The sequence below is a fragment of the Daucus carota genome, chromosome 3 (genome assembly GCF_001625215.2).
Source record: "Daucus carota subsp. sativus chromosome 3, DH1 v3.0, whole genome shotgun sequence".
NCBI lineage: Eukaryota > Viridiplantae > Streptophyta > Magnoliopsida > Apiales > Apiaceae > Daucus > Daucus carota.
In genome coordinates, this window is record NC_030383.2 from 32,377,575 (window position 1) to 32,449,663 (window position 72,089).

The following is a 72,089-nucleotide window of genomic DNA, read 5'->3' on the forward strand; positions in this document are numbered from 1 at the left end:
TTGAACTTTAGATTATATAATATATCATATTCTTAAAGGTCCCTAGTCGAGTATTACTATATATGACGATAATAATACATAGATAGACTAGTATGTTGTTTGACAAGATAACCACATCTCATTGGTTATAAGTATGGGGATACTAAAGTCAATACATAGGTACATGTAAGAGTACATGGTACTGGACAGATCCACAGTGAGATTCTTCATGTTTAATAAAGTCATAAGAAAGACTCACAATGATAATGGTTTAAAGATCCTTTGACTTGAAATCATTATATTTCTATGCGAGGATTAATATACTTTGACTACATTAAAAGCTACCTTTGACCGGGTGATGATAAAAGTGGACGTCGGGTATATCATGAGTCGTATGAGAAATATGAATGATAGATAAAGAATTTAACCCTCCTCTAAAGAGGAGAGATATTATTGGCCTCTTGATTGAGTAGGACTATAAAAGCATGGCCATGCTCAAATAATGATTTGTCTTGATAGTCTACTCATGGATCAAGTAAACCTGGATTAAATGTTGAAGAGGATGACTAAATACATGCCTCGAGTTTAATCTATAATAGGTAAGGTTAAAGGGATTATATTACACGAAAAACATTAGTCACGAAAGGTTTTATCTAATCACGATTTAATTATTGTTTAATTGGGTAACAATGATGTATTACTAGATACCGCTCATTGTTTATAATTTAGAGAATAAAATTATTGCCGATTAAATGCTAGCCTATAGGGTCACACAAATAGAGCACTTAATGGAATAGTTAATTTAAATTATTGATTTAAATTAACTGATGATTATTTGAATTTTATTATAATTAAGTGAGACTTAATTAAGATAATATAAATTCGAATTAAAGGGAATGCTTTTGCCCATAATAATTAAGTATGGCTTAGTTATTAATTAAGAAATAGAAATTCGTTTTATTATTTAATCCTATACCTACTAGGGTTGGGCTTTGCTGTTACGGGCCTTTCATTCAATCAGTATAAATACATTATGATGCTTGAGGAGGTCATTACGTTTTTGTGAGAAAAACCCTAGCAGCAAAGAGAGGCAAGGCAGTTCCGATTGTCGAGAAGGAGGCTAGTACGACCATCCGTCGGTGCTCGTATGGATACCATAGAGGTGTTTTCCGAGAGGTAGACACAAACCATGATAGCTAGGATCTCCGTTGAGTTCGTGAAAGTCAAGCTTTTGAAAGGTATGATTCGTTATCTCCATAATCTGCCCATAATTATACATGGATCCTGTTCTTGGGTTTCGAAATTTTCATTTTATTTACGTATATCGGCTGTGTTTTGTGCCTCGGAACCCAACACCCAAAACCAACATAGATCCTCAGAGACGGCTTAATATTAAAATTGGGAACCCTGATGTCCTTATATCTCCGAGTAGCAGGGTTCCAAATAACAACAGTAGTGCGTAAGACAGGTGCTGGAGCCCACCAACGTTTCCATGGAATCACGAAAATTTCGCGACTCACTTGCATCAATCTCGGTTCCAAATGCTGGAATTGGAAATATAGAAATGTGTAGATCTCCGGAGAAGTTGAAGGTGAAATGAGGATTTTTGTATGGAAAGAAGGGTGGAGCATAAGTAGCAAGGGGATTCAGCAAAACTACTCATTTGGCCAAACTAAATTTGTAACTGTATTTTTATTTTTAGAACAGAACCAACAAGTCTATTTAAAGTATTTAAATGCATAAAGTTTTATTATTTAAAAATTCCTAAATTATCTATTTTATATTATTAATATTTATCAAAATGACATTATATCTTATAGAAATTATAAAATATCCTTTAGTATTAGTTAAGTCACTAAATTACTTAGTTTGTAAAGTATTTCCAACACATATCTTATTAAATTATTTATTTGACCCTTTAATAATTTTTTATAGCTCAAAAATTTTAGTGTTTCGGTATTATTATTAATTTATAGTTTTAAATATTAGTATTAATGTCACTTTAGTTATTACTGATCTGGTTATGTTGTTATTTGATTTAGATGTTTAGTTCATAATAGGAAAAATTATTTAGTTTAGTTACGTGGTCAAGTACTAATTTTACTTATACCAACAAATCATTATCTTGTCAAAATATGTTGGAAACTTCTTTATGAATTTCTAGATTTGAAATAGGAATTGGAATGTCAACAGAATGATTACAAAATTATTGTTTCACCCTAAAAATAAGAACATAAATTAATCAATTCATACACTAGATAGTAAGTATCACTAAAATTATATGGTACACTAAATATCTCAATTCCACATCAACAAAAAACAAAATACCATACATCTGAATTCCACATCAACACCAGATAGCAAATGATCACTATTACAAAAAACCAAAAGATCAACAAGAAATCCCATGCTTGGATGGACCGGGTTCTGATTCAGAAGCTTGGCCTTCTCGTCTAGCATGGACAGGGAGGGAAGTTGGTGCAAACTGTATCTGGGTTTAGTTGATAACGGGAGATATGGGATTCCACAAAAGAGGGAGAAGAGATTAACGCGAGCCATGACTTGTAGACGCCGGTGAGGACGGTTTAGTTGATAACCGGAGATATGGGATTCCACAAAAGAGGGAGAAGAGATTAACGCGAGCCATGACTTGCAGACGCCAGTGAGGACGATTAGGTCTTTCACGGAAGACGAGTGAATATCTGCTCCCCTACAAGATGATGCTCAGGGAGATTGCTCAGAGAGGTCATGATTTGCAGATATAAATTTTAGGAATGAGAGATATAATACTGGAAATGAGAAGAGATCATTCCGGAGCCGCGGCTCTTTGCTCCATATGTATTATAGAGATATATATATATATACATACATATATATATATATATATATATATATATATACATATATAGATATATATATGGGGCTTCTCCTTGAGGATCCAACTAAACTAGTAACCTAGTAGTTAACCTAAACAACTGACAATGCTAAAGAATAGGAAGACACACACATTTCTATTCCAAGTGTTCTGTACTATTCCAAATGTTTTGTATTATTGTACAAAAAATATAATATAAATATATACTATTTATTATGAAAGAACAATTTTTATAAATTTAAACTTAGATATTGCAAATAGTACATAAACCATTCATGTTCAGTACTATTTTTATGTGATTTAGTTTATTGTTTATCTAATTTTATAATGTGATTCTTATATTTCAACTAGTTCTGTATTTTTTATTTATTAATGAAAAATGAAAAACAATGTTTAACAATTTAAACTTAGATATTGCAAATAGTACATAACCCATTCATGTTCTGTACTATTTTTATGTGATGTAGTTAATTGTTTATCTAATTTTATAACGTAATTCTTATATCTCAACTAGTTCTGTATTTTTTATTTAGTAATTTTTTTTGATTTCTCAATTTTTTCATACATGTTCTAATTAAAATAACATATATATTTTTCATGTTCTGTTCTTGAAATTTTTTAATATATTTTACCGAACATTATATGTTCTGTATTTTGAAAACAAATCATAATCTATCACATAATATATTTATATTCTGTAAATTCCAGAGAATACAAATGAATTTTAAAATTTATATTTCAAAATATAATAAAGGATTACACAATACAAAAGTATTTTTTAATTTATCTTTAATATATATGTTATAAAGTTTTGGTGTTTATACTTTTTAAGGAACAAAGAACATAATAAAAAATATGAAACATAAAATATAATAAGAAAATTAAAATATAATAAAAATAGAGAATATAAAAAAATTTAAACAAAAACAAAAGGCATTGGGTGAGCCACGTGTTCACACACGTTGACAGTTATAATATGTTACACTGCACAGTAACTTATTCTGGATATAATCGTGCGGCTGATATTCATAGTTACCACGTTACTCAAATAGTCTCCTCATTGAACCATACTCTATCTATCTATATATATATATATATATATATATATATATATATATATATATATAGGGTCGAGTTCCATGGAGACCTTACATCTTGAGAGACCCTAAACCCTCTAACAACCGTTGATTACATCAGTACAATATCTATACTCACAAGGGCACGCTGGTCAGAACATGTGGCAAAATACAGGGCTAAAAACATAAATACGAATTTTATACGGAACCTATGAAGGAAAGATTTGTACTGATAATACAACAGCGTCAATCATGGGATATTTTAATATTGGAAGGTTTTATTACAATTAACAACTACATTATTAGAACAAACGAAAAAAAAAATTACAGGCGCGGAAGAAATCTCCATAGAACCCTAGAAGAGACGACGACTGAAACAGACATGGATGAAAAAAGGTTAGTTATATGAAAATATATTCTACACACTGTTCCTTTTCCAAACGACTTGTTTATGAAACTCTAACTAGAATCGCGTATGTTATTTTCCGTTTTTTCCAACGTACAGGCATGATCGATCGATTGTTAGACTTAGCCCTTGCTTGCTTGTAGAAGCTTTGTCCTCTCTGACTCAGGATCAGAAATCATGGATTTGCTCGACGGGTTTTGGTTTTATACTAAGTTTTGATTTGAAGGAGTATCCTCCTGAGATATCAAGGTTCCTATTAATGGCATTTGAACCAAATCCACCCTTGTTGAGGTTGGATGGAAGCACTTTTCCTGTAAACGAACAAGATGTTAGGGAGATTCTTGGTTTACCTATTGGTGAAGCAGATGTTGATTTTGTTAATTCAACTGATGCCATTAAAAGATGGGCAAACTCCCATGATCAAGTCGGAAACTGTTACAAGGTTACACCAGTTGACATTTGCAAATATATTGTTGCATGTGGAACAGTCAATGAGCAATTTAAAATAAACTTCATCTTGCTTCTGAGTAATGTATTATTTGAGGGCTCATCCACTCCTTACATTAATACGCGAATGATTCAATTTAGCGGTGATCTTGGCAACTGCAATAAATATAATTGGTGTAAGTATCTTATTCACTGCTTACAGGAGCAATATGTTGTTTGGAATGAGAACAGGGAAAAAAGGTTCTTCAAGGGATCACTCGTATTCCTGCTTGTGAGTATATTCTTACAACTATTCCATTAAAAGTTCTATTTTCTTGATTAGTTATAAAAACATGAATTTTGTTGCAATGTCCTTGCAGTTTTTTTCATTTGAGAGAGTACTTTTGCGTTCTAACAAGCTTCCAATGATTCAACCAACTTTTAGAAGATGGCCAAGTCAATATGTCTCTGTGATTACCTTAGATTGTTTTAAAATTCAAGGCATCTCTGATACAACAAATGATGCTGGAGTCTATTTTTCAACTGATGATAAGGTATGTCATAAATTTGGATTTCTTAGATTCTTTCGAAAACTGGTTAACTTTTTAAATTTACATTTTATTGCACATTATTAGGTAAATCCTACTGATGATATGGTTACGTCAATCATTCATGGTGTGTCTGATGACATTAGGAAAAAATTTGATAATGATCTTGATGCAACACCCCAGGTGCTTTTAAATTCTTTAAGGTTTTGTACATTTTTTTGAAATTTTGTTTGTTATCTGTATAAATTTCTTATTTTGGTTGACTGAGGAATGTAGATTCTGATTTCAAATTTAAAAGAAGCACTGGATGATTACAACTCAAAACAGGAAAAATGCATGAGGAACTTACTTTACATTTACGAGCAGTACCCTGGTAGTGAATCTATTGATGTAATGAAGAATAAATTCGTTAAAATAAATGAGAAGGCTACATATTTCCTTTATAAGAATTTAGTTCGTGGAGTTTTGAATGAAACAAAAACATCATCTGGAGATCTTGAGCCATTCAATGGAAAATTCAAAAAGCAGTCCACGATTCTATGGGATATCGTGAATTCTGAACAACATGACGACAAGTAAGAAAAATTTGAAATGCAGTCAATTCTAGATAGCACAGGATTTTTATGTGGCCTCCTCATTTTTTTTTCATTTGATTCAGTATGGTTTTTTTCAAATGGAGGTCTGTCTTTGCTTGCAAGATTGATTTCATGTCCCTGAATTTTGGAGAGATGGTAATGTCGTCAGTAATAGATGTCTGGAGCTGTGTATTGAATTTGCTTGTCCCAACTGCGGATAATTCTTCAGCAAGGAGGCTTTTTTGTTTCACACAGAACACAATGAGTTTTTTTTTCCATAAACAGTGAAAAACACTCATAATAAACCTATTATACTTGTGATTTGCTAATAGAAGACGACTTGAATTAATTTTAGATTGGTATCATAAATGCAACCAAACAAATACCATTTGAGAGGATGAATCAGGTTTTCGTGGAAAACATAGAAGATACACTGAGAATTTATGATGTCCGTCTTCAGGATCTAAGCATGGTACTGGGAACTCTGCCTTTAAATTTGCTTTTGTAATGCGATTTTAAATTCACTGACTAGCTGAAATTTGTTTCATGTAGATTTTCTTTCCAATGATTGCATCGAACCATCATTATGTTGTTGTGTATGATTTACGTTCGCCTAGCATGGAAATTTTAGACAACAGAAGATCTGATAGAACATTACTTCAGTTGTATGGTGATCAGATAGATGTCTTGGTAAACACTGAAACATTAATTCAAATTTTGTGAATCTATTTTAATACCACATTTAATATTTTCATCTATTTGATGCTTCTATTTTTTTATATTCAGCATAAACACTTCACTATGTTTCTGAATAAGAAGAAAGCCTCCAAAAGTATTGATTACTTTTCCATAGTGCCTGAACGTTTAAAGATGGAGTGGTGTTAGGAATCAATAATTTTTGATGATAACATAAACATTTTGTAACATGTCTCACTTAGAATCATTATCAAATTTCAGTTGTAATTGTTACATTTCTTGTCTTTGGGAATTATCAACGGATGGGTAGAATAGGATGGCTAATTGTAAATATCCAATGCCATGTAATTTTATCTAAGTGAAGGATATTCAACTGATGAGATGTAATTGATTCAACTGATAAAGACTGGATGATGTTTCAACTCATGAAAATCAAGCATTCAACTGAAGACAAAGTATTCAACGGATAATGCTGAGGAATTCAACTGATGAGACTGGAACAACATTCAACTGATGGAGTTTGTAATTCATTCAACTGATGAGCCAGGCATTCAACTGATAAAGTCAATAGCAGTTGAAAGCAACCAGAACCTTCAACTGATGAAGCAAAGAGCAGTTGAAAGTGACTAGAGCTTAAGTCTGACAAATCACATGGATCGAATTACACTAAAATAGACATGGAAGCCTAATTAGGAAAATAAAGAAGAAGCAGAAACATACTTATCTCATGCAGTGCAATCTGGATCAAATCAAGATGATGGTCAAAGATGAAGACATCTCAGAAAGCATGCATAAGACAAAGTTGTGCAGCATTGTTTTTAGATTAGAGTGCATTTTGTAATCTAGCTAAAAGCTTTGTAAAACTTGGAGTATATAACCAAGTTAGTAGCATCAGTTGAACTTGTTCAAATTACTTGAGAGAAAAATCTGAGAGTTAGAACTTGTTTGAGTGATGAACCAGCAGCTGTGCGAATTGTAAAACAATCCACAGATTCTTCTATATAAAATCTCACGGGTGGATCATTCAATCCACCCGTATTTTTTAATACTTGGTGTTTTTCTGTTTACTGTGTTCTTAGTGTATTATTCTTGAATCTTTTAAATTTGTAAAAGATTGTATTCAACCCCCCCTTCTACAATCTTTCTCATAGTTGGTGTAAAATAACAATTGGTATCAGAGCGAGGTTCCCAACAAACAGGGAAAAAGATCAACACTGCTAGAGAAAGATGGGAAAGAAGGATGCTGGAGTGAAGATTCCTGTTCTTGACAAAGACAACTATTTTCACTGGAAAGTGAGAATGCATCTGCATCTGTTGTCCATTGATGAAAGCTATGTGAACTGCATTGAAAAAGGACCTCATGTCCCCATGAAGGTCTGCACAAGTATGGGAGCTGATGGTGAAGACATGGTAGGTAAGATGATTCCAAAACCTATCCATGAATATTCTCAAGAAGATACTGAAGAAGTGCACAAGGACAAGAAAACCATGAACCTTCTGTTCAATGGTTTGGATCAAGAAATGATTGATAGTGTTATTAGCTGCACAAGTGCCAAAGAAGTTTGGGACACCATCAGGACCATCTGTGAAGGGAATGAGCAAGTGAGAGAGAACAAAATGCAGCTTCTGATTCAACAATATGAGTCATTCCATTTCAAGGCTGGTGAAAGTTTGAGTGATACATTTAACAGATTTCAAAAACTGTTAAATGGTCTAAAGCTCTTTGGAAGAGTATATCAAGTTAAGGATTCAAACTTGAAATTCTTAAGAGCTCTTCCCAAAGAATGGAAACCCATGACAGTCTCTCTCAGAAATACACAAGAGTTTAAAGACTATACTCTAGAGAGACTGTATGGAACCTTAAAGACTTATGAGCTTGAAATGGAGCAAGATGAAGAGATTGAGAAAAGCCAAAAGAAAGGGCATTCATCTGTGGCTCTAGTTGCAACTCTAGAGGATACTGTCAAGGACAAGGGAAAGTCTCAAGTTGAAGAAACTGAGAAGTTGGTCAAAGAGGAGAGCTCAGAGTCAAGCAAAGGAAGAAGAAAGGAGAAAGAAGTAGCTGATTCTGGTGAAGAAAGTGATGGAATTGATGAACATCTAGCCTTCCTGTCAAGAAGATTCTCCAAACTGAAATTCAAAAAGAATTTTAATTCTGCAAAATCTTTTAAAGGCAATCCCAAGTCTGATAGAAGCATGGTAGACAGATCAAAATTCAAGTGCTTCAACTGTGGGAATGCAGGTCACTTTGCAAATGAGTGCAGAAAGCCTAAAGTTGAGAAGAAGTCAAGTGAAAACATTGACTACAAAAAGAAATATTATGAACTTCTCAAACAAAAGGAAAGAGCATTCATCACAAAGGATGATTGGGCAGCTGGAGATGATTCTGATGAAGAGGAGGAGTTTGTCAATCTAGCTCTAATGGCCAACTCCACGGATCAAGAAGAAAACACTGGAAGCAGTAGTCAGGTATTCACTACAAACCTAGTTGAGTTAACTAAAGATGAATGCAATGCTACCATTAATGAAATGTCTACAGAATTGTATCATTTGCATGTTTCTTTAAAATCTCTCACTAAGGAAAATAGTAGAATTAAGGAAGCTAACACCTTTCTTAGTGATAGAAACAGTGTTTTAGAAGCTCAATTTATTGAGTTTGAGAAGCTGAAAATTGAGTGTCAGACAGCCAAGGATGATCTCTTGGTTGTTCTGAAAAGAGAAGAGATCATAAGAAAGCAGCTTGATAAGGAACAAGAGATTATTGCCAAATGGAAATCTGGTAGGGATGTTTCCACCAACATCATCAACATGCAAGGTAGAGAGACCTTTGTAGAGAATGAGTGGAAGAGGAGTAAGAAAGTGCTTGAGATATCTGAGAACAGTTCAGGTGATGAGAATACTGATGATGATCATCAGTTGAAAGGCAAAGTCTCAACTGATGAGAGTCATCAGTTGAACAAAAACTCATCAGTTGACAAGAGTGTTCTCAAGAAGCTTAACAAGAAATATGGTCCTGTTAAAAAGAATTTTGTTAAAGGTGAGAATAGTTCTTCTGAGACCAGTGATAGTATTAATAACACTCTTAATTCCAGTAACAAGAACAAGAAGAAGTTGGATACTAGTGAGCATAAATCTGAGGAGACTAAAAAGAAGAAAGGAAATAGAAATGGCAAAATAGGAGTTAACAAGCACACCAATTACACTCCCAATGCTAGTGCTCTTAGGAAAACCTGCAGCAAGTGTGGTAGTGTAAATCATTTATCTGCCAATTGTAAAACTGTGATTGCTCCTAATTTGTCTTTGCCTATTCCTATGACATCTGTTCCTCACATGAATTTATCTGCTATGAATATGATGCCTGGTTTATTGCCTCACAATCCTTATTCTCAGCCTAACATGCCATATATGTTCAATCCTTATTTCAATGCCTTTAACATGCCTCAATTTCATTCAAACTTGCATGGAATGAACAATTTATGCATGTCTCAAAGGCCTGTGTTTGAAAACAGAGTTGATATTCCAGTTTCTCAACCAAAACCAAAGATTGAACCTATTCAATCCAAGGAAAAGGTTGAGAAAGTGGAAAAGGCTGCTAAGACTAACAAATCTGGACCCAAAGCAATTTGGGTACCAAAATCAACTTGATCTGTTTGTGAAATGTGTGCAGGGAAACCACAAGAAGAATTTGTGGTACTTGGATAGTGGATGCTCCAGGCACATGACTGGTGATTCCTCTCTGCTCACAAAGTTTGTGGAGAAAGCTGGCCCTAGCATTACCTTTGGAGATGACAGCAAAGGATATACTATGGGATATGGCTTGATTGCAAAAGAGAATGTCATCATTGATGAAGTTGCATTGGTGTCTGGTCTTAAGCACAACTTGCTTAGCATCAGTCAGCTCTGTGACAAAGGTTACAAAGTCAATTTCACTCCTGGAGCCTGTGTTGTCACCAAAGAAGATGACAACAATGTGGTTCTGATTGGACAAAGGAAAGGAAATGTGTATGTAGCTGACTTCAATTCTGTAAAGTCTGAATCTATCACTTGCCTCCTCAGCAAAGCAAGCACAGATGACAGTTGGCTATGGCATAAGAGATTGTCTCATCTAAATTTCAAAACCTTGAATGAGTTAGTAAAGAAGGATTTGGTAAGAGGTCTACCTAAGTTGGAATTCTCCAAAGATGGACTTTGTGGAGCCTGTCAGCTAGGAAAGCAAAAGAGAAGCTCTTTCAAAAGCAAGACTCTTTCATCAATTGTGAAGCCCCTTCAGCTCTTGCATATGGATTTGTTTGGACCAGTCAACATCATGTCTATTTCAAAGAAGAAATATTGCCTAATGATTGTTGATGATTTTTCAAAATTCACTTGGACTTTCTTCCTGCATTCTAAGGATGAAGCTGGGAAAATCATCATCAATCATATCAAGGCATTAAACAACAATCCAGATGTCAAAATTGGAAGGATAAGAAGTGACAATGGGACAGAATTCAAGAACTCTGTGATGAAAGAATTTTGTGAAGAAGAGGGAATTATTCATGAGTTCTCTGCACCAAGAACTCCACAACAAAATGGTGTTGTTGAAAGGAAGAATAGAACTCTTATTGAAGCTGCAAGAATCATGATTAATGAAGCTCAACTTCCAACCTATTTTTGGGCTGAAGCTGTAAACACTGCTTGTTTCACTCAAAACATTTCACTAATTACCAAACCTCACAATCTAACTCCCTTTCAACTCTTCAAAGGAAAGAAGCCAACAATTAGCTTTCTTCATGTGTTTGGATGCAAGTGTTATGTTCTAAGAAATCAAGGTGAAAATCTTGGAAAATTTGAGGCCAAGGCAGATGAAGCTATTTTTGTTGGATACTCTGATGGAAAATCATTTAGAGTATATAATCTGAGAACCAACATTGTTATGGAATCAATCCATGTGGTTTTTGATGATAAGAAGATTCAAGGATTCTCAGATGAAGGATTTCATGATAATCTCAGATTTGAGAATGAAGGTGAAGGTGATCTGTATGAGAGTGATGATGATGATGACATTATTCAAAATGTTGGAATTAATCCTGGAATTAATATTCCAACTGATGACTCTCTGGTGCAAGAAACAACTGCAATTGGAAATTCAACTGAAGCATCAGTTGAAACTACATTGGAGGGATCAGTTGAAACACCTCAAGGATCATCAGTTGAAAGAATGTCTCAAAGTTTCAATCAGTTTAGAAATAATGAGATGTCAAATTTAGGGGGAGCTTTCCAACATGGAAACCTGAACTTCAATAATGAAGCCACATCATCAAGACAATCACTTCCACCACAAAGAAAGTGGACAAGGGATCATCCTTTTGAGCTAATTATTGGAGATGCAAATGCATCTGTACAAACAAGAAGAGCAACTCAAGATGAGTGTTTGTATAGTGCATTCCTTTCACAGGATGAACCTAAAGTCATAGAAGATGCTCTCAAAGATGCTGATTGGGTTCTTGCTATGCAAGAAGAATTAAATCAATTTGAGAGAAACAATGTATGGAAGCTGGTACCCAAACCTAAAAACAGAACAATTGTAGGAACAAGGTGGGTATTCAGAAACAAGGTGGATGAGAATGGAGTTGTCACCAGAAACAAGGCAAGGCTTGTTGCTAAAGGATATTCTCAATCTGAAGGAATTGATTTTGATGAGACCTTTGCACCAGTTGCAAGACTAGAAGCAATAAGAATCTTCCTGGCCTATGCTGCTCATGCAAACTTTAAAGTTTATCAAATGGATGTCAAGAGTGCTTTTCTAAATGGTGAACTGGAAGAGGAGGTATATGTCAGTCAGCCTCCTGGTTTTGAAGATCCAGAATTTCCAGAGTATGTTTACTTTTTATTAAAAGCACTCTATGGACTAAAGCAAGCACCAAGGGCATGGTATGACACTCTGTCTCAATTCTTGTTAGACAATCATTTTTCCAGAGGAACTGTGGATAAAACACTATTTTACAGAAATGTAAATGGTGCCTTTATTCTGGTTCAAATTTATGTAGATGATATAATCTTTGGTTCTACAGATGAGAAACTTTGCAAGAAGTTTGCTAATCTAATGAAAAGTCAGTATGAAATGAGCATGATGGGAGAGCTCACCTACTTTCTTGGTTTACAAGTTAAACAAGTAAAGGAAGGTATATTCATAAATCAAACTAAGTACATTTATGATCTACTTAAAAAGTTTGATTTATTGGATTGCAAAGAAGCTAAGACTCCCATGCCAACAGCCACTAAATTAGAATTAAGTCCTAATGAGAAATCTGTGGACATCTCTAATTATAGAGGCATGGTTGGTTCTCTTTTATATTTGACAGCTAGTAGACCAGATATTATGTTTTCTACATGTCTCTGTGCTAGATTTCAATCTGATCCTAAAGAATCACATCTTATTGCTATAAAAAGAATATTCAGATATCTTAAGGGAACACCAAATCTTGGTATTTGGTACCCTAAAGACTCTGGATTTGATCTAATTGGATATTCAGATGCTGATTTTGCAGGATGCAAAATTGATAGAAAAAGTACAACAGGCACCTGTCAATTTCTTGGTGACAGATTGATTTCTTGGTTTAGCAAAAAGCAAAATTCTATATCAACCTCTACAGCTGAGGCTGAGTACATTGCAGCTGGAAGCTGTTGTGCACAATTATTGTGGATGAGAAATCCATTACTTGATTATGGATTAAATCTCTCAAAAATCCCAATATTTTGTGACAACACCAGTGCTATTGCTATAACTGAAAATCCAGTACAACACTCAAGAACCAAGCACATTGACATCAAATATCACTTCATAAGAGAACATGTGATGGCTGGTACTGTTGAAATGCATTTTGTTCCAAGTGAAGAACAGATTGCAGACATTTTCACAAAGCCTCCTGATGAATCCACATTCACAAGGTTGGTAAGTAAATTAGGTATGTTAAATTTCTCCTAATTTAGAGTGAATTTTTCTGTAATTTGGCAGCCAGAATTTGATTAATTTTGATTTATCAAAATTGAATTAATTATAATTTTGGATAAAGTCTATAATATTTCAACTGATGAACCAGTGAAATTGTTTCAACTGATGCTTGAAACAATGTCCTCTTGCGTTGTTTTTCATTCAACTGATGACACCAGTTGAGGATGCCTTCAACTGATCTTCATCAGTTGAATAGGAAGTTTAAAGAGGCGCTTATTTCATCCGTTGAAAGTATTATCAGATCTGAGCCGTTGAAATTTCTTTTGTCTCTCACCTACTTTATACACACGATCGTGTGTGTAATTTTTGTAGAGATAAATAAGAGTAATTTCTTCTCAACGGTAATTTCTCAGCCAATCACAGCAATTTTCTGAGAAAATATTTAAGTGTTTTAATTTATTTTCACTTCCTTTCATCTCACTCTTTCGAATTCTTCAAGTTCTCTTCTCTCTCTGTGCAAAAGCAAACTCTAATTTTTCCTCAAGCTTTCTCTGTAACTACAATGGCACCAATGAAGAAGTATACTGCACCAAGTGGGTTTATTTATGAGAAGAACAACTTTGCGTCATTTGTGGATACCAAGGCTGTGGAGGAGAAGGAGTATCACAGGATGATGGAGTTCATCAAGTCAAGCCAGCTCTCCTATGCTATGACTGAAGCTCCCATCATCTACCATGAAATAGTGGAGGAGATGTGGACCTCTGCAGAGTTTAATAGTGAGAATGAAACTCTAACTTTCTCTATTAAAAATGAAACTCATTCTGTTAATGCTGATATTATGAAAGCATGCTTTAAGATTCCTGAAGATACTGTTTTATCTTTGCCTAGTGATGTTCAGTTGGTTAATTTACTTTATGCTATGAATTATGTTTTACCAACTGATGCCTTAGGTAAAATAGAAAGGAGGGGTCTTAGGAGAGAATGGAGTTATTTATGTGATGCTTTTATTAAGGCATTTTCTGGTAAAATTAGTAATTTTAATGCTCTTACTTCTCAGATTTTACAAATGCTTTACATGTTCCTGACTAATGAATATTTCAACTTTGGTGGTTTGATGATCCAAGAAATTGGGGAGAAACTAGGTGATAAAACTGATAGACCTAGGAATATTTATTATGTCAGATTTCTTATGATGCTGGCCAATCATCTCAATGATAAGCTAGTTATTACTAACAAGGAAGCCAAGCTTCCCAGTTTTGTGCAGGAAAAGAGAGTCTTTAAAGACCTCTTTAGGATGAATTTATACCCCTCCTTGGAGGTGGTGTACCTGCCAACAATGGAGGCTGGAAAGCACAAAGAGGTACATGGCTTTCCTACTACTCTTTCTCAACCCTCACCTTCTTTGCTTTCTGCCATCAGGGCTGTTTAAGAGGCCCATCAACAGTCCACACAAGTGGCAAAACCTTCTAAAAACAAGTCTTCTAAACCAACCTCAGATGCCTCCCAAAAGACATCTGTTGTAAAATCCAAGAAACACAAACCTGAGGGGAGTGTGATTGGAGGTTGTGAGGGGGAGGGAAAGGGTGAACATAAAAGAAGCCCTAAGAATAAGGATGGAGAGATGTGTGTTAACCAGCCAAGCCACTCTGCAGTCTCCCAAAAGACTGTAGATGTTAATATGGAATTAAACTCATCCCTAGCAGCATCCTCCCAAAAGGATGTTGCTATTGAAAATAGTCCTCAACCAGGGACACAGTCAAAAAGGGGGAGGGACACCACTTCTTCACCAATAAAAGCCTATGGGAGAAAGAAGCTAAGAAGTGAAAAACTGAAATCACTCTGCACACACACAGGCATCCATTCTGGATTTTATGCCTTTAACTTCTCAAAGTCAGATTGATGTGACTTCAATAAATGTGGAGTCACAGCCCCCTTCTTCATCTCAACCAATCACTCATATTTATGATCTTACCATCTCTACTCCTCAAACACAATCCCCAACCTCTTCTGTGGATGTGGAATTAATTCACACCACACTTGTAAATTCTCCATCTTTGGATTTCATGGAGAAGCCCCCATCTGAGATTGATCATCATCATTTTGATGATTTGTTGGATCTTTCTCTTCCATTTCCTTCTTCTGTGACAGTGTGTTCTGTGGATTTTCCTTTAAAATCAATCACCACAGACTCAACTATCAGCTTCTAAACCTATTTCTTCATTTTCTTCAACTGATCTCCCTCATCAGTTGACAAGTGTTTGTCCTTCAACTGATCTGCTTAACAGCTCTCATCAGTTGAATGCCTCTTCTACTCATGTTTCAACTGATGTCTCTCATCAGTTGACAACTGCTGCTACTTCAATTAATTTACCTTTTTCTACAGCAGTTGATCACATGGTAGCACAAACACTTCTAGGATTGAGTGGAGTGAGCTATGGAGTGGAGAGGCAGCCTAGTGAGCTGGCAAAAGGAGAGGGTGTGGAGAGTCTGGCATTTTCTTCTAGCCAGGAAAAAGGAGAGGATAAGAGTGACCCTTTAGTAAGGGTGAGTGAGGGAGAGGTGAGTTGTGTGGTGAGCCAAGGGGAGCCCTTGATGCAAGAAAAGAGAGAAATTGAGAGAAATGCAGGTGTCAATGAAGGGTTTAGTGAACAAGAGTTTCAAGCTGAATACAGATCCATATTGGATGGTGTTTCACTAGACCCTGAGACTTTTACTCATGGGATGTCCTCCATTCAAGACTTTGCCAGATTGGACAATCAAGCAGCTGAGAGGCACCTCAATCTGATTCACACTACATCTTCAATGCTTAGAGCAAAGGAGGCATTAACAGCTCTGCCTGCCAATGCTGGAGATGATTTTCATTATGATGATAGTGATGAAGACCTCAATGATGCTCTTGAGGAATCCCTTGTTGAACAACCTACAACTTCTCTACCTTCATGGCTCTCCATGCAGTCTGCCAATGCAATTGTTGTTAGCATGGAGCTGGAAAGGCAAGCCTCCACCATTCTTCAATCACAACCTGGAAGCTCATCCTCCTCTCCAGCCATCTCTGCCACCATTGCCAGTCAAGCTCTAGAAAACCTCAAGCTTCACAAGTTTCAATCTCTTCATTTTCAGCATGAGATAGAGCATCTCAATTCTCTTATTGCCTCTGTTAAGACTGATCTGACCAAGCAAATTGATGAAAAGCTTCCAGCTCAGGTCAAATCAGCTCTTTCTGCATCTGAGCAAAAACAACTACAATTGGAGAAGCAAGTGGAAGCTCTGGAAGCAAATGTCTACACCTTAAACTCTAGAATGGATGAGATGTTGCAGCATCAAAGAATTCAGACTGGACTGCTTCAACATCTTCTTCTTGCCTCTGGTGTTTCACTTCCCAGTCCATCCCCTACACTTGCTGCTAACAAAAAGGGGGAGAAAGAATTACCAACTCCTGCAGAATTGATCAGTCAAATTCCTCCCCCTTTCCACACTGAAAGGGAAAAGCAGAAGATTGCAAGGATGAAAGAATTGGACTCCATTGCAAGGAGAGTGGCTCAACTGGGCAAGAAATCATCTACATCTTCTACAGCCACCACAGCTCAAATCTCCTTTCCAACCACAACCACAATTCTCAGGGTAATTACACCTGAGATTGTTATTCCCTCCAAGACAGAAAAGGGTGAGCCATCATTTCTGAATGAGTTCAAGCCAATTCTGTTTCCAAACAATTGTGGTTACTCCAGGCCTGGAAAAGACTCAAGCTCAATCTACTTTCCACTAGCCAGGCCTGACAAAAATGAATACAAACTTTTGGGCCAAGAAATCAAAAGTTATAAAGATTGTGCAGATGTGGCCTTAAAGGCTCATTTTGCCATCATCTACAGAGAAGGCCAGAAGCTGTTTATTGGAACTGGCCATCCTCATTACTCATTTGCAAAAGCTGAAGAGGTGGCCAGAGAATGTGAAAAAGAGGAGTTTGAATCCCAACTCTCTTTGAACCAAATAGAGGTGGATGAAAGGTATGCTATTGAGCTGGAAGAGGAGTTGGCAGCTGAACTTTTAAATGAGAAAGGATTGCCTCTTGAATCTCCTCCAAAGAAAAAGAGAGTCAAATCTAAAACTAAGATGCCTGAGGCAGCCAAGAGAAGAGAAGAAGTGCCAGAAAAGCCTATCTCAAAGCCTTCTTCTCCAATCAAGGATACCACAGTAGTACATCCAGATGTCAACTTCCATGATGAGCCAATAATGCCAAAGGAGGAACCAATTGACTTGGAAGATATCCCAATTCCAGCTTTTCTTTTTCAAGAACCCTCTAAGCCAAAGAAGAAAGTCAAGTCTGTGGCTAAGAGGATGGCTAACCCTCCTAAACCTCCAAAAGAACCTGAAAATCCTGATGACTATCTGATCATTGCTAACATTGAAGAAATTTCTGAGTTGGAGCTGGAGCTGGATGATCTTCAAGAAGTAAGAGGAATAGAAGCAACTTCAAAGTTACCTGAAAGATTGGTATTCTCTTACAAAAACAAGGGTGATGTCATCTGGCCTCTTCACAGAGTTCTGAGTTCTGAGGGATTCAGTTCTCTAACTATATGGATCTATGAAGAGGACTGGAGGATTTACACCACCTGCAAAGCAAATGGTACTAAAGAGAATCCTTGAGATCAGGAAGGAATGGAACTCAGATGCTAGTCTACAAAGAAGGCTGAAAATTCCCTACACTGGAAAGAAAATTCATCATGAACCTACTCCAGTCATGGAATTTAGGGACAATCAAGGTGTTAGGAGATTTTTCAGACCTAAAGATCAACTCAAGGTTGCTAGCTTGAATACTCTGAAGACTCTTCAATCCAAGCTCAACAGACAAGATAGTGATGAAGAATGGTTCTACAGGATCTTTCAGAAACAAATTAATATTCTTGAAGAAAAACTTAAGTCCAGAAGAAGAAGATCTTCTAGGAACAAGTAACTGCTCAGTCTAAAGGAGCATAATCATCTGTAATCTTTTCTAACTCTTGCATTTAAATTCTGCATTTTATTTTATTAATGTTTTGTTATCATAAAGTGTAGAATTTATGTCTGCATCTTCTCCAGTCATAAATTGGGGGAGATTGTTAGGAATCAATAATTTTTGATGATAACATAAACATTTTGTAACATGTCTCACTTAGAATCTTTATCAAATTTCAGTTGTAATTGTTACATTTCTTGTCTTTGGGAATTATCAACGGATGGGTAGAATAGGATGGCTAATTGTAAATATCCAATGCCATGTAATTTTATCTAAGTGAAGGATATTCAACTGATGAGATGTAACTGATTCAACTGATAAAGACTGGATGATGTTTCAACTGATGAAAATCAAGCATTCAACTGAAGACAAAGTATTCAACGGATAATGCTGAGGAATTCAACTGATGAGACTGGAACAGCATTCAACTGATGGAGTTTGTAATTCATTCAACTGATGAGCCAGGCATTCAACTGATAAAGTCAATAGCAGTTGAAAGCAACCAGAACCTTCAACTGATGAAGCAAAGAGCAGTTGAAAGTGACTAGAGCTTAAGTCTGACAAATCACATGGATCGAATTACACTAAAATAGACATGGAAGCCTAATTAGGAAAATAAAGAAGAAGCAGAAACATACTTATCTCATGCAGTGCAATCTGGATCAAATCAAGATGATGGTCAAAGATGAAGACATCTCAGAAAGCATGCATAAGACAAAGTTGTGCAGCATTGTTTTTAGATTAGAGTGCATTTTGTAATCTAGCTAAAAGCTTTGTAAAACTTGGAGTATATAACCAAGTTAGTAGCATCAGTTGAACTTGTTCAAATTACTTGAGAGAAAAATCTGAGAGTTAGAACTTGTTTGAGTGATGAACCAGCAGCTGTGCGAATTGTAAAACAATCCACAGATTCTTCTATATAAAATCTCACGGGTGGATCATTCAATCCACCCGTATTTTTTAATACTTGGTGTTTTTCTGTTTACTGTGTTCTTAGTGTATTATTCTTGAATCTTTTAAATTTGTAAAAGATTGTATTCAACCCCCCTTCTACAATCTTTCTCATAGTTGGTGTAAAATAACAAGTGGCAGACTGTTTACAATGATGTCGATTGCGGTGTTTTCGTTATGCATCACATGGGGACGTATTTTGGTGGAGGTACTTCAAGTTGGGTGCGAATTTTGCATCCCAGTTCCGTGATCCTCCTCCAAAGTATGTTTCCATATGATGCATTGAAAAAACACCACAATCTATCCCATTTTCTTTTGTTTGCCACCTCATCTTAAGGCGCTGAGGCACAAGCTTCGATATATCACCAACCTTGTAATGATTCCGGGATTGTAGATACTTCACAAAGTGTTTTTGCTGATAATTTTGAAGACATGATTTCAGTGTGTGTCTGATTCTTGTAAAACAACATCTAAGAACACAAGAACAAAACAGTTTTAGGAAAATTTACCAGAACAATTAGTGGCTGACCATACAGGTTCTTGATTGGTCGCTCCGAGGCTCTATTTATCAAGGATGTCTATAGATGAATTCTTCAAGTTGTAACAGACAACATAGTAATGATTTACATGGTGAACTGGGAAGAAAACCTGGCAATTATACAGACAAGGAATTTTTTTATCTTTTATAATAGAAGACAAAATTTGAAAACGTTAAAGACGTGAAATATTACCAAATCATAATCATGTATTTTGGTCTTGTATGTCGTAAATATATGATCCATGTTCTCTTCAAATGTTGTGAATTTCTTTTGTATGGATTCGTCAGTGAACCTATTGAGCGTTCCAACCTGAACATGTTTTTTTAGCTAAATTTTTACATGTTGATGAAATATATTTAAAAGAACCCGAAGGGAAAAGCGTAAACATATAGTTGTCTCTGTGTAACAGAACAGTCGTCTTGGAGACGTTGGAGATCTTAGTTCTTCATAGTAATTCAAATAGCAGCACCATACATCCAACGCTGAAGTCATTATCATCTCACCTTCTTTCATTGACTGGAAGTCAATTTTATAACACATGATGTTCTGCCACTTGAACAAGACTCGACTGCATGGATGAAATAATAATAAATATTAATTCATACTTGGAACCTTTTGATGAATAACACTAAGAACACTTACTTTGGGTACTGTTCATTTTTGTGAAGCCATTCCCATAGCTCTGTTTCTTCTTTGCTGAAATTCTTTCCATTTATATTTGTTATTCGGTCTATGTATGGTGATCTAAAGATATTAGCAATCTTTCTCTCTCTTTCAGGTTTCTGCATTTCCAGGCCAGGAACTCTACTCAAATCTGTATTTGGCTCTTGATTTTTGAACTCTTCTCCTAAGTCAAAGGTTGGGATTGTTGCATCCAAATTAACTTTAAAAAAACGCTCATCACCTGGTGTCTTTAGATCGTTTGACAAACATTTCTCCTGGATACTTAGGAACTTTAATTGTGATTCCATACTCCTGAAGAGTTCTGACTTGTTTTCTTCGACCATGTCGTTCGTGGTAACCAAATTATCAGGACACACAGACTTCTTTGTAGTAGAATTGATGACAACATCACTAGCATCAACCTTTTCATTCGATGAACCAGTATTTTCACGTCTCATACTCATATAGTTGAGAACTGAATTATTGAACAGAGTTTTATAGTTTTGTATATTCAGCTCCTTCTCAACAAACTCGCTTGCTTTGACTATTAGATCAACAAATCTTTTCTGCAGCCCATCAACAAGATTATTGTTACTGAACAATTCTTTAGAAGACAAGAGATACATTATACACTTCCTTTGAATATTCTCGTATCCAACAATTGAATCTTCCAGTTCACTGAGGACATACTCAGGCACCTAGAAAAAGAAGGTTTACATAGTTATCACCCGACCCGGTACAATGTATAATATTGTTATATTCGATTTTATCTTATGCTTGAATTTTACCTTTTTCCCCAGAATTTTTTGTTCTCCTATTGATTGAACAAAGTTGCCTGTCAGGATATCGCCAACATCTTTCTGTATAAATATTACACAAAAAATTAATATCACATTGTATCATCATGTAGAAAAAAAATAAATTATAACAGTGTGTGATTACCTCGTAATGTGCTTCACTAAGTTTTCCACCTGTTAATATTTCAAATCGGGGTGAATCTTTTCCAGTCTATGATACGTTTGGACCACTGTTAAAAGAACCATGTTCACCATTCCTATCACATTGTACCTCGTCGTCATCCGATGATGCTGCTGAAACAATGTTCCATGTGTTGTCCTATTCATAAAATTTAAACATTTTTTATATAATAACACATATTAATTCCTATAATATATTCAGATCAGTAATAGTGTTATGCTAGTAAAAACACCTTATAGCTGCTCTCATCATCGAATGCTTGCTTCTCAGTGGTAACGCAACACGTCCATTGAAAAATGTCTTAAGGCTGCCTGTTGCGAGTTCTGAAATCTGTCTGTCAAGTATGAGGGAATCTGACCATCCTAAAAAAGTTGGTTTTTTACGCCTGACTTGACGTTTCCCATTTACAACTCGATCAACATAGAGATACTGCAAAAAAATAACAAGTTACACGAGGTTCACAGTTTTGAATAAAAAGCATAATTAATTCTTTCAGAATCAGAATTTTTATCATTAAAAAGATTGAAAGATCTATGAGAAAAACTTACAACAAGCATTGGGATAGACCCAGTGAAGTACTTGCTGTCTGGTTTTTCACTCCATGCCAAAACTGCATTTCTTAGGTTCTCAACCAAATAATCACACCAATTATAACTGCTGCAATTATCTAGATTGCCAGAAAAACCTAGTATGTTTTGCTTAACATAAGGATTTGTTGGTCCTTCAATAAGAACATTATACATCAACACCAGAAAATTCAGCTTAAACAATCTATCAGCTTCATTGGAATTTTTTATTGCATCGCAGAGCATATTCGCTGTCACTTTCCATCCATCCTTTACAAGTTCCTTAAACTGATCTCTCCATCTGTCTTCAATATGTGTACTACGCATTATTTGTACGTTGACACCACCGAGAGGTAACCCAAGTACTTCATCTACATCTTCTTGTGTTATTGGTATAGTAATGTTACCGAACACCAGAGATGTTAAGTTCACATCAAAACAAGAACCAAATCATAACATAATGCTTGTGGATACTGGTTCATTCGGAATGAAAGCAAAGAAGCAAAACCTGTGTTCTTGACCCATTTTTTTTGTATTGGAGAAAGAGACCTCACAGCATCAACAAGAACTTTAGGCTGATACCTTACTAGTAACCAGTGTTCAAAATCCTTTTTGTTCCTTTTCCTTGTTCTAACAGTGATCAATGCAGATTTTTTTATTTGGTGTTTAGGAACCTAGAGAACAATACCAAAAAAAAATATTAAGATGTGAAACATATTTCTCAAGAACAAATAATTAATATCTAAAAACTAGTACCTCGACAATTTTTCCCACTTCTACATATGTTTTTCCTTTCATCACGTATTCCTGAAACTGTTCACCAACCAATCCATCTTTAAATAATTCTTTTTGATTCGGATATACTGGAATCAACTGTTTTTCCAATGAAGTGGATTTCAGTTGTGCGACTTCTTCTAGAGGTGTTAGAATCCTAACTCTCTTTTTCGAAGGAGTAACACTGCTATTAACGTTGACAGGAATAGAAGTTTCATTATTCGCATTATTCTCTGTGTTGTTTCTTGTACGTTTTAGAATTGAACCTAATGACGCACAAATATAAGGCTTTTATCAGACTTTTTTTGATTTTGAACTGTGGAAGAATAGATGTTATATCCAAAAAAAAAAAGAGATGCAACCTGAGAGAGAAAGTTTGTTCCCTTTAGATGGTGTGAATGATGGTACCCGATTAACATTGTTGACTATAGTTGATAGAACTTCACGAGTTGCCGGGTATGGAGTTCCTCTAAAAACCGGTGTCCTATCTCCATTTTCTTTGTCATCGTTCACCATCTTCAAAAGCTGGAAAAAAAACGCAGAAATTACAGTAAAAGCATGTATAATATATTCTCGAAAATATTCTTGATGCGAGGTAAACAAATATGACCTACAAATAAATCTGCGCCATGAAACAGAGTTTTGACTAAGTATTAGAGAAAACGTATCTTTGATTGTCTGAACAACGATAAAGAATTGAGAATAATCTTTTTTCAAAGTAGCAGTTACAGATGAAATCAATTAAGTGTTCTGAATATTACTAACAACCTTGATTAAAGGAGTGACATAAGGTTAGTTTGAATTTTGTGTCATATTTATTCTGCATGCATCCTTATTTTAAATAAGAAATTTGAAGATATTTATAGCATGTTCTATTTTTTAAATTTTAGAACGTACACCTTGTGTTTAATAGACAATATCTTTTTGATATATTTTCTGTTTTAATAAATACTGGAGTATTCTAAGGAAAATCAACTAAAAGATTCTCTAATAAAACCAGAACAACTATTAGAGGAAACATGTTATTAGCTTGCATGTAGAATAATATTATTTTCTATTGAACAAGTAATGGAAAAGATGTATCCTTTTTTTTAACACTGTATGGAACTCAAGTAAATTTGAATTGTCTTAACACACATTGTTCTTTGTATATGATGGGAAAAAATTATATTATTTCTACGAGAAAAAAAAAGCAAGTTTTTTTGCTATGTCTTTAATTTAGAAATCTTACTATTATGAGTTAGAACACTAATGAATATCGGTTATGTAACGTAAAAATTTAATATTAAAAATTTTCGAAGCAATCAAGTTTTTCACAAAAACGTCACTATATGTATTTGAGGTATGATATAAGGAAATGATGGAGACATCATCATAATTTAATAAGGACTATTTAATTTGAGAAAATTACTATTAAAAATTAATGAATATATTTAGTTATAGATTTTATCATGGAATATGCTGTAAAAGACTTCCTTGTGGATAGAACCTGTCTTTTTGTGTGATCGTTTTAATGTAGTCGACTTATCAAAGAGTTCACAACACCAATCTATAGAGATTCATATTACACGTCGAGTAGAAGATCAAATTAAATATGCAAAAGTTTAGTGAAAATTAAATTAATCAAATATTCTTGACAAAGACAAATTTTTAGTCATTTTTGTTTTTCGAAAAGATGGGACTATTTCTTACAACTAATCAGAACAAAATTTTTTTATTGACATAATATCTTATATTTTTATAAATATCTTAGATCTTTATAATTTACCCATAATTTCTTTATTTATTTTTAATAAATATTCAAAATCCTAATAATTTTTCATATTAGTGAGATTGAAATTAGGTACTGCTAATGTTTATATTGTTATGTTGTATAGTATTTTTCATAATATCACAAATTTTGGGAGAAATACTAGTAATCTTCCTTATCATATCACAGTCTTGTAGTCTTTTTTCAATGCATTACAAGCTTGTTTTTTATTAGGCCTGTTATTCAGAATGATGACATTAATACTCCTAGAAGGAAAAAAACAAGCCGAGTTCAATGTTGTGTTCTACTTAGTATTTCACACACGCCGAATACATATGCAAATGTTCAATGAAAATTAAATTAATCAAATATTCTTGACAAAGGAAAAGTTTTAGTCAGTTTTTATTTCCTACAACAAATCAAATCAAAAATTTTTATTTTCATAATATCTTAGATCTTTATAATTTTCCCATAATATTTTAATTACTTTATAATAAATACTAAAAATCGTAATAATTTTAGTCAATATTGAACTTAGGCACTATTAACGATTATATTTGTTATGTTGTATAGTGTTTTCATAATATGAAAAATTTTAGGAGAAATTCTAGTAATCTTCCTTACCATATAACAGTCTTGTAGTCTTTTTTCAATGCATTACAAGATTGATCTTTAATAGGCCTGTTGTTCAAACAGATGACATTAATACTCCTCATTTATTGTTGAATAATGGATACATCTGTATGGTTAATAGTGGAAAAAAAAAAGCCGGATTCAATTTTGTGTTCTACTTTGTTTCTTACAAGTTGTGTTGTCTTGCTTAGAATCCCTAAAAGAACTTTACCAAACCCGACCAAAGCAGAGTTGCGAGGAAAAAATGGCGAGGAACTTGCGTTCGTCCAAGGCTATTGATATAGGTATAATATCATCCCAATTTAATATTCTATTTAGATTAGGGTTTATTCTTTGTATATTTTACTAGTTTCGATCTGTTTCAGCTTGTCCATTTGACCCAGAGAAGCTTAATGATGATCAAGCAGAGCAATATTTAAGGTAATGAGCTTATAGTGTTTACACCATCAATCTATTAGACTACCAAAAGTTCTCACATTCTTCAAATTTGTTCATTATTTATAGGCGTTTATGGACATTAATGGGGAAAGAGAAAGCAAAACACTGTCTGTATATAGATCTCCTTGTCATAAAAGATTACTATGACAACAGAAAGGGCAGGGAAAAAGTGTTAAGGTGTATGCTGAAAAATAATTTTTTTGAGAAGAGATACGTTTTCTTCCCAATATGCTTGTGGTAAAGTTGAAATTTTTGTTCTAATTGACAATGATTATTTTGTACTCTGTATTTATAAGAAATTCGTAAAATGTATGGATTTTCAGGAATCACTGGGTTTTAATGGTTTTTTGCAACCCGTGTAATGATTTTGAAGTAGAGATCGAAAAACCGGCTCTTATTCTCCTAGATTCTCTAAAGGATTCTGTGAAAAAAGATGTTATAGAGTTCATCCATGGGTAATGCTTCATTATGCTTTTGGTTTTTTTTTCTATATGGTTTAAATCATTTGTGATGTTTGTTCTTTACAAATTTGCAAATATAAACTGTTCTCTGAGAACTTTGAAGAACATTCCTGTATTAATCACAAAGGTATCTTAAATTAACAGATCAGGTCATTTTTATATTTGAAATGAGAAAGAAATAACTGTACCAAAAAATGTTATGCAGGTTCCAAAACAGAATGATGATAAAAGTTGTGGTTTCTTTGTGCTGTTTTATGTAACCATGTTCTTAAAGATGTAAGACTTTTATGCATTTACTTTTGTTTTTCATATAGCATCGTTTTTCATAACTTATTCATGTTATTCTATTTTAGATGACAAAGAATTGGTTTTCTAACAAACAAATCAAGGAATTCCGCAAATCAATTCTCGGCATCTTTTCACACATATGTATGGTTTTGCTCTATAAGCAAAAATCATTCTTTTTTTCTATTTGGAAACTTGATTCACTGTTTTGATACACTAAATGTTTTTGTCTTGTTATAGCCATGTTTGATTGCTCATCAACTGAAGACTATACCATCAAGAAATCCAAAGCAGATGCTGAAATAGACATGCTTATAGAGTGACTTCGTAGCAATTGTCAGTGACTCATAATATTTTTTTATTTTAGTGTTCTATTTTTCATTGTTAAGTATTTCCTGATTGTTTATACTCTAGTAGAAATATTTAACATCTTTTTTATATAGCATGTTCTGATCATTACAATATTGAGGAAACAAATAAAAAACGGAAGAAGGGGCAAACAAGTAAAGTTGTAGTCGTTGAGGTTTGTAATCAATATTTGTATATGTGTAAAATGAAGTTACCTGTGTTGTTTATATGTTGACATCAATTAAAAACAGAAACAGGTTCCTGATGTTAAGAAGAAAAGGAAACTTTCAACCGAAGGTGCTGAGAAAGAAGAGATCGAGCTAGAGGCAGAGAAAAACGTTGATCAAGAACATAAGATCTTGATTAAGCTAAGTCCTTCGCTGTTCACCAACTTGGTTCAGAATTTAACTGAATCTCAAAGAGAATGGGTGATTAGTACAGGTTTTGGATGTATTGTTGATTTCAATCTTATTAGTTATCCAAAATATCTAGGATACAGCCTTGTTAATAGTTTTGTTTCTGATGATTGTTCCATTGTATTGGACAAGAGGACAATAAAAATCACTGATAAAGATGTTCACCGTATTCTTGGTCTCCCACTCGGGCCAATCCCTATATCTTTTGTTAACAGCCAACAACTTTCTAAAGAATGGAGGAAGCAGTTTAGAAACACTTACAAATCTTTCAGGGTTGGCGTGAAAGATGTAGTGGATGCCATAAAGGATTCTACGAGGGTTGATGTGAATTTCAAGAAAAAATTCATCCTCGTTCTTATCTGTTTTTTAATCCAGCCACCATCAAACTCTTACATTAGGCAGAATTTCCTGGGTATTTGTTGTGATCTTGACAAGTGTTTTCAGTATAATTGGTGCGAGCTTGTTGTTCGCTACTTGAAAGAATCTTCGAAAGTTTGGCTACGGAACACAGAAACAAGGTTCTACACAGGGTCGTTGTCTTTCTTGCTGGTATGTTGTTGCCGTATTAATTTTAAACCATTTTATATTTTTGAAAAAAATTTCGTTGAAAACTCTCTTACATGCAAAAAAATTCCGCAGTTTTTCTTTCTGGATACCTTCATTGGAAGAAGGGCTTTCCCTACAATTCCAAGCCCCGGGTATGTTTCATGGAACTGCTACAATTTGGATGTTCTTGAAGAACTCATGATCCAAAAAACTTGCATACAAAATGGGGAGCTGAGTATTCCTGAGATTGACTATTCTGCACTGGAAGCCTGCAAGAGAAAAGTCTTACAATAGAATATTATATAATGTTTTTGCATTGGTTAATAGACGTCTTTTTAATTTTTTTATGTTATATTTAAACTCATCACGAATACACTTTTTCTGATTCTCTGCAGTGCTTGACTGATCCTATCGAGCATGAAGATGATGACAGTAGCATCATACCAGAGGTGAAAACTTTTGTTACCCCGTGTACTCTCAAAATAATTTCAATGACATCTTTTTTTTATATATTTTTTTTTCTTATAGTTATATGAATGTTCTTTTTTTCAAAAATCTGTCTTTATTTTCCATTTTTAAGAAGGAAAAGGAAATTAATTCTTCTTCAAGGAAGCAATTGGGTGAACCAGAGTTGGACAATATCACAAAGGTTTTTGTCCATAAACTATTCTTGTCACAATACGGTGATCATTTTTTCTAATGACTCCATTGCTCCAATTTTCAGGATCCAAGTGTCAAGGACACTGTTGAGAACAAGTGCAAAGCAAGTTCTGAAAGACATAATGATCAGGTTCCTACTAGATAATCCACTTATGTCTTTTCTGAAAAATTCTCAACACTGCCTTATTTCTGTACAATAAAAAATTCTCAATGACAATTTCAACTTGTAGTATTGCTAAATAATCTTTAAACACTCTTAAAAGATAACATTAAATGTGATATAATTAAAAATGGTAAGTATAGGTAATCAATGTTTTATTTGGATTATTAATCAACTTTCTAATTCGATGTTGTTTTATATACAGGGAAATTTAATTGTGTTGGAATCTCTGTTAGAGTCATACAAGACACTTCAACAAACATTCATGCTACAGATGTCATGTCTAAAGAATGAAATGATAGAAGACGAAAATGTTGAACGTATAAGGAGAGCTTTTATCAACATGAATGACACTGCAAATATGTCACTGTGATAGATCAGTTTTTCTCTTATCATCAGAATTTGGCGTGTGATGTGAAGGAATGATTTGATGTTATTAATCTGGCCTATCGATATGGATAGGCATTATTTGTTTTGCTTTTTTATTAACAAAATCGAATTACAAGATGGTTCTGTGTTGCATGGAAGGCCAATAATCAGTTTGCCACTTTTTGAAGTCATTTTAGAATTGTATATTATGACAGGAGATATAAGCTTTTGTGCTGAATTGGTGATACTAAATTGCTTTTTCAAATACATTTTTAACGAGTATCGTTAACTACAAAATTACCATCATATTAATGAACAGAAAAAGATAATATGAATGTAATAGAAGTATGGATGGGTTAATTTCGAATAATTCACTATATAAATCAACAGAAGAATAAAATGCTCCGTATGTTTATAAACTACGAATTTAAATTTCCATAACTGTTAGTGAACTAGTATAGTATCCAGTTATCAGTACTTAATGACATTTTTCTTAATAAGATATATGTTTATTTAAGAATAATTTTTTTTAATTTTTTTGTTCAATAAATATGGTTTGTGTGTTTTTAATAATTTACTATTGATTAGTTTAACCAAAAAACGCAAATACAAGTGGTTCTTCACTGTGTTCATAACCATGTAAAATATTATTTCTTCATACTAGTAATACAATTTATTTAAATAAATAATTTTCAAAAAGGAATTTTTTTGAGAGAAACCCGTACTCAATAAATATAATAAATTTAAATAGATTTTACTCGTCAGATGTTGTTTTTTAGCTTAGTTTGTTCAAGAACACACGCGGATCAGTTCCCTGAACACCCAGAAGAATCTTTGTATAAGGAAAAAACGATATAATATTGTTATTTAACATTTTTGAAGGTGTTTTTGTATTGGATATAAGTGATTTTGTTAGATGTTCTTCGAGGCTTTTATAAAGAGAAAAATGAAACTGACTATTGGACTACCCCCAAGATTTGCCCACAACTTTCTCCACGCATTTAATACATGCATGTATTGGGTTGTTTTTTTTATAAAAAAATGTTGCACTATTCATTTTAATTTGTTTAATAAGTATAACTCACTTTTATCATAAATAATGAATACAAATATTCTATATTTTTAAAATAACTAGGAGTATCTTTGAAAAATATTTACATCAGAATACGTAGGAGAACACTAAAGTAAATCAAACTGACAAGATTTTTAGACTATTCTGGGTTTTTTCCTATATAGGTGTTATTATGGCTACAATGCCTACAACCTCTATTATTCTCTTATTTGAAATGTATGTTCTGATAGTCCATTATAATACTTACCATATAAAAAATAAAAAATAAAGAAGTTCAAGAGTCAGTTTTAAATTTATCTTTATAAACCCTAGACTACAAACCCATTGAACAATTAACGCACTTTATAATTTCCAAGCCTAAACCTTTTTATACCAATGGGCTCACAGTCACCATCAAAAACCAATCAGATCATCGCCGATAAGAGTGCTTTGGAAGAAAAAATAAAAGGCTTGGAGGAGGATAATGTCAATCTTAAAAAGAACATAAGGTTAATGGAAAAACAACTTGCGCACCACCAAACTGTGATAGATTTGCTGAAGAAGCACATTGAGGAACGAAGTGCCAGGGAAGCTTTCATTCCAGATGAAGTCGAAAGCCGGAAAGTCTCGAAACTTATTCAGGCTGAACGCAAAAAAGATAAGAACTAGATAATAGTAATTACTTTTCTTTTTACATGTCGATGTATTGTGTAATTCCACGCCACCGCGGAAAAAAAAATGAAAAGTCATGATTTGATTTAAAGTAACTTTTCTTGATATATTGGTACACATTTTTTAACGTTGTAAATGTTTAAATTTAAAAACGATGTTTAAAATGACGTTTCTTAATATATTTTTTTACAATCAATATATGTGACACGGGAAAGGCAGTATTAGAAAGAATATAAAAAGATAATTTAAATGAAGAACACCTAATGGAATTTATATAAGGGAACACCTTCCGGGATTAGATACGGGTTCTCATATGTGTTCTATTAGTTAGTTTGTAACACAAAGTTTCCAGTGCGTGTGATGCACATGAAACATTAGTGAAAGGCATATGTTCAGCCTATTTGTATTTAAAGAGGTACAACTCAACTCAGATAAGAAAGATCAGTAAATAGCAAGTCATCGGAATCCGTACGAAGAACGTCAAATGATTTATGGGAATTATATGTCAGATAAATTCCAGGATGCTGCTGCACACCACTGAAAGAAGTTCATTAATATGTTCAAGCCTCAGTGCACAAATAATCTTTTGTGGCACGTCCAGGAGTTCAGAAGATATAAAGTTTCTATACTTTATTTTATCAGAAGATTCCATTTATTGAAGAAGTACATACAAGATGAAGACTCGACGAACAAACCAAATTCTTATTGTTTATTTGACGAAGAATATTTGATTTAACTAGATACAGATGAACCAGACAGTACATCTGTGTATCAGTTATTCAAATTAAATATTTGAAGTCAAGCAGAAGTGGTAGTTCGTTCGTTCGACAAAGAAAGAAGAAGTTATTAAAGTTTAAAGAAGACAGGAAGCAGTTCTACTGAAAATTGGGTGATTAAATATTTAATAGACTATTATTTCACTTCTCAAAAAATTATATTAATTATGTAATTTATTTATTAAATTAATTCACTCTCGAATTAATTTAATTTATGAATTTATATGATTAACTTAATTAAGCGAATAATTTTCTATTTTATATATACTACAATATTACATTCATTATCACCAAAACAAGCTCAGCAAGACAATTCAAGATTGTCTTACTGAACTTGCTTCAAGGAAGGAAGGAGAAGCACAAGACAATTTATTTGAATTGTCTTGGCGAAATGGGTTGGTGGCAGCAAGACAATCTACATTGTCTTGCCGTGTGCTTCATGTGTGACCAACACAACCTCACTTTGTCTTTCTGCCATGTGCAAAGGCTTAGCAGACAATCCATTTGTCTTACCTTGTGACAGATTGTCATACCTTCCCTGGGATTGTCATACCTTCCCTGGAATTGTCATACCTTCCCTGGAATTGTCATACCTTCCCTTAAATTGTCATACCTTCCCTTAAATTGTCTTTCTGGCGAGTTTAAAGCTTGGTAGACAATCTAAAATTGTCTTACCTTGCCTTGTGTTGTCTTGCCCAAGCCTAGATTGTCATACCTTCTTTGTATTTGTCTTTCCAAGCTTGTAATTGTCTTGTCTAGTGATTGTCTTTCATGTACAAAGCTTTGCCTATAAATATGGCTTAGTTTCTTCATTTGAAAGTGTTCATCACTTTGTAATTCAAAGCATTTGTAAAGCTTTCAAGTTGTTCGTAACTTGCTTGATCGTTATATCCACAGTTTTCTGTGTTTTGATAACCCGGTTGTTTTAATCACTAAATCTAGAATATACCCTGTCGAATTTATTCTACGAACTTTAGTGGACATTAAAACTGAACCATATTAATTATATAACGACTTCAAATATTGTTATATTAATTAATTATAATCTGATTAACAAGTTATATTTTAATCAGATTCACTTCCGCGATAATTTGGTAACGATTGTATTCAACCCCCCCTTCTACAATCGTATGTGGACCTAACAATTGGCATCAGAGCGGTTGATACCATTTCTCTGTATCAGATCCTATACACACTCTGTAACGTTCAAATATTTTTTATTCGAATTAATTTTATTCCAAAAGTTAATTTTGATTAAAAATATTTTTCATTCAAAAATCCAAATCTCATCCAAGCACTATTCACTTCAAATCTAAATATTTTAATTCGAATTAATTTTTTTAAATTAATTTTGATTTAAAATATTTTTCTTTCAAAAATCAATTTTTCATCCAAACACTATTCACTTTAAATCCTTAAACATGAGTATACAAAAGATTAGTAGCATTAAAATCCCACCGTTCAGCAAAGAACACTTTGGCGTATGGAAGATGCACATGTTACTATTCCTCCGCACTGCGAACAGAAAATACATCGGGATTCTGAACAAGGGTGTTTCTACTCCGATGAACGTCATATTAGCACACGAAGAAGATGGTGTGTTAATACCTCATCAGACTATTCCGAAAGAACTTTCTGAGTACACAGATGAAGAGAATGAACAGATGAACTTAGATGACGCTCTTCAATTGATTTTATTTGAATCCCTAGATCCTGTAATGTACAATGCTGTTGTTAATTGTACGAACGCGAAGCAAATCTGGGACACTCTAGAAATCATAAACGAAGGCTCAGAAGAAGTTAGGGAAAACAAGAAAGAGATACTGATGGCTCAGTATGAACAGTTTTGTTCCAATCCCGGAGAAGGGATTTCAGAAGTATTTATCAGACTCAATAATCTGATTAATAACTTGAATCTGAATGGGAAATACTACGACAAGAAAGAGGTCAACATGAAGTTTCTCTTAACCCTTCCCGAACATCTGGAACATAGAATCACTGCTATCAGGGAAAGTAGAGATCTGAATGAGATTTCTCTGAAAAGACTCTACGGAGTTTTGAAAACTTATGAACTCGAGCAAGTTCAAAGTAAGCAGAGATATGGCTGGGGTAAAACACTGAACCATTCAAGAGCTCTAGTTGTTGAATCACCTACACCGGAAGAAAAGAAGAAGGATGTTGTTGTTCCTTCTAAAGCCATTCAGGAATTTGTTGTACCTGAGATGGGTCAGACTGCTTCTTCCAGTGGTGATGAAGAGTTCTATACAATGGAAAAGCTAGAACAGTTAGAAGATCAATCTCTATCACTGTTTGCCAAGAAATTTGGAAACATGAGATTCAAGAAGAACCCCTCCTACAAGAACAAACCTACTGCTAACAGGTTTCAAAAAGGAGGTTACTCATCTTCTACAAGCAAAGGAGGATACAAGACTGGGATGGTGGATCGAAGCAAGTTTAAATGTTTCAATTGTGGTTAACCGGGACACTTTGCAACTGAATGCAAACAGCCCAAGGTTCAAGGAAAGAGAAAGGATTCGTACGACGAGCTGAAGCAGAAGTATGATGCACTAGTGAGAAAGCATCAGGGTACTTCTGGAAATCAAAGTTTCAAAAGCAAGTCTTATCTGGCAGAAGGGAAAAGCTTGGATGATACAGATAGTGATGAAGAAGAGCAGATAGGGAATGTTGCTCTTATGGATAATGCTGGATCATCTTCACCTCCTCCTGCTAGAAGCTTTCAGGTAGATCCTACATGCCCTAAACTTTTTATGCAATTAGGACTTGAAAGAGATGATGCTATTAAAAAGATGAAAGCTGCCAATCTTAAAATTGATACGTTAGTCTTAGACATTCATGCTTATAAGATGAATGAGATGAAGGTATTAAAACCTAAAATAGAACAACTGACTATGGATTTAGGATTACAATGTGCTAAAGTCAAAGTTCTAGAAAAAGGTGAGATTGCTTTAAGACTTCAGCTAGACGAAGAGAAAGTTAAGTGTAAAGCCTTTAGGGATGCCTCCACTATAGTCAAAGAACTTAATGATAAACAAGAGATCAAGAGAACTGTTGGAATAGGTTTTGACTATAACTAATCTGTAGGTAAGGCTAGTAACATTACTCCCTTTAAGAAGAGTGCTGAGGAGAGAGGGATTCCTTTTGTTTTGAAAGATTCCCCTCAACCATTGTTTAAATCCTCAGAAGCTGAACCGCTTTTAGAAACTCCTGTTGTCATTAGATATGAACTCAAACAGGAAGACCTTAAAATGAAAGAGAGTAATGAGAAGATAGATGAGATCTTGACATCACTGAAACCAATCAAAGTGAAAGGCAATGTTAGGTTGCCTAAAGCTGGTTTAGGTGTCAACTCTGAGAGAACTAAATTCAACAAGCCTAATAACTTTGTGAATAGTAAGAACAGAGACAATAGATGTCATTCTACTGAGAACTTTAAATCTGTTAACAAGGTTAGAGTAGAATCTATTGATGTTCCTGCTACTATGACTGATATGCCTGTTGCTCCTATTTTTGATGCATGTCATAAATGTTGTGGTGTTGATAACTGTATGCTTTGTGCTTTCAATACTATGTCTGCTTATTTTAGAAATTTGCATGCTAAAAATGAAAACACATCACCTAGACAACACACAAACAATAAGCATGCTAGATCAAAGACTGCTAGTCCTTCTCGTGTTAGGAAGGAGACTTATCTTTCAAAGCCTAAAACCAAGTTTTACAAGGCTGTTGTTAAGGAAGTAAGTTCAGTCAAGAGTGAGCCAAATATCAGTCCAAGAGGCTCTGTTGTATTACCTGATAGAAATCAATTCTTTAAGTCTGCTGGACCCAATCAAGTGTGGGTCCCAAAGAATGTTTAATCAAGTTGTCTTGTGCTGGGTGCCAGTGGAGTTGTTCGAGTTACTTGGGTGCTTGACAGTGGAGCGTCAATGCACATGACTGGCACAAGATCCCTGCTGGAAGACATAAGAGAAGGAGCTGGCCCAACAGTCATTTTTGCTGATAATAGCAAAGGTCGTACTGTGGGATATGGCAAGTACAAAATTGGAAGAATCATCATAGAGGATGTTGCTTTAGTTGAAGGACTTCAACATAATCTCCTTAGTGTCAGCCAGTTCTGTCACAAAGGATATTATGTTCACTTTGAAAAGGAGATATGTATCATCAAACATATCAAGGATAAGCGTCTTTCACTATGTGGCATAAGGAAAGGTAATATATTCGTAGCTGATTTGTCTTCAGGACCAGGAAACGAAGTTCACTGTTTCTACGCCAAAGTGTCTGCTGAAGATAGTTGGTTATGGCATAAGAAGCTCTCACATCTCAACTTCAAAACCATGAACTCTCTGGTCAAGAGAGATTTGGTGAGAGGTTTGCCTTCCCTGGAATTCTCAACTGATGATCTCTGTGAAGCTTGTCAGAAAGGAAAAGCGAAGAGAGCATCTCACAAAGGCAAGACCATCAATACCATTACAGATCCACTCCATTTACTGCATATGGATTTGTTTGGTCCCGTGAATGTTGCACCAATTGATGGAGGAAGATATGCCTTGGTTATTGTGGATGACTTCTCGAAATTTACTTGGGTTTACTTCCTGGCTTCTAAGGATGAAACCCCAATGACAGTGATTGATTATATAAAGTTAGTTGAATTGGATAAGGGTGTGCCAGTGAAAGCTGTAAGGTCAGATAATGGCACGGAATTCAAGAATCAAACTCTAATCAAATTTTACTCTGAAAAGGGAATTAGAATGCAGTATTCAGCACCAAGAACTCCTCAGCAGAATGGAGTCGTCGAAAGAAAGAATCGTACATTGATTGAAGCTGCAAGGACAATGATTGCTGAAGCAAAGCTTCCACTGTACTTTTGGGCTGAAGATGTGTCTACTGCCTGCTATACCCAGAATAGAATATTGATCAATAAGGATCATATGAAAACTCCATTTCATCTGTATAACAACAAGAAATCATATGTCAAACATCTTCATGTCTTTGGAGCCAAGTGTTATGTTCTCAAGGATGGTGAAGAGAACTTGAACAAGTTTGAGCCAAAGGCATCTGAAGCAATTTTTGTTGGTTATACAATTAATGCTTATAGAGTTTTTGTAATTGATACTCTGTCAGTGAAAGTTAGTGTCAATGTTACATTTGATGACACTAAACTTCCAAGTATACAATCTGCTAATCCATCTGAGTCTCTGAAGTTTGACAACTATCCAGATTCTGATTCAGATGATGATGTGCCACCTGAGGTTGCAACAGGTGATGACAACAATGATATTAATGATCCAGGCAATGGTGGAGGAAATGGCAATAATGCTGGAGATTCCACTGATGCTAGTGGTGGATCATCAAGTCAACCTGGCAACAACTCAGGGGGAGCTGATGGATCAACTAGTCACACAACTCAGCTTAATGATAATACTGCTGAATCGTCAAGGACACATCTTCCAAAGGAAAGGATTTGAAGCAGAGATCATCCCGTTGATTTAATTATTGGTGATCCTGATGCTGGTGTCAAGACTAGAAGTGCTACGACAAATGAATGCCTATTCTCTGGGTTTCTATCTCAACTAGAACCAAAGAAAATAGAAGAAGCACTTGCTGATCCTGATTGGGTACTTGCCATGCAAGAAGAACTCCATCAATTTGAGAGACAAGAAGTCTGGGCCCTGGTTCCAAGACCAAAAGGAAAATCTACTATTGGAGCTAGATGGGTCTTCCGTAACAAGTTAGATGGTGATGGCATTGTTGTAAGAAACAAAGCCAGACTGGTCGCAAAAGGTTATTCACAAGAAGAGGGAATTGATTATGATGAAACCTATGCTCCAGTTGCTCGTCTTGAAGCGATCAGAATATTTCTTGCATTTGCTGCACACTCCAACTTCAAGGTTTATCAAATGGATGTGAAAAGTGCATTTCTGAATGGAAAGCTGGAAGAAGAAGTATATCTGGAACAGCCCCCTGGCTTTGAAAATCCAGAGTTTGCTGATTTTGTATACTTCCTATTCAAAGCTGTCTATGGACTCAAGCAGTCACCAAGGACATGGTATGACACTCTCTCTGAGTTTTTAATTGAAAACAATTTTACTAGAGGTGTCATAGACAAAACTCTCTTTTACAAATTGCATGATAAGGATATGATATTTGTACAAATATATGTTGATGATATTATATTTGGTTCTGCTAACGATAACTTGTGCAAGAGATTTGCTAAGTTGATGCAGAGTAACTATGAGATGAGTATGATGGGTGAGCTGTCCTACTTCCTTGGTCTTCAAGTAAGCCAAAAGGAAGATGGAATATTCATTTGCCAATCCAAGTATGTCAGAGATCTTCTTCGAAAGTACAATCTAGAAGACTCTTCACCGGCAAAGACACCCATGGCCAGTGCCACAAAGCTTGACCAGGATAAATCTGGTAAGAAAGTTGATATCACAAGCTATCGAGGTATGATTGGCTCTTTACTCTATCTTACTGCAAGTAGACCAGATATCATGTTTGCAACATGTTTGTGTGCTAGGTTTCAAGCTGATCCTAAGGAATCACATCTTATAGTCGTCAAAAGAATCTTTAGATATCTTAAGGGTACACCTGGATTAGGTATTTGGTACCCTAAGAATACTAGTTTTGACTTAACTGGCTATACAGACTCTAATTATGTAGGATGCAGGATTGATAGGAAGAGTACGTCTGGAAGCTGTCAATTTCTAGGACGTCGGTTGGTTTCCTGGTATAGCAAGAAGCAGCACTCCGTGTCTACTTCTACTGCTGAAGCTAAGTATATAGCTGCTGGTAGTTGCTGTGCTCAGATCTTGTGGATCAAGAATCAACTGAACGATTATGATGTTGTAGTAAACAAAATTCCCATAATTTGTGATAATACAAGTGCTATAACCATTTCCAACAATCCGGTTCAACATTCAAGAACCAAGCACATTGATATCAGGTATCATTTCATTCGAGAACATGTCATGAATGGTACAGTGGTGTTACATTTTGTACCCACGACTGAGCAAATTGTTGACATCTTCACTAAACCACTAGATGAATCCACTTTCTCTAAGCTGGTTTGTGAGTTAGGGATGTTAAATATGACATAGTTCTCTTGTATATATTTTTCATATGCATTATATGTTTTTATATATTTTTTGTGAATTTTCTGTGTAATTATGCATGCTTGTATATTATTCTGTAATTTTCTAAAAGTGCTCATATACTCCCCTGTAATATTCTCTAGGCATTTAGATAATTATTTGTAGTTATTTTGTATTTTTCAAAATTAATTAAGCATAAATATTTGATTTTAAGTTAATTCATCTTATTGAATTAAAGTTAAATTCATAAATATTTATAGTTAATTAAAGTTGGAATTTACAAAATATTTGTGTAATATATATTATTGTTTTTATTATAGATTTTTGATTTTAATTGCAAAATGTTTTATCTCTTTAAAGAAATCAAAAATCATATTTTATATATTTATTTCTATTTTAAGTTTGTTGCATGCTTGTAAAGTATTTCTTATTGGTATCTTTGTTGTGAATACTAATATTGTGAATGTTTATGTGGTTTGTAAATATTCAAGTAATTGACGGTTGCAATAACTTTGTCGTCCATATCAGGGATAGACACTGGAATTGCTGGTTCTTTATTGAACCAAGTGCCTTCATATGCATTCAAGGGAAACTTGGACACGTTGCCATCTAAAACATCCTTGTCTACCCTCCCGGTATGAACATTTCCGGATCCCCTTCGGGATCTTTCACCCTTGAAGGTGAAAGGCAATCTACTCTGGTAGAGGATTCTTCTAAGGATCATGTGCCTTAACAGGTATCTGAGGGAAACATAGGTTTCATGCCATTGAAAGGCCTATTGTCTACCCTCCCAGAATCAAACTCTGGATCCTTTAAAGGATTTACTACTCTCTGAAAGTAGTTGGCAACTTGTGGACTATGACTTGGATTTATCTGATGAGTCTAACGAGGACTGGGAATTACGAACTCCCATTGCACCACCAATGACCTTCCATGAGGAGGCAAAGGTGATCTTAATTGCAGGTACATCACACTTTGGAAGCTCATAATTTGTGTGGAGTGAAACACTTACAGAACTTGTGAGTGACACCCTTAGCCATAAACTGAGAGATATTTTGAGTGTCGAGTGATACACCTGCAGAATGTTTTAGTGAGACACCCACTAGTTACCAAATTTAAACCTTATTGTTCAAAATTAGTATCTAAAATGTTTTATCTAAGTGGATGCTTAGTATGGTCAGATTTTCAAAACTTGTTAAATGAAAACTTTTCTGATCACTCTTTCTGTTTGGATCAGGATCTACTTGGCAGCTTGCAAGTACACCTGCCTTCACAGGCATCGGAAGGACAATTTGTTCCTTCACATCCTACAATTCCATCTCAGGGAACTATGGTTGTTTATACAGGTACTGGTGACGGTGTGACAAACACGAGTGAAATCAGGCATACACCGAGCGAAACACATGTACGAGAGGATAGTGAAAAATCTTTGAGTGTTCGTGAGGTGAGTGCACACACCGACACGGATCTGTTACAGGAACAATTGGCTGCTCTGAGAGCCGAACTTGAAAGGGTAAATGCTGAGAATGTCAGATTCAGAAGTGGAGAGCTGGTGACTCTACAGGAGAAAGTTGCTGATACTTCCTTTACCTCTCTGAAAAAGGAAATGGACGATCATGTCAAGGGTATTCACTCTAGGATGGACAAGATTGATAAGAACCAGGAGCTCTGTATGACGAAGCTTAATAGCTTGGAGCAGACTTTGGCCCAAGTTGTTGATCACTTGAAAATTCCTCAGTCTACAACTCCGTCCACTCCAGAGGATCCCTCAACTAAGGGGGAGAAGGATAAGGAAGATAAAGACAAAGATAGCAATGCTGATAGGAGTGATAAGGATGGAGATGCTAATGCTGATAGGAGTGATAAGGGTGGAGAAGGAGCAAGTGGAAAAGATTCTTCAGCAGCTGACAAGGGTTATGACAAGTCAAAAGGCAAAATGCCTGAATCTGAGAACATCTTCACTAATCAGGATTATGATAACATTCCTGAAGATGTTAATGATGATGATGCATTTGATGCTGCTTATTTTGAAGCTGAGGAAGAAGGTCATTTCGAGGAAAGCTTTCTCTTCACTGAAGATCAGTCTGTGGACCCTGAGCACTTGGAAAGGGTCAGAAAGGTTAAAGCTGAACATGAAGCTAGCAAAGCAAAGCTTCAGGAATTACAGAAACTTGTGGATGAGAAGAGGATCACTGATGATCTGATCAAGCTGGAGAAACAGAAGTTATGGGATGCTAAGTGCAAAGAGAAGAGAGAAGATATCTCCAGAAAAGTTGGTGAAAGCTGGGATATTGCAAGACAGATCTTCTCTGGACCTCAACGGGAACCTTTCGAGGATGGTAAGTTCAAATCTTTCATCTATGACCTGAGAGAGGCTAATCCTAATCAAATATGTTTATGCGTGCTCTTGCTCTTGAGTTGGAATATATAACTATTGTTGTCAGGAATCTCCTCGATCATTGGGAGATTATTATTTCCACTAAGAGAAACGGAACATTCAGGGTTTCAATTGACTTATTCAAGTTCTTATCTCTTACTGAAATCTGGGTGATTCGTAACAAGATTCGACGCAGCTCAAATCTGAATGAACTCCTCCGTGACAGACTTATGGAACATGCTGTTCATAATAGCCCACAAGTTGTCAAAAATCCATACTGTGTAAAGTTCATTCACAAGACCAAGTTTGGAACCTTCTACTTGAATCATCGACCTCTTGTTAAATATAGTGTCATTCAAATGGTTCTTGTATCTACACTTCTACGTACCAAGGGCTTCGCTTCTAAAGTTAAAGCTGATGCTGATGTTGAGATTGTCGCTTACTGTACAAGGAAGAACATCTATCACTACTTCAGGAAGATGAAGTATGTAAAGCCAATTCAGCCATCAGACTTTATAGAAGACCCTGTGGATACAGAAGTACAGTTCCAACTATCCTTGGCTCGAGAAAGAAAGAAGCATGGTGAATCCACCATATCTGAAGAGCCTACTCAGAATGAGCCTTCAAATCCTACTATTCATTGTTCAAATGCTGAAGAAAGAGAAGTCACTCACTCTGAGTGAATAGATTGATTCTATTAGTGATCATGGTTTAATGTTTAATGCAAAGCCATAAACTTTTGCTATTTACATTCCAATGTTTAAATCTTTGTCTTATCAGTTAGTTGAGTTATCCTCTAGGAAATTTGCATGTTATGTTAACAAACAAATAGGGGGAGATTGAAAGGCATATGTTCAGCCTATTTGTATTTAAAGAGGTACAACTCAACTCAGATAAGAAAGCTCTGTAAATAGCAAGTCATCGGAATCCGTACGAAGAACGTCAAATGATTTATGGGAATTATATGTCAGATAAATTCCAGGATGCTGCTGCACACCACTGAAAGAAGTTCATTAATATGTTCAAGCCTCAGTGCACAAATAATCTTTTGTGGCACGTCCAGGAGTTCAGAAGATATAAAGTTTCTATACTTTATTTTATCAGAAGATTCCATTTATTGAAGAAGTACTTACAAGATGAAGACTCGACGAACAAACCAAATTCTTATTGTTTATTTGACGAAGAATATTTGATTTAACTAGATACAGATGAACCAGACAGTACATCTGTGTATCAGTTATTCAAATTAAATATTTGAAGTCAAGCAGAAGTGGTAGTTCGTTCGTTCGACAAAGAAAGAAGAAGTTATTAAAGTTTAAAGAAGACAGGAAGCAGTTCTACTGAAAATTGGGTGATTAAATATTTAATAGACTATTATTTCACTTCTCAAAAAATTATATTAATTATGTAATTTATTTATTAAATTAATTCACTCTCGAATTAATTTAATTTATGAATTTATATGATTAACTTAATTAAGTGAATAATTTTCTATTTTATATATACTACAATATTACATTCATTATCACCAAAACAAGCTCAGCAAGACAATTCAAGATTGTCTTACTGAACTTGCTTCAAGGAAGGAAGGAGAAGCACAAGACAATTTATTTGAATTGTCTTGGCGAAATGGGTTGGTGGCAGCAAGACAATCTACATTGTCTTGCCGTGTGCTTCATGTGTGACCAAGACAATATCACTTTGTCTTTCTGCCATGTGCAAAGGCTTAGTAGACAATCCGTTTGTCTTACCTTGTGACAGATTGTCATACCTTCCCTGGGATTGTCATACCTTCCCTGGAATTGTCATACCTTCCCTGGAATTGTCATACCTTCCCTGGAATTGTCATACCTTCCCTTAAATTGTCTTTCTGGCGAGTTTAAAGCTTGGTAGACAATCTAAAATTGTCTTACCTTGCCTTCTGTTGTCTTGCCCAAGCCTAGATTGTCATACCTTCTTTGTATTTGTCTTTCCAAGCTTGTAATTGTCTTGTCTAGTGATTGTCTTTCATGTACAAAGTTTTGCCTATAAATATGGCTTAGTTTCTTCATTTGAAAGTGTTCATCACTTTGTAATTCAAAGCATTTGTAAAGCTTTCAAGTTGTTCGTAACTTGCTTGATCGTTATATCCACAGTTTTCTGTGCTTTGATAACCCGGTTGTTTTAATCACTAAATCTAGAATATACCCTGTCGAATTTATTCTACGAACTTTAGTGGACATTAAAACTGAACCATATTAATTATATAACGACTTCAAACATTGTTATATTAATTAATTATAATCTGATTAGCAAGTTATATTTCAATCAGATTCACTTCCGCGATAATTTGGTAACGATTGTATTCAACCCCCCTTCTACAATCGTATCTGGACCTAACAATTAGGAATATAAACAGAACTAACATTGTAGTTTTTTAAATTTTATTTTTTTGACCGTGATGAATTTTTTAAAATTAACATTCATTTTAAAATGTATTAATAAGATTATATAAAAAATTGATTAAATTTTGGAAATGATTCTTATTGATGAATCACTTTAAGACGCAGTTCCATATATTGTTCACGAATATTGATCATATACGTTTGATATGTGTTATTATGACTACGGTGACTGCAACGTTTACTTTTTTTCTTTCACATTTTTTCTGAGTTTTATCTCTGTAACATTTTTGAGATTCTTTTTAGTGCTTTCTATAGAACACTCTATAGAAAATATGGAGATCTAAATCATGCTCGCTATTTCTCATGCATTCATTTTTCTACAAATATAGAACCAACTGTCACAGCAGTTATATATATTTTTTGAAACAAACTTTAACATAGAGATTAAGTCAAAAATTATGATTCTTCATGCAAGAAATTTATTTTAAAAATTATTAAACTGATTGTATTTCACAAAAATAACTTAATTATTATCGACAGTCCACCAATCAGGATAACGTGTTATGTGAGATAAGAAGTTTAGAATTTAAAAAATAAATACTCATTTTTTTTCTTAAACAGGTGGGTGCACTTAATGAATTTAAAAATCAAGAGTCAGTTTTGTTTAATGTGGTTATACATTGTTTGTAGACAATTCCTGAATGTAATCCAATAGCCGGTTTATTTTCTTCAGTCTATAAAAGGAATCCGAGTAACAACAAACACTCCCATTCAACTTACCAAGAAACCAATCTAAAAAACATCCTCAAGCACTTCTCTCAAAAAAAAAGATGGATTCAAACACACATATGAACCTCTTACAACTTACTAATGATAATACTTCAATGGAGGAAAGAATCAAGATGCTGCAAGCGGAAAACAGTATTCTCGAACACAAGATAAAACTGATGGAGATTCAGCAGACGCACGATGAAGCGGTGGTAACAGTTCTTAAGAATCATATAGAAGAACGAAGAGCCTTCAATCGTTTACTGATGGATGATTCAAATTTTAAACCATCGGAAATGGAGAGACGTGAAAAGCTACGTGAAGAAATAATCAACGAACGTGAAGCCAAGAAACGTGCAAAGGTTTCACCGAACGTGGATGAACAAGAAAAGAAGTAAATTAATTTTTAGTATAAAAATATGTTAATTTCGTTGTAATCCACCGTCTAACTATGAATAAAAGTTTATGTTTATTTTAGTTTGTTTTTTAGTGTAAATGGTTTTTTTTATTAAAATTTCTTTGTTCTTTAATATTTGTGCTTGACGACCATTTTTTCCGATTCAGAACATGAATGAAAGATGCACATTCCTTAATATTCTATTAATTAAATCAAGTTTTTTATTTTTTCGATGTAATATACGTGGTCAATAAAATAGTGAAACATAACAAGGAACCGTAACATCATACATTCAGTTTGAGGAACACAGCAAAGAACTCTTCTAGGAAAAGGAAAATTTGATATCTCGGGGGATGTAGTTCGAAGCAGTGTTCCATGGGAAGACCTATAAGGATGTAATTAATAGAGTAGCTATTTTTTACCAGAAGCATGCAACCCTTAACATGGTTCTGTGCATCATTATTTTTATGGGTACTAGTAAAAAATGTTATGCTCAGTTGTCATTATATCAAATCTTTAATTAATGGCGGTTATATAGGACAAAACATTTAATTCAAGTAAATGGAGTACAAATTTGTCAATGTTTGTTATTCTCACTGATTGTTATTCCTCATACAAATTAAATGTATTGCCTTTTATAAAAAACATCGCAAAAAAAATGAATAAAAATTGCATTTTAGTTATCTATTATATATATAATAGAATAACATGCCACATTTTATTCTGTGTGATTTTACTAGCCTGCCCCTCCTCCTGCCTATCCAGCCCATTTTTCACCTGTTGGGTACCTGCGTCTGTTTGCTTGCCAGCTTCTTCGCCATCCTTTTTACCCCCCTCCGCTCGCTTGGCTTTGGACTCACTTCTTACTCCGCTCGCTCGCTCATCTCCGCAGACTCCTTCACAGCGGCTTTTGTCTCTGATCTCGTGTCAAATGGAAGCCATGCCAAGGAGGCGTGGCCGACCTCATGTTAGCGTTACCCAAGTCATCGCCGAAGCGCGCCGACAGGCAGCCTGCTGCGTGATTCTCAGCATCGCAACATCATGTTATGCCTGTCTGTAAGCCAAATTCACCCCGTGTGCTTGTTGTATGCATGATTTGGTCTAATTTCTAGAGATCAAAAGATAAACTAACAACATATAGTATTGTTCATTCGCGGCTGCTGAGTGGTGATAGATTAGGTAATGTCTTAAACCAGAATTTAAGTGTGGAGTGCTAAACTTGATGAATCTCCATGACTAATTGCAGACTGGTGAGCTAGCTGGAATTGCCGTGGGAGCTACTGTCATGCTCAATATACTACGAGCAAGGTAATTTTTAAACTCGCTTCAACTCAATACAATAGCAACATATCTCAGCAGCAAAAAACTTGGTATACATATCTTATCAGTTATCATACTAGCAACTAAATTAGTTCACTAATGAAAGTAAAAAAAATAAAATTGAACACTAGAATGATCAACGGAAACCTTGGAGACAACAAACAATAATTACTAGTATTAATGTAATATCCATCGGGATAGATGAGCCTCGAGTGAGAGATAGAGCCAACGAGTTTTATACAAGGCTGTTGTCAATAAAATGACAAATTAAAAAAAATTTAAAGCACAATTTTATATCGCATTGTATTCGAGTTACAATAACTGGATCTTAACGCTGGTGGAGTCAATTAACGCTGCCTATGTGTTTGTACAAAGGAGCAACAGGAGCATCAATGAATCCGGTGAGAACTTTGGGGCCATCAATAGCTACAAACAACTACAAAGCCATATGGATCTACTCTACGGCTCCCATCCTTGATGCACTAGCAGGAGCAGGTACTTACTCTCTGGTAAAGCTACCCGAGGAAGACCTGAAAAACACACCACCAACATTATAACTTATCCTGGTATGTAAGTGAACTTATTTTCCATGACTCACTTTCTATCTTAATCTTCTGAAAAAGAAAAGACTTGTGTGTACAAGCTGAGTGGCAGCTGCTATTTTATTCCAGGTCAGTAGTTTCTGTATATGTGGGCCGTGGCCGTCCTGCTATTAGCTTGTAAATATCTATTATTGATATACAGAGTTTCCTACTCATCCACCAAATCAGTTGAGAAAACATCACTTTCAGGTAATTATGAAAAAGCTCAAATGAGTTTTGTTTTGGTCCGGTTTCAACATATTTGAAATGTGAGGTCTGATATTTCCATTCAACGTAAAATTCTCTAAGCTAATGTAATTGGTCCACATAATTACTGCCACATTTTAATCTTCTCTAATTTTACCGATCTGCCCCTATTCTTGCCTATTTGCCTCCACTATTTGCCTCTTAATTACGTGCCTGTTTACTTTTGCGGTTCATTTCTCATCCTTTCCGCCTCCCTACTGTTTTGCTTCGTCGTTCCTGAGCTCTGCCTCATTCTCAGCGGAGACATTAGCCTCTCTGTGGTGTCATCGTCCTCGTGTTGTCATCACCGAGGCCGTCGCTGAAGCACGCCTGTAGGCTTCCCGCTGCGTGATTCTCAGCATCGCGGCAGAGGTACTGTCATCCTGCCTTGCTTGGTGTATATGTGGTATTTATTGTGTTTCCATTGTTCTGTTGTTGGAATGTTTGTTTTGCCTGTTATTGTCCTACTTTGTCACAAATAAACTTGTAAAGACTTGGCGTTTAATGCAATGAATGCAGCCGCTTCGCAGGCCAGGAAGGTTCATGGTTCAATATTCGGAATAAAAAGGATGAAAGAACCTGGTGGTGAGAAACTCAATGACTTCCTCTGAATTGTTAAAAGATCCATGTTGGTTTGGAAGCATAATCCTGAAGCCTAACTAAATCTTACATTATTGAAAGTCAGGCTACCTTGGCTGGATTATAAAACTCTTCTTTTATGATGGATTCTTTCAGTGCCAAGTGAATCATATTAATGAGAAAACACAGTCGCAAGGTAACTTAGCAACACATATATATCTATGTCACATTTATATTTATTTCAGCTGTCAAGCTTGATTATGTTCACTCCGTGTATTTTCATCCAAAACTGTGTTTCTGCAATGTGATAAAAAAATTCAAGTAAACATGGTGTTTAGGTACAAGAAATTATGGCCTGGAAAAAAACCACATTAGGCACAATGCTTGTTATGAATGTCACTGTTTACATTTTGTCCTTGAGCGCAATAGCGTTTTAACTTTTCTTCACATTTACCAATCAAATAATTATATTCAGCACATAATTATATTTCAAGTTGGCCAATTTTTCCTTATGGATATCATTTCGAGGGATTTGGGAAGCTAATTGCGGGGCACATTAGCCCATAAAATTTAATCAGAAACAAATTAGTTATTTGACGGCAAGCATTGTCTTCAGCCAGGATTTAAAAAGTCTTGTTAGACAAAAGAAAAGGGCTGGTGCATTCAGCTTGCAAATCTAATCTATTTGAACATCGCATACCTTCCCCCTCCTTTTCTGTTGTTTATTGTCAAAGACTACTATCATACTGCGTTTACTGAGATGAAATGGAATGGAATGGAATTTTGTACTCTATTTGAAATTTATTTATATTTTTCCATCTATTTTATCCAAGTGAATGCAACCTTAGTGGCTTCCTGATGTTGATCACGCACTTCTATGCATTAATTTTACACAGATAATTTGACTCGATCGATATGAAGAAATTATCATGTATGCTTTTTTGTTCACATTATTTTACTGTATTTCTTTGCTATTAGCTAATTAGAAAAGGGCTTATAAAACAAATCACACAAGGTTATATCCACATTGACTCAGGGTGTGAGCTACCCGAAAACAAGCTATAACTCTACTACCTCTTTTTTTCCCCTTCTCCAAAACTTTAATGCCTTTTCCTAAATTGTAAGATATAAATGATTACAATTTCTTAAAAAACATTCAGAACTTGGTTCCAGATATTTGACCTTTTGAGGATTTACTTCTATTCCTGCAATTTAGAAAAACACTCCAGCAAAACTTCCAATGAACAACATGACAATATTTGTTATCCTTTTAATATTTCAAAGAAAAAATAAACAACTATATGTAACAAACTACATCACTTTTCCTCTGATTTTGTCTCCTCTAATAATGAGAAGCCATCATTAACCAAGTTCCTGTCAATGAAAGCTGCATCTCCAGAGACATCTAACCCTTCTGCAAGCTTAATATGTACAGGAATCTTGTCATTGCCCTCAGTAGCACTGTCCTGCATGTAGGATCGCGTAAGAATCAATTCCCCCGCAACTATTGCTTGTAACAAATATAGGATCACTACTGTATCCTGCAATTTGAGGTATGGATGAGTGCACATGATGACTACCTGGTCTTTCACCAGGAGCATGAGCCATGTAAATATTATTTCAAATAATTTTATTTTATAATAAGCTATGTAAATAGTATTTTTATTTCAAATAATATTTATAATTTTTTTAATTAAATTTAGTTTCAGATAAACTATGCAATAGTATTTTATTTTGAAATAATATTTTTTATTTCAAGCTATATTTTTATTTATATTTAGAATTGCATGTTTAGTCTGATTATGCGAGCTAATTTATATAATGTTATTAATATCACTTGCACTTGAATTGTATCAGGCTGTATTCTGGTTAGTGGTTCCGAATTTGATAAGAGAAGAGAACATATACCTGATCATGACAATTCTTCTGCTTATCTTTTTATTTCAATTCCTTCCAAAGGTCTACCATAGCATTTGCTTGATGAGAAAAATGCAGGAGGTCACAGGCTATATATTTGGGACCATTCGGTGGGGTTTTGCCCTTAATCTCATCGCGTGCTTTATTGCCTCTCATAAAGTTTTTAATTCTAAATTTATAACATTTTGCTGTAAAATATATATGATATCAGGAACAGTGATTGTAACATATATATTTTCGCTAATTGCTTTTTTCCTTCCTGAAAGGTGGCTGCGGGATGCTGATATGTTCTTGCTCTACAGAGAGTCACTTTATGTGACCTCTCCTTGTCTTGCTCCGAGGAGGTGTGTCACCAGCATTTTATGTCAGCTGCCGACACACTAGACAATCCCTGTGGTGGTAACTCAAGCAGAGTGCTTAGAAATCCAATACGTTTAGATGTTAACGGACCATTATATTATGGTATCTATAAGGGTGCTCTTCCGGTCATTTCCAGTAACTCTGTGGCTGTTAGGATTCTCTACCCCATCTTTTGGGGTTTAATGACCCTCAGGTAAACTATAAAATCAATTGATGCTAATCTAAACCTTTTTGTGTTCCTCCGTAATTCTTGAAAATCATGTTAACGTTTCTCATGTGTTGGTCACAGCACATTTGACAATGACCTAGAACCAACAAGTAACTGGCTAGAAGTGGTATTTAGTATAACAAATGTGCTTAGTGGTTTAATGCTCTTCACTCTGTTGATCGGAAATATTCAGGTAACTTTATTAGCTTTGATATCAATAATTTAGCAAAATGAATGTAAATTTGAAGGCATTTATGCATGCGGTTATGGCAAAGAAGAGGAAAATGCAAATACGAATCAGAGATATGGAATGGTGGATGAAGAGGAGACAGTTACCATCTCAGTTGAGACACAGAGTCAGGCACTATGAACGCCAGACTTGGTCAACCATGGGAGGTCATGATGAAATGGAGTTGGTTAAAGACTTGCCTGAAGGACTCAGACGTGATATCAAACAATTCCTTTTCTTAGATTTCATTAGAAAGGTAACAAACTTGATTCTACTATCTTTCAAGACTATTAGTCTACATATTAATAAATAATCCTTATGCTCTTTGTTTTTTCCTTAATTGATTTCAAGGTACCACGTTTTCAAAGTCCAGATGATCTGATCCTTGACAACATATGTGAACCGTGTTAAGCCCTTTGTTTTCTCCAAAAACAAAAAGGTAAAATGGATCACGGACATAAATATTTTTCCATCACCACTGCGATCACTCCAGAAATGTTTTCATTCTTGCTGCGAATATTTCGAGAAGGGGATTCTGTACCTAGACTGGAGTGTTCATTGTCAAGGGACGCATGAAAAGTAACCAAAACTTAAGCAGACGCATAGTAGCCAAGAGCATTCTTGATCCCGGAGGCTTCTTAGGAGACAAAAATTCCGGCTTTAAAAGCTTCTACTTGAAATTCAATACTTCTTCATTGGCCTGGATGCTGTTGGGTGCTAACAATTCATTTTTCCTGCATTCCTAATTTTGAGCTTCTGTTCTGCAGTTCATCACCTTGCTCAGATCTTTCAGGCCGCCACGTATCATCTTTCCCCTCTGCGAAGATCATACAGACGGTTTGATTATTAACATTAGCATAAATAGCTTCACCGAGTGCCTTGTACGCACTTCTGAATCTTATCAGGTTCACCACTTTCTGCTAGCAACATTTCTATATGGGAATTTGTTAATGTTTGTCAATTCATGTCAGTTTCATCTATAATGCAATTTTTTCCCTTCAGAATTCAGAGCTAATCGTGAGGTGGGCTATGTTTGTTGTGGATTTTTATAAAATAATATGGTCTGAAATATAGTGCACAGTGGTTAGAGCTTCTCGGTTGCAAGCTTGTTCATCGGTCCAATTGTTGTTATAGTATCAAAAATGAAATTGTGTAGTATGTATAAAATTGTAAACTTTTTTCATTTAGCGAAAAAAAATTGTTAAATTTTCTCTCTCAAGAAAGTATAGAGTCGGGCAGAGTTTTAGACTATACTGGTACGTTTAATATCACAAAGATCTGTTGCAAATTGAATATATGATGACGTGTTACTGTAGAATTTTTGGTTAAGAACTTAAGGCAATTGAAGTTATTAAATTTCAAGTTATTTCTGTTATATTTCACCTGAAAATTTCTACCTCGCTTCTGTGTGTGGGATTTTTTTAGATGGCGCAGTTAATTTGTGTATATTCAAAAAATGATTGCTTATTTTTATCTGTTACACAGTAGACAACATCATTTGGTATACAAAAAAGAAGACCAGGTATCTAGCTTAGTTGGCAATGCCCATTCTCACCTCCAATTACACACACCAGATGGATCCTTATGGCACTCGTTCTGTGTTGTCTTCAAAAGCGAAGACATTTGCCGGGTAGTTCAGATCTCAAGGCCTTTGTTTCGTTCTGTTACACCTCAGCGTTTGTCAGACGATTAATCTTATATTCTAAAATATATATTAGTTATTAGAAGTGTTATTTTATGTATTTCATCACTTAAAAATGTATAATAAGAATGACGATGTACGATACAATAAGTGTTGTCTGGTTTGTGTTTATTGAGTTAATCATCAGTATCTTCTAGCTGGAGTAAAATGTTTGCTTAGTTTGCATCTTTGTTGGACGCATTCATCAATGTGCCAACATTTCTGCTTGGTAAATTAATGCTATTTAAATTCTCATGAAATATCTATCAAATACTTTCACGGAATTCATAATAGTACTATATATTGGCGATTTACATGCATATTCAATGTTGTGGCTCTCCGTTCTTACCGGTTTCAAATCATTGTCTACATTGTTTTAAAACATAGTTTATCCCGACTCACATTACAAGATTGGTGCACCAATCATTCATTAAAAGTCCGTTTCATATCATATAACATCAACAAGGACCAAGACATAATAAAATAGCAAGATATCCATTCTATGCATTGTCGGAACACCAACAATCATCACGCATATAAGCATAGGCCCGTGCCTCGCACGGGCTACAGTGCTAGTTTGATTCAATAGAACAACTTTTTTTTTCTTACAACCTAATGTATAACACAAAGCATAATCTTAACAAGTCGTTTTAATACATTGTAAGTAACTCATAACGAATTAATAGAGAATATATTTTTTTAATGTTTAAAAAATCTTCTTACGAATATCGAAATGAAACAAATAGTGTTACATTTTTAAATTCAGAATTCCTCAACTAACAAATCTTGTTCATAGGAAAGAACCCATTTTATGTTTTTTTTTTCTAAAGACTATCAATGTACATTACAGAGAATCTAATTCTAAGATTGACTTATTTCCTTGTATAGCATCAAATTTAAAACATTAGCAATAAAATTAAACTAATTCAGACTGGAATACCATACGCTTCATTGCATATTTTTTTGTCTTTTGTTCGTAACTCAAAAGTAAAATATTAGTTTTAAAAACTAAAATATGTTACAAAATATTTTAACAATATTTTTGAATAAACTGAATGGTTTGTTTTTTCCAAAAATACTAACGATCGCGGAAAAAAAATACATTAATTTAATTAGAAAATAATCTTTTCTCTAAGTCGTGTCTAAAGTCGAGGGGATGTCCAATGAAGACGTGTATGCATACCAAAAGTCATTTGCTTTTCTTTATATAAAGCCTCAAACACCATGACGTACGTAACTGCATTCGGAAAAAAGGAAGTTACATCTACAAATTCTAAAAAGAGTTACATTATTCATCATGGCCACCGATTTAGAGAAGATGTGTGTAAGAGCCGCTGAAGAGAACACAAGGTTGAAGGATACCATCAAACGTCTGGAGGACGATAACAAACAATTGAAAGGCAAGATCAAATTACTCGAGATATATCGCTCAAACAATGAAAGGTTAATAGACCTCCTCAAGCGACACAAAGATGAGCAACAGGCCGTCGCTCGTGACATTATAGATCCAACTCAGTTCGGGCCACCAAACATTGGTAAGAAGAGAAAGTTATAACATGGGGAAGGCAGCCAAACTTCCCAGGAAGAAGGACAAACAAAGAAAGATTAGGTTAAAAAATGTATTTATTTTTAATGCTCTGCAAATCTTTATTGTTAAATGGAATAAAATTTATTTTTCGCCAATGTCTTTTATACAAATTCAAATTGGTTTTTTTATTTTTTTTTTAAAATCATTTTTTTTATTATAAAAATTTACTTACATACTAATTAGTTGCTATACAACTTTACTACCTTTAGGTTGAATATAATTCTCAAATATCCACATCTAATAAATTATAATAATTCAAAAATTAGTTTTTTGTTATGTAATTCAAATAATTTAAACTATCTTTTAAAATTTTCCATATACGAATATAAGGAACACCTAACTGAACACCTAACTAAACTATCGGGAAGCGCAGCAGAACGGTGTGCACAAGGAGATGAGGAGGATATCGAGGCGATAGAGTAAATGTTTTGCCATATCAGCTAACATTTTTCGTTGGTTGTATTAGATGTTCTTTCATGGGTTCTAAATAAAATTTGAAAAAAAATAATTTAACGCGTCGTAAATAATATTTTTTTACAATGTTTATTAGTTAATGAAAGGTATGTTTTCCTTTGGAAATAATCACCCCGAAAAGAAATCTCAATAAAATGCATTAACGTTATTATTAAATATGCCCCTTCCCTTTATAAACATGGAGTTGTAAATCATTGTCATGATTATCGTGAAATACGTTTTTTCACCGTTTGATTAATCAGCAAATTAATTGCTGTACAACTTTATTACCTTCAGGTAGAATTTTATTCTCAAATCACCCTTTCAATAAATTATAGTAATTCAAATATAATTTTTTTAAGAAATTCAAAAGATTTAAAATATTTTTTAAAATTTCTATAGTCGTAAATAAGAACACCCAACAGAACACTTAGGTGAACTATTGGGATGCGCAGCAGAACGATGTGAATAGGGAGATGAGGAGGATATCGAGGCGATAAAGTAAATGTTTTGCTATATTACCCAAGTTTTTAGATGGTTGTATTAGATGTTCTGTCATGGGTTCTAAATAAAATTGAAAAAATAAGAATATTGTCTGACATTACCATAAGTAACTTGTTGAGGAGTTCTGTGACGGCCCGAGAATCCGGGGGCCTGGATCCTGACGTCACCGCATAAAACCCATTTTTAAACACTTTTGAAAACCTGTATTTTTTTTTTTTGAAATGATAATCAAATCCAAGAATTTAAAACTTGCAAACATTTAATAAAAGATTTGAATGAGAACACAAATCGAATGATTTCAAAACCTGAATTTCAAACTTGAAAGCCATAATAAGAGAATTTCAAGAGAACATTTAAACTTTAATAACTGATTCGAAAGAGAACATTTAAACCCCCTAAAAGCAACAGGATCGCATCCAGGTTACAGCATTGAAATTAGAATCTACCACTATTATTACACAACATCTCTTACCAAATCAGATCATCCTCAATAAGAAGAATCACTGTCAACTATTCCAGCTATGACTTACACTTGAATCCTTATAGCACAGCTCTAGCTTGCACCAACCTCATCAACTTTCCTGAACACTCCTCGACCACTGGATCCTCAACTCTGTCTCCTCGCCTAGCATTAGCCTTATTCACAATCTCAATCAATCATCTCATCTTTAAGCCTTTCTGAAATGGGTAGAAAGGAATAGCAAGGGTGAGCAACAATGCTCAGCAAGTAATAATAACAATGATAATTCTGAAATGATATAACAGAAGTTCACGAGTTCAAGATATAAAAAGATTCAACTTGAGTTCACAAATTCAGGTATTGTATAAAAGAATCACAATACCTTGCAGCAATAGAAACCTGAGGAATTCAATCCTTCACAAGAGAATTATTGAATTGGACTATCACATTTTAATTAAAAACCAAGGTTAGGATGCTGATCAGTCATACCTAACCCCGAGCAGGCCCCGTCATGCTCTATCACTGGATCCAAGGCACTCATTGGCCTAACATGACCACGAATCTGGTCCACAGGTTTATATAAAAACAATAATCCAATTCTCTAATTCAATTCAAGAAGCCAATGTAAATTAACAGAACATCATAATAAATATCATCAACAACAGAATAATTCCAATTCAAACTTTGATAACAATCTATTCATAAATCATGATCCATCATTTCATAAATCACAGTTCAGGAAATCCTCAACTATTCAGTATCCTCCATTATCGGCTAAGCAACTGAATTTAGCCTGCTAAACCAGCATGACAATGGCGGGTTGAATAATCAAGAAGATCCCAATTCATTCAAAGCTCTAACTATCACTGAGCAACACATGCTTCAATGACAATCTGAACTTCGAATTAATTTGTAAAACGGAAATTCTTTAGAAACTTGAAGATTAGAAAGAATGGGTCAGAATACTCGCACTTTCGAACATTGAAAAGAAAGGTATGAATACTTGAAACATATACCAAAGGAATGGATCAGAATAATTGCAATATATCCAAGAGAAAGGTTTAGGATACTTGCAACATATACCAAAGGAATGGATCAGAATATTTGCAATATATCCAAAAGAAAGGTGTAGGATACTTGCCTTAAATCTGACTCCAGTCTCACATCTCTATCTCATCTTTCCAATCTCATACTCTATGCATATCATAGTCTCTAGACCATCTCTGGCTATACCCTATTCGCCACACCACTTCACTTACTCGACTCATTCTTTATTCGTTTTGGAACACCACCTGTCCTTCTGAACGTCTTCGGTCATCCACGTCTCGTCCAAATCCTTAACGAGAATAAGATAATACTATAGTCACTAAATAATATATCGCATATACATATCACGTATACCGATACTCACTTATACAACCCTTTAAACTCATCAAATATCACTTAACACATAATTATGCTTTGACTCTACCATATAGTCTAATCATATTCCACATAACATATTATCAATTAAATATCATATAAATCTTATCGAAAATCTGACATCGTCTCGTCTATTTATTAGACTATCCACCTGTTATCCTATCTCAATCAACAATCAACCAACCACATCCAATCACTATAATCCATATGCTTTTATCCGACATCTATCAAGACACGACCCTATGTCATTTAATCATTTATCACATGTATGTAATACTAGAACAACCAGATAGTCCATGCAATCATCAATTAATAGCAATTAGATCACATATAATCATATTCTATACATTTGACAACAATTATTCACACTCTATACTCCACCATATTATTATGTCACATTAAAATAGACTTTATAAGCTTTAACCTCTTTTTCGTTTCACTCGATTCTGAATTTCCGATCAAAAGTTATGCTGAAAACCGTTTCCGACTCCACTTTCGACACATGTAATACAGCACACCGATAACAGACAACACATTACACATAAGGTTTCCCACCCCAATTGATATCAAATCAACTCTTGGGTTAAAAATGATTTTTTTGGGAATTTTCTGGAATTTTTAAACATTTTTCGGAATTAAAATCGATAAAAGAATCCCTTTATAAATAAATAATCAAGTCCGGATAATCAAAATTGGACTTGAAACCATTCATAAACAATTAACGAGCCTTGAACATAATTTAGAAAAACATTTCAAAGCTCGAAATCATTTTTCGAAATTTTTAAATCAAAAGGAATAATTAAATCCAATTAATTAATCAATTAAAATCAATTAATAATTAATTAAAATAATTAATCAATTAATATTCAAATTAATTGACCAATTAAAATAATTAATTACTAATTAAAATTAATTAATAAACTAATTTAGATTTATTTTTGAATAAACAAATATTTAAAAAGCATTTTTGAATTTAAAATCAATAATTTTCGAGATTAAAATAAATAAATAAAATGTTTTTGAAAAGATTTAAAACTCCAAGGTTCACTGTGCAAACTTTGTAAACTATTAGGGGACTGAATGAAAAACTTATAAACCTCAGGGTTCACACCGTATCATTTTAATAAGTTCGGGGATCAAATTGTAATTTGACCCCCGGTCACCATCTCCGACGAGCCTTCGCCGGATTTTCGCCGTGAAACGGCTACAAAGCTCCAAACTTCACCAAAACGTGCAGATATAGCCTACATACTATCAGGAACTCAACCACGAGTCTAGTTTCTTCAAGAACGCAGTAGTTTGGCCGGAAATCCCAGCCAAACTTGCGCCGCCGCCGTGGAGTTTAAACTCCGGCGAGCCTGCTACGGCCTTCCTCCACACAATCCAAACATACCAATCAATTCTACACATCCCAATGAACATGATTGAACCTTTAAAACTCACCCAGATTCATCAGAATGAATACTCCGGCCAAAACTCAAAGTTTTCCGATGAACATCTCAAGAACATGAATAACAGTTATTTCAAGGATCAATCCCATGTTTCTATGTGATTCTGAAGTCCAAATTCGACATATAATATACCGAAACGACGAGAAAAACACGTTCTACAACATAGAAGCATCAAAACAATCAAACAAGATCGTTTTCAAAAATTCATCTTTAAAATTATAATAATTCGAATTTTCAAAAATTAATAAGAAATTACCCGTGAAATCTGCACGGTTATGATTGATTAAACTGGATTCTACGCGTCGATAGCTTCGTTTTGACTATTCATACGCCTCCATCGGATTCCAATAACACCTTCAAATCTTCGTTTGATTATGAAGAACACGAAGAACACCGCTCGGTTTCTCTCGGTATTCGTGAAAAGAAACTGGTGAAATGATTTTTATGGTGAAAATAAGTTACAGGAAAGTCTATTTATATTTACAAATAATTGGTACCCCTTTGGATCGTATATGACATCAAAATACGTATTTAATAGCTTTATATTAATAAAGCGGGGTCCAATCGGTACTGGTTTTTGAGATAATCATCAAAACGGGGCTTTTAAACTCAATCATTGGTCTGGGGGTCCCATTTGCACGTATTTCGATAAAAATTAATATAATAATCAAAATATCTGGCTTTCACGTATATCGAGACAAACCAGATAATTATCAACAATTAAAATACCCGAAAAACTCCGCCGGACCGACTCCGGGGAAAACCGTACTCCGGATCGAAAAAGTCAAAACACGAAAAGTGTCCGGAATATTCAAATTAGGCTAAAGGTGAGTTTTCTCGAAACTTTCGGGAAGAAAAATCGCTAAACCGTTACGAGTTGGCGGTTTCCAAATAATCAAATAATCAATAATTAAATATAAATATACGCAATTAAATCCGTAAATCGATTATAAAATCATATAACATCACATAAATCGATATGAAAATACCCAAATAAACTATATTTCATTCTGAGCATATAGAAATTGAAATCTCGCGAATACGAACACATACGAGCATTCAGCTCAATAAACCAGATAATACAGAATTCACAAAAATTCATATATTAATCATATAATATTAATAATTAATCATAACTAATTAACAAACAAATTCACCAATACCACTTAATCACATAACACATATATTCACATAATATTCATACAGAATTTTCAAAACAATATATGAAAATCAGTTTTGAAAAAAACAATAATTTATCAATAACACAATAACCCGGAGTTTAAATATAAAACCTTGAAAACTCATTAAACTGGAATAAAATATTAAATCTTATTCCCTTCTTTATTAGAAAATCACTTTTAATAGTAAAAAAAATATTTTTAAAAATCCGGGTCATTACAATCTACCCTCCTTATAGGGATTCCGTCCTCGGAATCAGAGAAAGAAGAAGGACACATAATCTGTAAAATCCATATTAATCCACAAAACAAGTATAATCACATACACACCCTTCCCATAATCACATCAATATTCAACTAGAGACAATAATAATAACTAGACAAATAGATTTATAATAATCAAATCTAAATTTAATAATTTGGGATATTACATTCTACCCCCCTTATAAGGATTCCGTCCTCGGAATCCTCCGAAGAAACTAAAACGTACATACTTCGTAATATCATATCGTCATCCACCTTTGATTGATCTTGGCATACCTTTAACTTTAATGGAAAAGGAACATCAAACTTTCGCGATTGCAAAATTCATTTCCCAAGAATCGATCTTTGGGAATTTTCGAATAGAATAAGGTGTTTTCAAAATAGGTCACATTGGAATACAAGAGTGACTGGGAGATCAATACGATCAAATGAACTTAATGTTGCGTGTCCATATTAGACACTACTAAAGGTTGTTAACCTTCTTGTAATCACAACACACACAAGTGATGGCGTCCCATCCAACTCCTATCACACAGACAGGTATACCTTGTGTCCCCTATACATAGGGTTGTTCATCCCAATCAGATGGAAAGAATCCAAGAAATCTCAAGGAGCATCAAAGAATGTTATGGATTATCGAGGAATATATTAAGAAATATTGAAAAGATATCAAGGAATATCAAAGAGTGTCAAAGAATATCAACAAATATTAAGGAATATCAAAGAATATGAAAGAATATCAAGGGATTCCACTGTCTCTTCATAAACACGCCTTTGTCATACACCGATTCAATACTAACTCACACCAATAATCAATATCATTATCATCTTAGAATTTGAGAAATTGAAAATCTCATTTATCGAAACTTTGGTCGAAAGGATATCATGATAATATCTCACTGATGAGAAAAGAATTAAAAGAACCTTTAGTTGAAGAGAGGTATTGCCAAGGTCTTCTCAGATTTTCGCTCTGCTTCAATAAATCGTTGTTCGACGTATGTCTTCTTCGCAACGTTCCCGATAATCAATCGATTTGACTCGTAATGGTCTCATAAGATGTCATCGTAGACGTTATCGTTCGTAATAAGTCTGGCCCAAGTAGTTCACGTTCTCATACTTCATCCAGTTGCCTTTGAAGTCCATAGCACAACACGTAGCATATTCTTCGATTTTTAGAATTGTCGCCCTGTGGGTTATGGGCCCACCTTGTCCCGCTTAACTTAAAAGCGTCGTTATGAGAATTAACATTCTAAATCACTCGCAAATATCGCGTCTAATAACCTGAATCAACTTCACTTACTCTCTATCATTCACTTCTCACCTATCAACCTCTATCTACCAATCTCTCTTCTAATCCAATACAACTCATACTCTACACTTACTCTTCATATCTTCACTCAAAACAATATACATCTTCCAAATATCTGACATGGTCAACATACTATGAACCATGCATTTATATCATCCTCAAATCAATACAATAATCCAATTTCAAATATGCAGTATAGTCAGAATACTCTGAACTCTGCATTTTCACCATTCTCAATTCAATCATTCACTATCAAACTTTTTTTTTTTTTATCTAGGTCTAATCTTGACCTTTCTCACAATTTACCATCTCAAATACTCAACATAGTAGAAATCTTATGTCTAACTTAGGAATCAAAATCTCTCTAAACTTATACACTCAACTTGATCGTCTAACCAGATTCTATACCTCTATCATATCTCTAGACTATTTCTAAATAATCTCACCATACCTCTATGTGAGGTTACACCACATTCTTCTCTAGAAAACCTATAACTATGATCTATATTCTAATTTCAAATACTTATAACCTGTTGCTCTGATACCAACTGTGACGGCCCGAGAATCCGGGGGCCTGGATTCTGACGTCACCGCATAAAACCCATTTTTAAACACTTTTGAAAACCTGTATTTTTTTTTTTGAAATGATAATCAAATCCAAGAATTTAAAACTTGCAAACATTTAATAAAAGATTTGAATGAGAACACAAATCGAATGATTTCAAAACCTGAATTTCAAACTTGAAAGCCATAATAAGAGAATTTCAAGAGAACATTTAAACTTTAATAACTGATTCGAAAGAGAACATTTAAACCCCCTAAAAGCAACAGGATCGCATCCAGGTTACAGCATTGAAATTAGAATCTACCACTATTATTACACAACATCTCTTACCAAATCAGATCATCCTCAATAAGAAGAATCACTGTCAACTATTCCAGCTATGACTTACACTTGAATCCTTATAGCACAGCTCTAGCTTGCACCAACCTCATCAACTTTCCTGAACACTCCTCGACCACTGGATCCTCAACTCTGTCTCCTCGCCTAGCATTAGCCTTATTCACAATCTCAATCAATCATCTCATCTTTAAGCCTTTCTGAAATGGGTAGAAAGGAATAGCAAGGGTGAGCAACAATGCTCAGCAAGTAATAATAACAATGATAATTCTGAAATGATATAACAGAAGTTCACGAGTTCAAGATATAAAAAGATTCAACTTGAGTTCACAAATTCAGGTATTGTATAAAAGAATCACAATACCTTGCAGCAATAGAAACCTGAGGAATTCAATCCTTCACAAGAGAATTATTGAATTGGACTATCACATTTTAATTAAAAACCAAGGTTAGGATGCTGATCAGTCATACCTAACCCCGAGCAGGCCCCGCCATGCTCTATCACTGGATCCAAGGCACTCATTGGCCTAACATGACCACGAATCTGGTCCACAGGTTTATATAAAAACAATAATCCAATTCTCTAATTCAATTCAAGAAGCCAATGTAAATTAACAGAACATCATCATAAATATCATCAACAACAGAATAATTCCAATTCAAACTTTGATAACAATCTATTCATAAATCATGATCCATCATTTCATAAATCACAGTTCAGGAAATCCTCAACTATTCAGTATCCTCCATTATCGGCTAAGCAACTGAATTTAGCCTGCTAAACCAGCATGACAATGGCGGGTTGAATAATCAAAAAGATCCCAATTCATTCAAAGCTCTAACTATCACTGAGCAACACATGCTTCAACGACAATCTGAACTTCGAATTAATTTGTAAAACGGAAATTCTTTAGAAACTTGAAGATTAGAAAGAATGGGTCAGAATACTCGCACTTTCGAACATTGAAAAGAAAGGTATGAATACTTGAAACATATACCAAAGGAATGGATCAGAATAATTGCAATATATCCAAGAGAAAGGTTTAGGATACTTGCAACATATACCAAAGGAATGGATCAGAATATTTGCAATATATCCAAAAGAAAGGTGTAGGATACTTGCCTTAAATCTGACTCCAGTCTCACATCTCTATCTCATCTTTCCAATCTCATACTCTATGCATATCATAGTCTCTAGACCATCTCTGGCTATACCCTATTCGCCACACCACTTCGCTTACTCGACTCATTCTTTATTCGTTTTGGAACACCACCTGTCCTTCTGAACGTCTTCGGTCATCCACGTCTCGTCCAAATCCTTAACGAGAATAAGATAATACTATAGTCACTAAATAATATATCGCATATACATATCACGTATACCGATACTCACTTATACAACCCTTTAAACTCATCAAATATCACTTAACACATAATCATGCTTTGACTCTACCATATAGTCTAATCATATTCCACATAACATATTATCAATTAAATATCATATAAATCTTATCGAAAATCTGACATCGTCTCGTCTATTTATTAGACTATCCACCTGTTATCCTATCTCAATCAACAATCAACCAACCACATCCAATCACTATAATCCATATGCTTTTATCCGAAATCTATCAAGACACGACCCTATGTCATTTAATCATTTATCACATGTATGTAATACTAGAACAACCAGATAGTCCATGCAATCATCAATTAATAGCAATTAGATCACATATAATCATATTCTATACATTTGACAACAATTATTCACACTCTATACTCCACCATATTATTATGTCACATTAAAATAGACTTTATAAGCTTTAACCTCTTTTTCGTTTCACTCGATTCTGAATTTCCGATCAAAAGTTATGCTGAAAACCGTTTCCGACTCCACTTTCGACACATGTAATACAGCACACCGATAACAGACAACACATTACACATAAGGTTTCCCACCCCAATTGATATCAAATCAACTCTTGGGTTAAAAATGATTTTTTTGGGAATTTTCTGGAATTTTTAAACATTTTTCGGAATTAAAATCGATAAAAGAATCCCTTTATAAATAAATAATCAAGTCCGGATAATCAAAATTGGACTTGAAACCATTCATATACAACTAACGAGCCTTGAACATAATTTAGAAAAACATTTCAAAGCTCGAAATCATTTTTCGAAATTTTTAAATCAAAAGGAATAATTAAATCCAATTAATTAATCAATTAAAATCAATTAATAATTAATTAAAATAATTAATCAATTAATATTCAAATTAATTGACCAATTAAAATAATTAATTACTAATTAAAATTAATTAATAAACTAATTTAGATTTATTTTTGAATAAACAAATATTTAAAAAGCATTTTTGAATTTAAAATCAATAATTTTCGAGATTAAAATAAATAAATAAAATGTTTTTGAAAAGATTTAAAACTCCAAGGTTCACTGTGCAAACTTTGTAAACTATTAGGGGACTGAATGAAAAACTTATAAACCTCAGGGTTCACACCGTATCATTTTAATAAGTTTGGGGATCAAATTGTAATTTGACCCCCGGTCACCATCTCCGACGAGCCTTCGCCGGATTTTCGCCGTGAAACGGCTACAAAGCTCCAAACTTCACCAAAACGTGCAGATATAGCCTACATACTATCAGGAACTCAACCACGAGTCTAGTTTCTTCAAGAACGCAGTAGTTTGGCCGGAAATCCCAGCCAAACTTGCGCCGCCGCCGTGGAGTTTAAACTCCGGCGAGCCCGCTACGGCCTTCCTCCACACAATCCAAACATACCAATCAATTCTACACATCCCAATGAACATGATTGAACCTTCAAAACTCACCCAGATTCATCAGAATGAATACTCCGGCCAAAACTCAAAGTTTTCCGATGAACATCTCAAGAACATGAATAACAGTTATTTCAAGGATCAATCCCATGTTTCTATGTGTTTCTGAAGTCCAAATTCGACATATAATATACCGAAACGACGAGAAAAACACGTTCTACAACATAGAAGCATCAAAACAATCAAACAAGATCGTTTTCAAAAATTCATCTTTAAAATTATAATAATTCGAATTTTCAAAAATTAATAAGAAATTACCCGTGAAATCTGCACGATTATGATTGATTAAACTGGATTCTACGCGTCGATAGCTTCGTTTTGACTATTCATACGCCTCCATCGGATTCCAATAACACCTTCAAATCTTCGTTTGATTATGAAGAACACGAAGAGCACCGCTCGGTTTCTCTCGGTATTCGTGAAAAGAAACTGGTGAAATGATTTTTATGGTGAAAATAAGTTACAGGAAAGTCTATTTATATTTACAAATAATTGGTACCCCTTTGGATCGTATATGACATGAAAATACGTATTTAATAGCTTTATATTAATAAAGCGGGGTCCAATCGGTACTGGTTTTTGAGATAATCATCAAAACGGGGCTTTTAAACTCAATCATTGGTCTGGGGGTCCCATTTGCACGTATTTCGATAAAAATTAATATAATAATCAAAATATATGGCTTTCACGTATATCGAGACAAACCAGATAATTATCAACAATTAAAATACCCGAAAAACTCCGCCGGACCGACTCCGGGGAAAACCGTACTCCGGATCGAAAAAGTCAAAACACGAAAAGTGTCCGGAATATTCAAATTAGGCTAAAGGTGAGTTTTCTCGAAACTTTCGGGAAGAAAAATCGCTAAACCGTTACGAGTTGACGGTTTCCAAATAATCAAATAATCAATAATTAAATATAAATATACGCAATTAAATCCGTAAATCGATTATAAAATCATATAACATCACATAAATCGATATGAAAATACCCAAATAAACTATATTTCATTCTGAGCATATAGAAATTGAAATCTCGCGAATACGAACACATACGAGCATTCAGCTCAATAAACCAGATAATACAGAATTCACAAAAATTCATATATTAATCATATAATATTAATAATTAATCATAACTAATTAACAAACAAATTCACCAATACCACTTAATCACATAACACATATATTCACATAATATTCATACAGAATTTTCAAAACAATATATGAAAATCAGTTTTGAAAAAAACAATAATTTATCAATAACACAATAACCCGGAGTTTAAATATAAAACCTTGAAAACTCATTAAACTGGAATAAAATATTAAATCTTATTCCCTTCTTTATTAGAAAATCACTTTTAATACTAAAAAAAATATTTTTAAAAATCCGGGTCATTACAAGTTCTTTCAATAAAATACATCACAGGATGAAAAAAAAATTAATTTAACGTGTCGTAAAGTAATATTTTTTAACAATGTTTTTATTAGTTAATTAAGGTCTGTTCATAATTTCGAAATCTCGATAAAATCTTGATAAATTCCCCCAGCAAGAAATCTAGATAAAAAATTTAACGTTGTTATTAAATATACCTCGTCCTTTTTCTAAATCTGAATGTGTAAATCATTACCATGATTATCGTGTATATGTTTTTTCCACCGTATGATTCGTCAGCAAAACCGGATTCTTCAGCCAAACAGGATGTCGAATTTTAGGAAGCAAACCCGTAACGGACAGATTAAGTTAAGAGAAATGATTCCTCCTCGAACGATTTACTTATAGATTTTATAAATAATTTTATTTCACAAATATAAAATAATTACTTTCGACGTCAATTTATATTCACCAATAATTTCTCCTATTAAAAAAACAAAACAAGGATTTTCTTTTAATAGATTTATGCAGTAAATGAATTTAAACCAAGAGTCAGTTTCAAAAAAGTCAAGAGTCGGTTTTTTTTAATGCGGCTATGCAGTTGTATATGACAGTTCATTCATTTAATCTAAGTCAGTTTATTTTTATCAGTTTATAAAAGGGATCCGAGCAAACATCACCCCACACTCATTCAAAAAAACCAAGAAACACATATCACACAACGTCATCATTTTTTTTTCTCAAACAAAATGGATTCAAACAATAAAATGAATCTTTTGCAACTAAAGTATGAGAATGCTTCAATGGAGCATAAAATCAAGACTTTGCAGGAAGAAAATAGCAAACTCGAAGAAAAGATCAAGCTGATGGAGATTCAGCAGACGAATGATGAAGCAGTGGTAGAAATTCTTCAGAATCATGTAGAGGAGCGAAGAGCATTCAACAATTTTTTGAGGGATGATTCAAATTTCGAACCATCTGAAATGGAAAGACGTGCAAAACTACGTGAAGAGATAATCAGCAAACGTGAAGACACCAAACGGGCAAAGGCTTCACGGGATGTAGGCGAAAAAGTAAAGGAGTAGGTTAATTTTTATTAGTTTTTTTTATTAATCCTGTTGTAAGCACCGTTAAAAGTATGAATAAAAGTTTATATCTTATATTTTCGATCTTCATTGCAAATTTTTGTTTTTTATTATTAACAAAATGTTTCGGTGAAAAATATTCTTATAAAGCTAATTTTTTGGATTTATTAAAATGAAAGATGCATTTACATATATATATATCTTTTTGTCCACATAGGCTTTTACTTTTTGCTACCATATAGGTGATAACTAAATTTTTGGGGATACAGTCTCGATTCATTAAATAACTCGAGAATCCAATTAAAAATTATTAATCGATGTAGGAACAAATAAATGACCCCTTCGATAGAAAATAACATTAATGCTTTTTTGGGATCCAAGTCAAATCTTCTTCATTATGAGAAGGTTAAATAAAGTCTAGGTAATTGAGTAGTTGTTTTTTTCAAGACGCATGCAACCCTCCGTTTTTGTTCTATGAGATGTTCTGTTTTGCGTACTAGTACCAATTACTAGTGTTCTGTTTAGTGAGTCATCATAACAAAACTTTAATTAAAAGCGGTGAGATGGGACAGAACCCTAACGTCAAATTTTTAGGGGGTTTTTTTTGTTATGTGAGATAGTCTGTTTTCCGTACCAGTACCATTTACTAGTGTAAAAATCGATTTTAGTGATATTAAATAATTAATATTTAAATTTCAGAACTATTATGTTTCCCCACTAAGAATAAATGTAAGAATCTACGAACTGATCGAGTAAACCGATGAAAGAATTTTGAATTTAATAGAGAACAGATAATTAGGATTAAATGTTGTGTTAATTGACGTTACCCATATTTAATAAGCATATTTTTGTGACCGATCAACTATCACTTTGTTCCATAGCAAGATCATAAAAATCAAAAAATCTTTAACTTGTTCTCGGAAAGCTGAATATTAAATAATATATATTTTAAAATAAATTTATTTTATTGAATAAATATTTGACATTGTATGTAATCCCAAAAAAAAAATTGAAAAATTGAATAATGATAACCAAAAAAACTCTTGTCGAAAAGAAATTGCACACATATTCTTCCACTACAGAGTACATTTTGAATAAGTTTTAACAAGGATAATTTTAAATTTTTTTCAATTTCTTAAAATAGTCGGTAATGTGTTCGATAACAATCTTGAGGATGTTCCGAGTCCCACCAAGGTGAATTCAAATTTTTTTGAAGAAAAATTTATTTTTTGAAAATGAAATCCGAAAAAATGCTTAATTTTGTTCCATAACTAAAACATTTTTTAAAAATTGTATAATGTGTTCTCGGAAAAATATAAAATTTCTTACTTGGTGGTTTTATTTATTAATTTGGACTCGAGATAAACGAAGAACACTCAAGAGAAAACTTAATGAACTCTTGAAACTTGTGGGAACAAAAATTATTCGAGGTTCCAAATAAAAATCATTTATCGATGTAGGAACAAAAAGAAGAACCCTTTAAAGAAGAACATTAATGCTTTTCACGATGCTAATCACATCAGTGTTCTATGTTCTTTGTTTTTTTCTAGACGCACGCAACCTTCTGATTTTTATTCAATATCTTGTTCTTTTATGTGTACGAGTTAATAACTAGTGTTCTGATTAGTGAGCCATCGCAACAAGTTTTAATGAAAAACGATGAGAGGGGACAAAACCCTATATTCGATTAATTAGGTGTTTCTTCTTCCCAGTTGCACATTTTTGTGGGTGACAACATTGCCCATCATTTGCTTTTTCGAAAAAAAAAGATTCTTTATATGTAACATGGTCAGGGTTCAAAAAAGGATACTAGTCAATTATTAATCTTAAATAATTTCATAAATACCGTATCAGGATATCAAAAAGAAAAAAATAATTTATTTTTTATGTTGCGTTCATTATTTATTTTTTAAAGTTATATGAACCATTAAAAAAGAATTAGTTCTTTTATCGACCGCCATCGTATAACATAAAGGAAGCTCTTAAAGATATCGAATTAATATACTATTGACACATCATATGGAATTAATTGCGAATAACTTGGAAATCCCTAAAAATCTCTTACTGATTGTAAAAATGAATAAATTGATTTGACCCATTTAATTCAGTTTCACATATTTTAAGAAAACTTGAGCTTATATCTACGACGTTTTGATTCCGTATAGAGAACTCTGTATTTTTACGGATTTATAATAATTTTATTCTATTGAAATGGCTCCATGGTGTAAACCCCCGGAGGGTGTTTGGAAGATCAATGTAAGTGGTCACAGTGATGCACAATTGGGCTCATCTGCCATTGGATGTCTCATGAGGACTAGGTCAGGACATTTTTCATGTGGTTATTATGGGATAGTAGAACATGCACATCCTGTTTATGTAGATTTGTTGGCAATATATAATGGTTTTAAGATGGCTGACGAGGAGGATGCAAGATATATTGAGGTTGAGTTTGAATCAGCAGCAGTAGTTTATCTGGTGAATAACCCAAACCAAAACGTTGAATATGACGATATTCTTCTAAACATACGTAGGATGAAGGACATGGCTACACCATCTTGTGTACTTCGGTATGTAGAGAGATCATCAAACCTTATGGCTATAAGAATGTCAGCTTATGCCTTCGAGAAAAGAGCATCTATCACTCGTTTAAATTCTTGCCCATCAGATCTCTTCCAAGAACTTGCAGCTGATTGGTATTTTTCCACCTAAAAAAATTATGAATTGATCTGTATTCTCTTCTTTATTGTTATAATCACTACAAGAAAAACAGGGTCATACAACGGTTTATCACCGTTGTATGTCATGCTGGGATTCCGTTGAACATAGAGGCGATATCTGATAGTGTTTCCAACAACGGAAACAAGACTGTTGTTGGACTGTCTCCACAACAATAGTTTAAGTCTATTGTCTAAGAGCTTGTGACACAACAGTTATAAAACAAAAACCAATGTTGATATCTGTTTTAAACAACTGTTTAACTTAGAAATCAATGTAGGAAACAATTTCAGACAACAATGTTTGTAGTTCAGATAACAGTTACTACCTGTTGTTCTTTGCTCACATAAATAAATTCTTTATTAGTACTGATTAGTCCATATTTTTGCAAATTTAAGTGCCTATTTTTTGTTTATTTTCGTAGTATTAATCGCTTATTTATTTTATTTCAGGAAATTGTAGATAAATAAAGAAAGAAGAGTAAATGCAAGAAAAAGAAGAAAAGGGAAAAGAAAAGAAGAAAGAAAAAAAGAGTTGGCAAGGGACACATGGAGGGCCACAAACTTCCCAACACACAAGGCACATGGATGGTCAAGATTGAGCCACCCTACCCCTAAACCCTAATTCTTTAGTTATAAATACCCCCTTCTCTTTACTTGTAATGACCAACCTAGGAGTTCATATTTTTAGTAGCCTCTCTTTTATGTAGTAGATCTAGTAGTAGCACTCTAAATTTGTAAACACTTTTATTATATCAATACAAGTATTCATTTTTGTTCTTAAATCTTGCTCTTTACTTTTACATCTAGGCTATGAAATCTTTCTCTAACCACATGAGACTCAAAATTACTTGTGGATTGAAAGGAGCCTAATTATATGTTTTAAGCTTGCCTTTTTTAGTATTTAGATTGAGCCCCTTTTAATTGTCAATATTATTAGTGGGTTCAATGGTTTAGTATTCTAGATTTTGATTTTAGCTTGTAGTTTGATGGGGTTTTGTTAGAAACTTGGTAGATAAGCTAGTTTTAAAGTTTTGTGTGATTTGGAGTTAGTTTGTTAAGATTTGGTGTTCTCCTTGTTCTTGATTTTGGGGCTTTTGGGTGTAAATTTTAGTTTATGATTTTGACTTGAGGTTAGTGGGGTTTTATTTGTTATATTTGGAATGGCTAAATTTTCCGGTCAAATCAATTTTCGGCGAGATTTGAGCTTTTCCGGGTATCCCCGTACATTCCGGTGGGTTAGTCTTGTCTCCGCAATAGTGTCTGTTTTTGTCGCCGCGAGTCTGTGTGCTGCGGCTGATTTCTTTTTTTTATGTTTTTTTGTTTATCATGCGTGAGTAAACCACGCAACACCTGTCCATTTCTTTTCTTTTAACCTGTACATGTTTTATCTGATTTGATTTAGCCTGCCGTAGTTTTACTTTCGTTTTCTTTTATTTATTTGGTTGTTTAGTTAATTTAATGAATGACTTATTTATATTTCTTTCATTTTAGTTTGAAAAAAAAAATTCATCCAAATTAATTTGGTCTAATTCGATTAAGTTAAAGATTAAGTTTTCGTGAAAATAAATTTAGTCCTTGGAACGAATCTTATATTACTAAAACGGGATCGTGCACTTGCGATTATTTTCAAAATCCTTATTTTGAGCACATCAAGTTTTTGGCGCCGCTGCCGGGAACTAAAATTAATTTTCGCGCCTTAATTTTTAATTTTTCGGATTAGTTTTTTTTTTTATATTCTCTCACTTTTTTTTAGTTGAATTTTAGGAAATTGGAGGAATATGAGCTAGCTTGGAATAAGTGGAGAATATTCTTTAAGTATTGGAAGCTTGCTTGGGTAACTTGTATCTCTCTCCTATTTCAATTTTTTTTTATTTAGAAAATCACAAAAACAATTGAAAATTAAAAAAATCACAAACAAATTAAAAAAAAAATCCAAAAATATTAGATAGAAATACATATGTGTTGCATCATGCATTTAATCACTTAGGGCACATCATTTAGATTTTAATTTTTGTTTTTAAATTTTCGTACCTATATTTGTGGTGATCGCTGGAGGACCCCAAGGTACGTTAATTTATTTCCATTCTTTAGATTAAAACACGTAGTTTAGAGCATCCATAGTTGTTTATAGCTTTCATTATCTCGTTGTGTGGAGCATCATTTAAATAAATCTTAAGGGCAAAACCCACTCATAAGATAAGGGAAGGGATTTCATCACTCTTTCCTTGGCCCACAACAATTTAATTCTTCATTTGCATTTACCTATCCTTTAATAAAATTGAATTAGACATTAGCCCCTAGGTTTCGCGCTCAATTAGGAAGGTACCTAAAGAACGAGGTAATCTTTAATTATTCCGACTCTTCGGTGTCTAAGGCAAGCGAAAGCTTACCTGGCCGATTAAGGTTTGGTGTCTAAGCGCGGAGATTGGCCTCTTGGCAATGCCTGCTCCAAACTGGCCAGACCGGTCCGAATAATTTTGGATTTATCGAGTTTTTGGTGGTCCTTAACGTTAGGAGCAAAGTCTAGTTCATTTTTATTAGGGAACCCTAGAATTAAGTTTTTCTTTCACTTTTACACCCTTTCTTTTGTTTGTTTTATTTTTTCGCACTTATTTGCTACGTGTCTACTATCTAGTTTATGCGAACTACTTGGGTTAGGAACGAATCGTCTAGATTAATTAGACCGATCATCGAGATTCCTTCTTCGTCATCTTCCGATTCCGAAACCCTAGAAGTTCCAGAACCGATAGTACAAATGGCGTTGTCTCTTAAAGACCGTTGTTACCCTTCTCGTTCCGCTCAACCTTCGTGTATCACCCTTCCTCCCGTT

The 72,089-nt window shown here is 34.2% G+C and overlaps 1 protein-coding gene and 2 long non-coding RNA genes across 5 annotated transcripts; 2 read left to right on the forward strand and 1 right to left on the reverse strand.

Annotated features, from left to right (window-relative positions):
- Positions 1 to 45,380: 45,380 nt before the first annotated feature.
- LOC108213145 (uncharacterized) lies at positions 45,381 to 51,255 on the forward strand. 3 transcript variants are annotated; one of them, XR_010289736.1, is made up of 10 exons: positions 45,381 to 45,635; positions 45,826 to 45,887; positions 46,275 to 46,465; positions 46,571 to 46,690; positions 46,986 to 47,098; positions 47,246 to 47,311; positions 47,412 to 47,501; positions 49,489 to 49,775; positions 49,872 to 50,275; positions 50,371 to 51,253. It is a non-coding gene; the product is annotated as an uncharacterized LOC108213145 (long non-coding RNA). The 3 variants fall into 3 exon arrangements; XR_001805201.2 differs by having other exon boundaries at positions 46,571 to 47,098; positions 50,371 to 51,255; XR_010289737.1 differs by having other exon boundaries at positions 46,571 to 47,098; positions 50,039 to 50,275; positions 50,371 to 51,254.
- Positions 51,256 to 54,582: 3,327 nt separating this feature from the next.
- On the reverse strand, positions 54,583 to 58,089 carry LOC135151163 (uncharacterized). Its single transcript, XR_010289705.1, has 2 exons — positions 57,835 to 58,089; positions 54,583 to 54,923 (listed from the first exon to the last, which is right to left on the reverse strand). It is a non-coding gene; the product is annotated as an uncharacterized LOC135151163 (long non-coding RNA).
- A 10,664-nt stretch (positions 58,090 to 68,753) lies between these two features.
- On the forward strand, positions 68,754 to 69,436 carry LOC108212367 (uncharacterized). Its single transcript, XM_017384093.1, has 2 exons — positions 68,754 to 69,235; positions 69,313 to 69,436. Exons 1-2 carry the CDS (start codon positions 68,754 to 68,756, stop codon positions 69,434 to 69,436), a joined length of 606 nt encoding a protein of 201 aa, XP_017239582.1.
- The last annotated feature ends 2,653 nt before the right edge of the window (positions 69,437 to 72,089 follow it).

Excerpts from the sequence above, each read along its gene's own strand:
- LOC108212367 (XM_017384093.1), top strand. The coding sequence starts at position 68,754 with ATGGCTCCATGGTGTAAACCCCCGGAGGGTGTTTGGAAGATCAATGTA. Across the intron at positions 69,236-69,312 it reads CAAGAACTTGCAGCTGATTG|GGTCATACAACGGTTTATCA; the intron begins GTATTTTTCCAC and ends CAAGAAAAACAG.